Source organism: Neopsephotus bourkii, unplaced genomic scaffold (genome assembly GCF_033783945.1).
Source record: "Neopsephotus bourkii isolate Nb327-2 ecotype Australia unplaced genomic scaffold, CSIRO-AGI_Nbou_v1 NB_1350, whole genome shotgun sequence".
Taxonomy (NCBI): Eukaryota; Metazoa; Chordata; class Aves; order Psittaciformes; family Psittacidae; genus Neopsephotus; species Neopsephotus bourkii.
Genome location: NW_026901829.1, coordinates 3,696,686 through 3,768,774, shown reverse-complemented (window position 1 = coordinate 3,768,774; position 72,089 = coordinate 3,696,686). Strand labels below are relative to the sequence as shown.

Genomic DNA, 72,089 nt, shown 5'->3' with positions numbered 1-72,089 from the left:
AGCTATTTAATTGCATCCATTAGAGCAAGTAATAAGTCTAATGAACTAACTAGTTTCCTATTTCAAGATTAGCTTGATCATTACCAGTTTGCTGATGTGTGAAGGGCTCTTAAATTCTACACAGACAAACCTTACAAGCTAGATCCTCAAAGGCATTTCAGGTACTTAATTCCTATTTGGTAATCTTGTGCAAGAAGCATTTCGACTTTGTTTAGCTAGATGTGTTAATGTACTGAAGAAGTTCACTTGAAGGGCTACAGTCATATCTGGAGATGATTTCCAGCATCATAGTCTGAGGCGGGAGCAGCCAGGAACACTATTTGATATGTACTTGCTGGAAAAGCTAAGGACTTTTTTCCTGGTAAACATATTAAATGTGGCAACAACATGAAATATTGTCCAGTGTATGTGCACTTAAAAAAAAAAAAAAAAGAAAAAAAAAAAAAAGGAGGAGGAGAGGGGAGCTGTGGGTCATTTTTCAAAATACAATTTTTGTCCCAAAGCCCAGCATTTTACTGTTGGAAGTGAATAAAGCTCTAGCAAGAATGACCTGGTAGTTCAAAGGGGAGAGAGTTAATGCTAACAGAGGAAAGAAACCCATTCCTGTCCAGGCAGGAGCAATCTCAGCACACCAGAATATGACCCATGCTCTAGGGAAGTCCTTCCTTTAACTGTCACAGGTATAACACTGTCTAGAAACCCCAGGCTGTCTCACACTGATTCCTATGGGCTGATTCACTTATGTAAGCTACAGCAACATCATAAATCAGTTTATAAAATGGGCCTGGGATCAAGAGTGCTGAGTTTGTCCCAGTGGATCAGATCTCCCATCTGTCTGATCCAGAATTCAATTCCTGACTGTCATCAATGTTAGGCAGTTTGGAGAAAACCAAGAATCACACAGTTGGTCAGTACTTGTGACTTTATATACTTGTGTCTATCATCACAGTTCCTGCTGATTCAATATTAGTTTAATTGCTGAAGCACGAGGTTTAACATGCTTTCAATTTCTCTTCTTTTTAATTGTAACCATATAAGTGACACATGGGGATAGTTTTCCCCAAAGGTAACCTTTCTAAACCAGCTAGACAGCAGCTTTTGCAGAAAGGTGTCGGCTTTACATGTGAGAAACCCCACATCCAAACAATTTATGAATGCAAATCAACATAAACCAACTGCTTCCTTTGAGTCCCTCGGTAGCCAGGACTACCGCACCCGCACCCCGCACTGCCGCTCTGCACACAGAAGATACGTGCATCCAGCAGACTTTATAAAGCGGGGCCTGGCTCACATTTTCCCATACACCGGGAGCCTAAAGCAGCCTTTTTCCTCCCTGGTCGGCGGCTGCTGGTGCTGTAGCTATCCGTGCAGCCCTGCTGCCCCCCGGCGGGCGAACGCCCGCCTCGCCAGCAAAGACGGTCACTCCCGTCCGGTAGGGAGCGGGCTGTGTGGGACAGCGGGACAGGGGCTCGGCCTCGGCGTTGTGGCCTCTGGAAAAACAGCTTCCCCAAAAAGGAAACAAAATTCAAACAACACCCGAAAAAAAAAAAAGAAAAAAAGAAAAAAACCCAACCAAAACAAACAAACAAAAAAAACCACACACACACAAACCAAACAAGCAAAGAAAAAAACAAAACCCACGCCAAACAAACTTGTGTTTTAACGTTTTCCTATCTCAGAAACATTCAAGGTCTCTTGAGCTCGTTGATAGCAAACCCACAGCTATGTGTTTTGCTTTCACACCTCTGATTACCTGAACAACATACTTTAATGATAGAATCATGGAATCCTAGAATCATTTAAATTGGGAAAGATGCCTAGGATGATCAAGTCCAGCCATTAATATGGCAGGGCCAAGCTCACCACTAATCCATGTCCCTAAGTGCCCCCTCTACACATCTTTTCAATACCTCCAGGGATAGTGACTCTACCACTTCCCTGGGCTTGAAAACCTTTTCATGGAGAAATTTTTCCAAATTGCTAATCTAAACCTCCCCTGGTGCAACTTGAGGCCATTTCCACTCATCCTATTGCTTGTTACTTCAGAAAAGAGACTGACAGCCACCTCACTATAACCTCCTTTCAGGCAGTTGTGGAGAATGGTGTGGTCTCCGCTTCATTTTCCTTTTCTCCAGATTAAACAACCCCAGTTCCCTCAGATGCTCTGCATAAGACTTGTTCTCCAGACCCTTCACCAGTTTTGTTGTCCTTCTCTGCACCCTCTCCAGCACCTCAGTATACCCTTTGTAGTGAGGGGCCCAGAACTGAACACAGGATTCAAGGTACGGTCACACCAGTGCTGAGTACAGGAGGATGATCAATGCCCTGGCCCTGCTGCACACACTACTGCTGGTACAGGCCAGGATGCTGTTGGCCTTCGTGGCTGCCTGGGCACAAGCTGGCTCACGTTCAACAGCCACCAGTCAGCACCCCCATGTCCTTTTCCACTGAGCAGCTTTCCAGCCACTCTTCCCCAAGCCTGTAGCATTACATGGTGTGGTTGTGGCTCAAGTGCAGGGTCTTGGCACTTATTCTTGTTGAAACTCATACAACTGGCCTCAGCCCATCAATCCAGCCTGATGTTGCCTCTTTCTGCAAGTTTTGTTCAAAAGAAAAAAAAATGCCCAGGTTTTTCACAGGCACCTGATCTATAAAGACGCCAGAAACTGATTGTAGTACAGACATCTCATCCCAAAATACTCAATCTGATTTTAACTCTGGGAACCTCTGCACCTCTAACATTTGAATGACTTCCACTTAGGTAAGAATCATGTCACAACATTTCTGGAATCTCAAAAAAGTTTACTTTTTATTTCTTGGTCTTCTATGTTTGTGTTTTCTGTTTCTGGAGAAATACAAGATCTGAAATAGTATGGAAAGCTTTTCCAGGCCTAGTAACATAGCAAGAAAATCTTGTTCTTGAGATACTTCTATGCCAAAGGCATCTGGATAAGCAACCAATGTGTTCCAAGCTTATTTATTGGTCATTAATATATAATTTTAAGTATTTATCAAATTATTCTGTAGACTGAGTAAACTGAATGAGTTAAATTAACTTAAATTTGCAGAAGTGAGTTGCTATAGTGCCAAAGTACTACTTAAATAAAATATGTTCTCTTACTGCAGTGAAGTAAGTAACTAGTCTTCTTAAACATACAATCGGCAAAGGGCAGAACACATCTTGCAAAGCACAGATGAGGACTAATAGAGTCAACAAAATCACTTTAATATTGCAGGATTCAGGAGTCATTATTGTGGTTTTAAAGTAATATTTTATTACTTTGCCTTTCAACATTGTTATTTTATTAGTAAAGCTACAATCTTATTATAATTCAGTACTGAATAAACACAACCAATGTGGGCTTAAAAGACTCAAAATTCATCAAATGAAGAATGAAATTCAACCAATGATTAGGTTGAAGAAGTATTGATAAATTAGATGCTAAACAATGAATTCATTAAACTCAATTGGCTGTATTTAATTAACACGCCAGGGCTGGTGAATGCCTGAAGGATGCTGTGACCCTGTGGGAAGCCAGTGCTGAAGCAGACCCCTGGAAGGACCTGTGTATCTGTGAAGACAGGAGCCCATGCTGGAGCAGGTTTGCTGGCAGAACTTGTGACCTAGTGGGGTCACAAGTAGAAATGAGGTTGTCTTAGGAAAGGGATATTAAGTGATTAACAGATGAAAAGAGAATGCAGGTGCTATTTTTCACAGATAGGTTAGCTGCCTGTGGTAAAGACTTTCTGCTTTGGTTTTGTCTCTGTTTCCCCCTGTTGTTAATTTAAGGCATAACTTCTTGTGTCATTTCATCTTCTCACAACAAAGCTATTTGACAGGAGCTCTAAATCCAGGAATTCTCCAGATCTAAGCTTCAAGATGGCTTTCTAATCTACACATCCATCCTCCACTATGGTGACAGGATGGAAAGGAGAACTGAAAATTATCCAGCATCCTGTATCGTAGCCCAACTCTGTATGATAGCAGTTTTGAGGGGCTGTTTAGATTAAGTCCCGTGTTTTCTATCATCCTGGAAATAGTTTGTTATCACAAGCTTGGCCTAGCATTGATGTGTTACATGAAAATGTTTTGAATATCTGTCTGGCTTTTAAGGATTTTAATGCACTGTATTAGTTTTCCCTTCACAGCCAACTGTTGTCTACGTTACACAAGCAGTGTGGCAGAGATTAAATCTGATTTGCCTGATTTCAACAGTTTTCTTGAGGAGTAGAATATGCCTTTGTGTCCCAACACAAACAATCTTATTTATTTATCTGGAATTTACCTTCTACTAAGGCAGATATTTCTCTGGTTTGGGTTTCTTTTTGTTTGCTGCTTTGCAGTTTTTTTTTTCCAAGTTGTTACTGAAGTAGTTGTCCATTTCATCCACAGGATGGCAGCAAGAAGTTTAAAATCCCATCTGATGCATAGACTTCGAATCCTCGAATTCAACTAGCTTGGAAAAGGCCTTTAAGATCATCTAGTCCAACCATTCCCCAGGACTGCCAAGTCCACCCCTAAACCATGTCACTGAGGGCATCTACACAGTTTTTGAACACTTCCAGGGACAGTTATTCCACCACTTCCGTGGGCAGCCTCTTCCAATGCCTGATGCCCTCTCAGTGAAGAAAATTTTCCTAATATCCAGTCTAAACCTCCTTTGGCACAGCTTGAGACCATCACCTCTCATCACCTCTGTCACTTGTTACTTGGGATGAGAGACTAATTCCCACCTCACTCCAACCTCCTTTCGGAAGAGTGGTAAAGTCCCCCCTGAGCCCTCTCTTCTCCAGACTAAAAACCCCAGTTCCCTCAGCCACTCCTCATTAGACATATTATCCAGCTTTGTTGCCCTTTCCTGGACCCGCTCCAGCAACTCAATGTCTTTCTTGCAGTGAGGGGCCCAGAACAGAACACAGTTTTCTAGGTGTGGCCTCACCAGTACTGAGTACAGGGGGGAAACTGTGACATTGCAGTAAGCCATTCAAATTTCCAATCTACATTGCGAGGCAGATTCCATTCAAAAATCTTCTTTTTTAGATTTTCAAATCAGCATGAGGAGTCAAATCATCATTCTTTTTTCCTGAAAATAACTTCTTGAGAAAATTGAATTTTATAATGTTGAAATGTTTTATTCTGTCTTGGTCTGACAGTTTCTCCTGCTGAACACATCACAGTTTGAGTACATGGAGTCCTAGTCTTCCATATGGAATAGATACTCTGAATTTTTCTTCCATACTGGTTCAACAAGAAAAGCAATGCAACCAACATAGTTAAGATCATACCACACCAGAATCATAAAAGCCAACAGAAGCACCAGAACCCAGGCCAGTCTTTCATGAGGCATTTTATCAAGTCACACAAAATGGATCATTGAAAACTGTCTACCAGTCCAAAATACTTTAGCTCAGTCTGTTCCAATCCAGCATTTAATATTTTCTGGAGAGACAATTTAAAAATGGGAGAAAAATTATATGTTCTTTTAAAGAAAGCCTCAAGAGTGAAAAGTGCCCTCCCCACTGAAAAATACAATTAAAATTAAATTCCTAGAGATTGCTATTATAGATGACTATTGTCAGTAATATCGAGTTAACCATACTTTGCAAAGGCTATGATATCCTGTGATCACCAACCTTTAGGTTTATTTTAATAAATGTGCATTAATAATTCCTATTCATACCATTGTTCTAACATAAAAGAAGAATTTGAGACATTACGGTATGCTGAGACAAAAGGTTTAATCCACTTTGGGTTATAAAATATCCTCAATTATACATATATGCTTTTTGAGGAAAATTAGACTGGAAGGAGATTGTTCAGATGGCTTAGACTACAATGTTTATTTGCATCTAATTACTTTGGGTTTATGTGGTATTTTTAATGAAAGAATATTTGCTTTACTGGTTCTGTTCAGTCAGAAATTAAACATCATGCTGTAGCTCAGTCTAGCTCAACTTCTTACAGTTGGTGCCCCCCATTTTTGTCAGTGAATTGTGGCAAAGCAATATATACTTAAAGGGATACTGATGGCTTTTTAGAACCATATCCACATTATGAGTATTTCAGCATGCTATCAAATCATCTATCTAATCAAGTTAGAAAGGGCTATGGCTTATATATCCTTCCATGTTATCCAAACAAATATGTGAATTGAAATGGAAGTAAGACCACTCCCCAAAGAAGAGCTATATTGCTGCAAAAATACGAGCTGCTGTTTGGTTGCTGAGCTTCCGAAAAGTCAGAAGCCATAATGATTCATCTGCTTAAACAGGAGGGACTTACTTGTTTCTTACAGGTCTTTCTGTTATATACCGTGGGTATATGGGCTTTAAAAAGCCCTTACAAGCCCTGTTCTGAAGTGTGCTCAGCACAGCAGAGACCTCAGAATGTATTCCAAAATATTGGATGTCCAAGTATGTTCATATGAGTCTAGTCCCTTAATATTTCAGCTACACCTTGAACCACCTCATCATCACCTGCACTCCAGTACATGAAAAACATTTCCATCTATTCAGGAGTTCCCCTGGTCACAGCAGAAAACTGTGATTTGGCCTTCAGCTTGGGCTGACAGTGCAGGCCTGGTAGAAGGGTTCTGAAACAAAATGACATTTTCAGTTAGTTTCTCACTGCAAATTGCTTAACATGTGGTGCCTGAAGCCATCCTACAGGACAATATGGTGGTTGTATGCTTTATTTTCACTGAAATAATATGCCAATCCCTCATTCTGCCTCACTGCACATATCCCTTTAATGGCAAAACACTTTCTTGTCCTTCTAGCATTTGGAATCGATTTTGTTAAATAATCCAGTGATAGGATTTGACTTTGAGAAGATGTCAGAAAAAAAAGCTGTGATATGCAGCATCACCATCTCAGCTTCCCTTGCTATTTGTACTAAATTGACATAAAGGCACTGAAGTGACAGGGTTTTTTTCCTTAGGATCATGAACATTGCTCATAATTAATTTTATAGATATTAGCACAGAAATTTCACTCTAGCAATCATTGTTGGGCATTTTACGTCTAAACATCTACCTTATTCACCCCTGGATTCAGTCACCTTGTAGTAATAGATTTGTCTGTTCTAATACCCTTTACCTACGCAAATAGGTAACATGATCTTAAGAAGTTTGTCCACGCGCTAGAAGCAAAGCAGCAATAGACATATTAAACTGTGGGTTTTTTTCTCACTTGTAATGATTTATGGATCCCAAAATCACTGCCAAGCAAGAAGAGAGCACATATTTGCTATGCTTGATATTTCTCAGCAGCATTTGAAGCTGCATTGTCAGTGGAAAATACGAAAGGCTTAACTCTAAAAGTACTGAGCCCTTTTAATGAGCTTTCAAGGATGTCAAACACTGTCCAGTCTCAAGTGCATGCTTTGACATATCTAAAAGCTGGTACTTTTGTGAAAACAGACAACTAAAGTCCCCACGTGCCTTTCATGTCACCATGCCAGTGCTTAGGTCCAAGTATGCAGGACTTGCCATAACACATCAAACATAGGGTCTTTCTGGTCCAACACCCTGTCCCTGGCACTACCTGGCACTGGAGACCTCAGAGGAAATTCTGTAGTGGACAGTTATCAGTAACCTCTTTAGCAAGGGTTTCTTCTGACCATCAAGCATTTAGTGACTACTTGTGCAAGACTATGCGTGTATGAGTCTGTATGTCCCACACACAGAAGAAGTTTAAGGTTTCTTTGTTCTTTTTGTCTCCTTAAATGCAACCTGTGGATCTTTTCGTTGCTTTTACAATACAAACTTTTTGGTCTGTTCTCTTGTTTTTAAATTACTTGTATAAGTGCCTGAACATTATTATACCTTTTGGCAAACAGTTCCACATGACAAGGGTGCATGTGTGTAATCAGCTTGCTAATTTTAAACTATCATGTTTTATCTTAGGGGAAGGGAAATATCCTTTGTATATCCTATATGCCATCCTTTATTATACAGTATGCCTTTGCTCAGCCTTCTCACACTTGCTCTACAGTGTAGAGCATTCTGACCTACTCATTCTGTCCATGTAAAAATTAAGCCATTAAGTAGTTAAGTGTCTTGATCAAGTTTGCTGCATTTCTCAATATTGTTTTATTTTGAATATTTTATTTGCTATTTTTGTCTGGATTTGGCAATGTGACTAGAGGTCAGAAAAATATTTGGTATGGTTTAAGCAGAAATTATGAAGCCCATAGATCTATACAAGGAGCTAACTTACAGAGGGATACATTTCATAATTTAGCTGATCTGAAAGATGAAAATGAATGGCCTCGTCTGTCTTCACTGATGCTCTTGTCCCATGAACTGGTGGTCATTCTGTCTTAGTCTTTAGTCCTTATTCTGTCTGCTCTCGAGGTAAGTTCTTAGCCTCATTAATACCAAGGGAATTTGCAATTCAGCATGCCAGGATTTGACACTTCAGTTGAAGATGCTGAAGAAACTGGAACATCAACTGTGGTTCAAGAGATAATGTAAGTAGGTTTGTTGGCACCTAAGTGAAATATTACATATAAAAAAGGTTATATTCTGTGCTCAATAGCCTTTTGGAGCACCAGGACACCTAGTTCCAAAAGCACCTAAACCATACCTGTGCCTGCAGTGCCTAAGGTTTTGACAGTATGGCCAAATAAGCATTCCAGACTAAATGTGAGTCAGTGACCTGCCTTTTCACTCCTTCCCTCAACTTCACAGCCAAATGTAAAGTGATGGTCTCACAGCATGCCAACCTTGTCAGTTTCAGGCACAGTTTCATTGAATCTTACAATCACAGAATACCATCTTGGAAGGGACCTCAGGTTCATCTGCTCCAATCTTTGTTAGCAAAGCATGAACTGGACTAGGTGTCCTAGCACCCTGTCCAGACAAACCTTTAAAGTGCCCTACATAAGAGAATCCACCAATGGCTGATTGTTCTCACCGGGAAAAATCTTCCTCTTGTGTCCAGTCAGAATCATCCCAGGAGTAACTTGCTTCCTTAACCCTTCTGCTTTTTCACATGACTTCTTGAAAATGGAATCTCCCTCTTTAGCCACTCTTTAAATACTGGAACATGGTGATGAGGTCTCTCCTAAGCTTTCTTTTCTCAAGGCTGAACAAACCCAGCTTTCCCAGCTTCTTCTCATATTGCAGGATTTCCAGTCCTTTGATCACCTTTGAGGTCCTTTTCTGGATGCCCTCCAGCCTGTCCACATACTTTTTGTATAGCAGGGACCAAAAACTGAACACACTATTCCAGGTGTGCCCTAACAAGCACTTAGTAGAATGGGAATTTCAATTGCTGTTTATATAGTGTATATTAAACAGGTATCACATAGGATATTGACAGAAATTCAAGTCTTTTTTTCCATATAGGGAAGCGTTCTGATACCAAACTGTCCCCTTCTATTGGGACAAATACATCTATTACAATTTCCTTCAAACTGAAGTCTTTCCAAGGACAGGCAGTAAGGGTCATCCCTTCTGGATTATTCTGATGGTTAAGACCACAAGAGGTGAGAGACATAGATTTACAATCTCTTAGGCAGAAGAAGAAAATTATTCTATTTTTTTGTTATCTTGTTGACAATTTTAAATATTGAGCTACTAAATAAAAGGAAGTTACTGTATGTCTCCTTACATGGACTTTATATAGTAATCTTTTCTTCATAAAGTAGAGACTTGAAGAGAACTTGAAGAATCAGACTTGCAAAACACAGAATAAACTGTTTAAGGCCATGATGAGCAACCCACTTGTTTTCCAGTGTTTCCTGTGGCTGTTTCCTGCTCTGGATGCATCGGTGTAATTTGGGGTATGTAATTCCTCTCATGCATCACACAGGAATCCTAGGCACCCAGCTCAGGACTGCAATTTCTCTGGGAGAGACCAGGTGCCCTCAAGGTTACATGCTGCACTACTATGTCTTGCACAGTAAGATGCACTTTTATGTTTCTAGCTTTTAAGTTTCTTGAAGTAGTCATGGTAGTAATAATAATAGCAACAATAACAACAATAATAATAATACAAAGAATCAAAAAGTTTTATCTTTTTTTTTTTTTTTTAAGTAAATCAGGCACAGAGAGGTGCTTCCTTAACACCTAGTTTTGTCACAGCTTTTGGCCATTCCTGGATGCTATTAACATGTCCCCTCTTATGAGATCTGATATTGGAGAAAAAGCACTTCATTTTTGCTGTTATGAGTAAAATAGTTACTCCTTTTTAGAGAGGCCTTGTGTTGAACTCCAGACTAATTACCATCAGCTGCAGTATAGTAGGAGGTAACTCACAGTGCAGAAGTAATCTATCTACTTATGTCAACAGCAAGGGAGCAATCTTCAACCCCCAGAACCGTAATGCTATAAATGTACTATACACCACAAAATAATTTTATAGATAGTTTGGATCAAGGTCTGCTTTTATTTGCATCACTTTTGTAATGGTGACATCCTTGCATCAGAACAAGTGAAAACAGATTCATTCATCTTCTGGTAAATGACTTGAAATAAACAAACTAATGAAGTCCATGTATACATCATTGTGTTTTCATTCATTGAATGCTTATGCCAAGATCTTTGCTTAAATGAAAAATTATCCCCGCTGGAATCTAATAAGGCTATTTGACATAAGTACAGAAATCAATTTAGTATTTCTCCCTGCCAACGGATCCTGGGTCTAGGCCTGCTGCTGTTGAACTCATTGGATTGGCAGGATTAATTATCCTGTCCTTGTAGGAGATTATGGACTACTTCTATGGTCCTGCAGAAGGCTTCTCATCAGCTCTAAGACCTAAATGATCTGATAAGTGGCTTTCATTTCTGCACTGGCATAATATTACAAACAATTCCAATGCTATTTCCAATGCCAGAGCAAAATCCTGCCCTCAGACTTTTGGGCTATGGGATCATGCTGCAGCTGTGTGAAGTGAATTTATCCTCAATATGATTTTTTTTCTCTCTTCCCACTGTTAGAGTGAGAGGAAATTGCAATTAATCTACTTCAATTTCAAAAGAGAAAAAGTAATTACAAAAATTAAAGTAATTGGGGCATTAAACTGCACTTGAAAGGATATTCTCTTCTATAGCATCCTTGCTGAAATGTGGTTTCAGATTTACTAATGAAATGCCCCTTTTCCACCACCATTAGTCTTCATAAAATATAAATCTTAAAAAAAAAAAAAAATATGCCATGAGTATGAAGTCACTGAAATCAAAGTAACACACCAAAGTCAATGACTCTGTTACATTCAATGGTGCTTGATCTCAAGAAAAAAAGCACCACAAAAACAAAACAGCAGGGGTTACATAAAATTAAATCCATGTAGTAGATTCTGTAAATGGAAGTATCTTTGAGCTTCCTGCAAACCCAAGCCCTGAACTGAAATTCCATTGAAATTACAGGAATTTTTCCTTAAATTAATGTAACAAAATGTAATGTCCAAAGTGTCAGGAAAATAGTGCTTCTGTAAGCAATATTATTAAACTTAAGAAAATAAAATATTAAATTAAATATTAATATTGATACTATTAAACCAGGCTTCTTACAGACATATGTTCTTTTGCTTTAAATAATCTCATTGCAGTAGTACAATCCCAGCGCCTCCCCCATTTCTTTCCAGTTCCCTGTGCCAGTCTACTGGGCAGGGAATAACGTGTGCTGCAGCAGTGCACTGTCTCCTCCCAAAGAAAACAGATAACAACACTGTTCTCTTGCATTTTCCTTAGTAGCAGATTTAAGGTCTCTTCTGTTTGAGTATTGGTTTTCAGAAAGCTAGTAGGGGCATGATAAATTCGAGACTTCAAGACTTCTCTATTTTGGTCTCAGTGGGTCCAGAAGTTACTTGATGATGATGACGATGATGATGATGTAATACAATTAAAAATGCAAGAGTCACACTTTGTCCTGAGGTCTTGCAAAATCAGTACAAAATACTGTGGCTAATTACTAGTAAGTGTTTTTACCAGGCTACTGGGATGCAGTTCGAATCACCAAAACCTTTTCTTTAGAAAACCAAGGTAACATGGACAAAGGGAGGTAGTTAATTTCCTTTGTGAATTGCCTGTTTTCTTTACCATAGTTATAAATATCTTTCATTTGCATGTGATTTTCAGTGGAAAAAGAGGCTGGCACATGTAGGAAGCTAGCCTGGGTACAAAATGGAAAGCAGCATCTAACACAGGTCTCGGGCATGGTAATAAGATGTGAAGCAGCAAGAAAAGTCACTGCAGCCTTTCTCCTCACTTTTCCTTACGTTTAGGGTTTGCAGGTACCCGGTAAGGGAACCTTTGGTGTCACCTGCAGGTGCTGCTCTCTGGTTTCCCAGAAGCGCCACTCAGCATCAAAGACTTTCCCTGGGAACTGCAGGTCTTACTGGACCACCATCACTCACACCACTAAGGCTAACTTTCTAGATCTGATTTCTTCACATGTTCACCTATAGCCCAGATGACATGAGTTATGTCCAAGTCTGGCAAAAGGTCCACTGTACATAAGGATGCAGGACGCCCAGGGAAGAGACAGCAGGAAAAGCTGAGAGGTGTCTCTGGCTTGCTTTAGGATTGTGTCAGACTACAGCAGCCCAGAGAAGGCTGTGGGGGCTCAGGTGCACCGAGAGGTGTTTTGAAACACAGGGAAATACTCTAATACATAAAAGCTTGCATATTAGATAATTATGCTGTAAGCATATCTTTGGTGCAGGGAGTCAGTGGAAACAGTAACTGCCTCCCTGCCTTCCTCTTCCAGTGCACTGGTACCCATAAACTCACCTATCAGACTGAGGCAGTAAGACTTGCTCTTGTTCACACGGAGACATCTAAGGCATAACCGGCTGACATAACTCAAGCTGCCATTACCTGAGCTGCTTTTAGCCTTTCTCCTGCTGACCCACTGCCCTCACTGGCTATTTGCTGCTTCATATCAGGAAACAGGATCTTCCCTTTGACACAGATCACCGTACAGCACCTCTGGTACTGCCAGGTAGGCATTAAAAAAGGAGGGATGACCAAGCATCAGCCTCCTGGGGATGACCGAGGCAAAAAAGGCCCCCAGAGGCTCAGCCCTTGGAGACACCTTTGAATGAGGAGGGCATTGCAGCTGCATACTATTAATTTCCTACTGATCCCATTTCCATAATCGGAAGACAGTTCTGTGGCCCTTAATATGGATTTTCATGCTAATCCTCAGAAAAACTATAACAGCTGTGTAAACACTTTAGGTAGATGAGGCCAAAGGAAGGCTCTGGGAGAGATCCCTGACAGAAAGAAGCTTTATATTTCTTTGGTATTTATTTTGTTTCCTACCTGGTATGTACTTAAGGACTAATAGGAAATAAACATAATTATGGGAAGGAACAGTTGACTGTGAAACCCATTTAAAATTAAGACACTGTATTTCATGCCTTCTGTAAGATGTGAGCAACATTGTGGAGGCTTCCCATTATCCTCAGAAGGTCCATTTAGTCTGAGAGCTGAGTCCCTGTGGTTTTATGGACTCTAAAACCTCATCTCCAAAACTAGTGAATTACCAATTAAAAGCAGTAACAACAATTGCAACAAAGAAGCCATGAGTGGTAGTAATAAGATCTTTCGTATTTAAATAAGAAAATGAAGAGTGTGTTTGCTTTCCAGAAATGGTGATCCTCATAACACGTTAAGAATAGCTTACCTCAAGTTCCATGTGGAGCAGATGGAAAGAAAAATAATGCTTAAGCTTGGGGAATGAGTCCCCTGTGGGGCTGGTCTGTTGGCAAGATCTAGTTCATTATCCATGGAAATGTAAATGTTATGTCATCACTACAGGGGAAAAATGGAGTGATCCTCTGTTTTAAAAGACAAAGCCTTGAATTTTCTCTAATTTAGCTGCAGTAAAATTATCTGCCGTCTTTACTCCCTTTGATAAAGATTGCTCTAAAATCTAACCTTTTACCTAAACTAACAGATTATGATTCTGCACCTCTGCTGAGAAGAAAGTCTTCAAAATGTCACCTTAGACCAAACCAATAAAATATCATTCGCATTAAGCAGCAAATATGATTTGAAAAAATAAATCCGATTTTCAGTTTCATTAATGTTTTTTTTCACACTGCTGTGGTGTTGTAAAGGTTCCTCAAAGAGCAAGGATGTGATCTGTCCAGATTTCCTGTTTTGAGCTCAGCTAACTTTTTTCTGCTGGCTTTCCCCCAACCATTTGTGTCTGATGCAGAACTAAAGCAGGGTGCATGGCCAAGCCTGCTGACAGGGGGTCAACGAGCCTTTTGTCTGAAAATAGGTACCACAAGACACATCATTGCTAAGGCTTCTTGTGCACAAAACATGAATTAAAATACAATTTGGGGTTTCTTGTCTCCTGATCCAGTTCTTTGCCTCTACAGCATTTAGCACAGTCTGTGCTTCGGCAGCTTCAGAAAACAATAAATGATCATGTTGGTTCATCTGCTCTTGTAACTTACCCTACCACTGACTGACAGTTAACTATAAATTAATGATTGATTTTGAAATGCAATAATTACTCCTCCTGTGTTCTTCTTTTTATTCAGAAAATCTGTGTTACTGAATTTGTACATAATTTTCACAGGCAATTTGCTGTAAATTTATGACTTTGAAGTAAAAAATAATAAATGAAATGTATTGCTATATTAAAAGTCAGCTCAGAATTTCCTGATGTTGTAAGCATTAAAGCTCCTTCCTCATAAGTTTTGATTACTTACATGTGATGTTGTGTAGGCAATTAATTTTTATTTCTCCAAGAAGGCCATGTTCATAAAAGGATGTTTATTATGTCCCCAGCTTGGTGCCATGCAGAACTGGAGGAAGACAGTCTGAATGATAATTACAGCATTACACTTACAGGAAAACACTATAAATAGAGCAGCTAAACTCAGGGACACACCTGCCACTTTGTTTTCAGAATTAAATCCACGTACGAGGTGCTGAGCACCATGAAGTAGGAAGCTCATAGAAGTCACTAGTCATTAAGATGATCCATGCCTATGTTGCAGGCTGAGGTAGAGGTGAGAGTAATGCCAGCGTTGCTGCAAAACCCCTGAAATGTGTTATTTTGAAGCATACTGAAACACTGTGTGCTTAACTTCATGACACAGCTCACAGTGCTTCCTCCTCCATGCTGAAAATAGAAGACCAGAAAATGGCTAGTGAACCATGCCACCATCTCAGTGCAATGTAAGAGCTGAATTTCTCCATAGTGCTTCCGAAAGCAACAGCTCCTCACAAGAGTGAGGTCCCTTGGTAGCCACCAGAGCAGAAATTCCCTCAAAACCAGTATTTAAAACCACTACATAGATCTTAGAAAAACCTCTATGTACATTCAAAGTTCAAAATTTTCTTGCCTAATAGTTTTTCAACTGGTACAGTGCACTCATGTTCTTCATTAGGATTTCTGAACCTGTCCTTTAGCTTAATGAAGCAACAATATCATACACATCCGAGGACTGAAATGTGAAAAACTAAAACTGATGAAAGTGAAACATACCTTGCCCGCACCTCAGCTTCATCTCCTTTTGCGTGTGTGCATGTGCATGACATGATGATGTTAAGGACAACGGACTTCAGAACTAAGAAGAGAACTGAAAACTTCAGTCACTGAATCCAACACCCTGATCTCTCAGATATTTATACCACCTCAACCATAAACTTGTGAAACTCCCATCTAGGTTTCTCATCACACTGCTTTAAGTAATATTTTTTTCTGATTACTATAAACAACCTACTTGGTTTCAAGCCAAAATGTACTGTGCCAGTTTACATACATTTGTTTTTATATAACCATTGTTCTTCAGTGTTTGAGCCTTTTCCATCTCATTTATCTGTTCACTGTACTTAAAAAGGAGAAATCATATTCCTTCATGCCTTCCTATTACAAGCTGAAGAGAATAAAAGCTTACCTTCATACTTTAAAAGAAAGCACAGTATAATTAATGGGAAAAGAGACATACTGGCAAAATCCTAGTTCTGCCAGGAGTAATAGCAAAACTATTGTTTATTTTAGTAAGATCAGAATATTATCCATCACAACCAGACAGGTGGTCCGTAAAACACTTATAGATCCAATAATCAAAGACGGACAAACTAGAGACTGTTTAATACAGAGTAATATATTAATCTTATTAGAAGGTTGTTTAGTAACTTCTAGGTGTATGAAAGGTGAAGTGTAATCAGGACTTCTCCACTAAACCAGAGGCTAAATCTTTATGAACCATATGAGACAAGGAAGCTGCAAATGCTTTGTGCTGTGAATGCTTTCTGCTTCCCAGGATGGAAGCAGAGTTTCAGCCTTTCATTCTCAAAAGATGAGGGATGGGTAAGGGTGGCACTGTAGGGAGACTATTGGCTGCCACACATGTGTGGGGCACACAACCACCACATTCAGTCTTAGGTTCTGCACACACTTCAGCTATAGGCAATGTAAATGCATCAAGTTCATCACTGTGCAATTATTTCACTCATTTACAAATATCTGTTGTATTTTCTGTTAGTTGACTTGGGTTACTTTTAGAAAAAAAAATATTCAATACCTTAAACTTTTTGTTTTGGAAAAAGGAACAGCTGGAAAGCAAGTCTTGCTTCTCCCATAAAGAGAGGGTGACGTGTTCTGAACAGTTGATAAATTACACCATGTAAATATTCCATAAATAAAAATGGCAGGTCTCCAAATCTAGTTTTCTTTTCTTATAGCTATTCTGGCCTTTATTGCAGTAATGGAGATTGTCACTAGGAATGGTAAATTCACTCAGGAGCTAAAGAGTGTCTGAGAGTTTTACAGTATTGATTGGAAGGATGGGTTTTTTTTGTGGCAATCACTAGTATATCAAGCCCAACAGCTATTACACCTTCCATTGTTTGACAGGGTCCCATGAAACCTACCTGGAAGTTTACGGAGCTCTCATTTCCTTAGATGGAAGAAACTGCATTTAGAAGAAACTCACAAGGGACTTAGAAACTCAAGGAAATAGCACAGGCCATGCAGTTAAAAAATAAAGCAAGAAAAGGTGGACATAAATAAAAAGCTGCTGGCAGAGCTGGGTGCTGTAGTGATTCATTATCATTTCCCAGGGAGAAACAATTTGTGGCAGGTCAGAGTTGAAGGAGGAAGAGAAGGCAGGTTGCTCTGACCATCATCCCATGAGTATGCACGTGTCATCTTGATTTAAAATTAATATCAGTTGGGGAGATTAACTTGTAAGTTACACAGTGCTTTATACTAATCAAAATATGTGAAGAAAATTAACACAAAGTCTTTAGTTCTCCTCAAGGGAGACACTTTTTAGTGTTGTTTCCAGTTGATTTAGCTTTTAAATGAGTAAGGTTATAATTGGTAATTAAGCTGGCTGCATTTTGGGCATATAAATGAAGATGAAAAGTGGAATTCCAGCTTCTGAGGGGAAAATGAGAGTAAGCATATGGGAAGCAAATGAGGCTAATATGACACAATTCACAGCTTCATTAACATCAGCATGCAAGTCAGGCAGGCTCCCCTTGATGTTAACTCTACTCTTGCTGAGCTTGATCATGAAATGACAAGTTCCGTAACAAGCCTAAAGAAAACAAAGAGGTAAAGCATAGTTACTAGATATAAAACGCCTAAAGGGAAAATACCCACCAGACTCACTCATACTCTGAACTGCAAAGATGAGCCAGAGTCACACTACCGAGAGATGGAAGATCTGGAATATTCCAAAGTTGACATGATATATGAATCCAGGGTTGTGACTGCTACGGTTATAAAGCAGCCTTGATATCACTATTTCTTCCATTTTGTACAATAAAACATTTTCATTTTCTGCCTTTGGCCAAACTTTCTATATTAACACACCAATAGGGAACCCAGGTGATTCGCAGCAAGAAAGAGGAGGTTTCCATACATCCAAGTTAGAAAGCACGTGAAAAACTGAGGATAACAGCTCAATAAACTGCTGCCCTTTGGGCCAAAACCCACTGTAATGAATAGGAATCTTTCCACTGAATTCATGAGGGTTTATGTGAGTGGGCTAAATGGGTATCTGGCAGCACCACATTTCAGATACTCACAATAGAAGTCTCTTCCCAAAAGCGGACTGTGATTTTCACTTTCTTCTAGCTGTATCTGACTAGTCCTTCCAACTATGTTCTAATAATTTTGGTTCTTCCTACCTCTATTCAGTCAGGAGGTCCACTCCAGATTTAGGCATTAATGTCTTTTGGGTGTTTTTCCCAGTGTGAGCAGTCAGGAACAGCTGCTTTCTGGATCACACTATGGGCAAAACTTACAGCAATTTAGAAGAAAAACACAGTACCTCAGCCTCTTCTACACCCAGTAATAATTTGATTCTCCTTATGAAATAGATTGCTAAACACTAAAGATCCAGAAAATCTGCAGGTCAACAATCTTTTTCTGCTGGGATTTTTATAGCTTGTACAAAAATATGCCCTAGATAAATGTATCAGGAAGGACAATGAATGACTGAACTAGATTTTTTAAAAACCTCTAACCAGAAATATTAAAACCTGCCAGAGCATCTGGTCAGAGGTCTGATTCCTGTATGTCTTGTGAATATAAACAGGATCTAAGTAAGCCTGCGCTGAAAAGTAAGAGAAGTTTCATTCAGATTTTTCTCACTGTCCTCAAGATTTCATCAAACTTTTGTTACCTTTCCCTTAAAAAAAATAAAAAATAAAATCATCAGTGCAAGAGCAAGTGGGCAGGTAGCGTAAGGGAGCCAGAGAAAGAAATAATGAAAATGTCTTCTCTCCAGACACATTTGTGTTTGGTTTTTGCAGCCAGTATCCTTGGCTGGCACAAAACTGACTTTCAATTACTTGATGCTTCATCACTGTGATGTAAGAGGTAGCCTTGAGGGTTGCAGACAAAGTTAACAAGTTAATAAATACATTGCCAAAAGATACATCTGGTAATTTTATGTTTCAAATTAGATGTTGATTTGCGAGGTCACATACCATTTTACTGAAAAAGAGCCAGAGCTGCATGCTAGTTACTGTACAGCTTGCTCAAGTAGGTCAGCACTACTGTGCTATTGCAGTGGTGTGTCTACCTTTTTGGTTGCCGTAGTCCATAGAGTATAGCCTTTTTTTACTGAAATATACCTTTATATGTGACTTTATCTAACAACAAATGCTCCTATTCTCCATAATAAGTTTTTCCATTTGATACATCTATGGTGATACAGTTCTGTTTTAGAAAACTGATCATTGATGACTGCTGATACATAAATATAACAATTTTACGTATATATTAATATTACTTGCTTTACACATTACAAAATGAACTACATTAAATAATTCTTTTTACATAAATATATTTCTATTTCCCCCATATCAATATATAGCTATCAGACTAATATCAAACTAATACTGATAATCAATACAATTAGATCATGTAAACATAATTCGTCATTATCCTGGACTCTATGCAAGTATTGATATCAAGGGATATAAACATTGCCAAATTAAAATGGTATATTGGGCACTCACTCATTGTGCTGACAGGGCCTTTGGCACAGGCAATGAAAAACACCTCTCCAGTACTGTTAATACTCATTTTTGTAGATTGCCTACTATTCATTAGTTTTTTGTTAATGTTTATAAGACAGCAAGTATGTTATGATGACTAGACAAGCAAGATTTGAACACTCTTAAAGTCATGGGGATTTTTTAGTTTAAGTTGTTTGCTGGGGTTCCATGCACAAGTAAGTGAAATTATCATAATTTTTGACACACTGAATCCATCCAACAATATCCAGAAGCTAAAAATAGGCATTTTACGTCAGAAACAAATTGCATGTTGTTAACAGTGATAGTCACTAATCATTGGTGATAGTCACTGTTTACTAAGTGATACTTCTCTATAATAATGGGGAAATGGCCATCTTACTAAAAATTTCAGGTCTTTCTAAAGCCCACAGCTGCAGCATCACCACAATAGATATGCCTAATGTCATGGTTTAAGCCCTGTCAGCAAGTCAGCCACACAGTTTCTACACCCCCCCACCCCCCTTTCCCTTCCCCCCCAGCCCCGCTCCCAGAGGGATGGGGAGGAGATCGAAAGAATGTAACTCCCACGGGTTGGGATAAGAACAGCTTAGTAACTAAGGTATAACACAAATCACTACTGCTGCCACCAGTAATAATAATGATAAGGGAAATAACAAGGGGAGAGAATATGATACCACCTGCCAAAATGAGCCTGATCAAGTAGTGAGTGCCCTTCTGGTGATTCGGAGAAAACTCCAGGAACAAACTTGCCAACAAAGTTTTCAAGCTGACAAGCAGGTATTCTTTATTGCGGCGCCAGGAGACACGGGGGATAAATCCTCCTAACGTGTGTCCCCGTACTGCTATTCAAGCCACCCTTATATAGTCACTGGGCATACATACATATTCATGAGGCTACGTATGGATTACATCATTTCCCAGAGAGTTCCCCGCATGCGTACAGAATTGTGGTGGTGGTCTCTGAGGGTCGGTTACTTCTTCCAACAATCTTCATCACTTCTGGCAGCCTTTGAAGCACGCGCAGTAGATGCTCATACCAGTTTAATTGGTTCGTTAGCACCAGAGACATAATAATCCTCCTATCCTCCCACTTATAAGTTAGTTTAACTGTAGCCCATCCTGGACACCTGCCATTCCCAGATACTCCTTATCCCTGTGTCCTGTTCTTCTAGACTGTTTTTCTTAAAACTAGGCCAACTATAACGATTTATCTTGTGAGAATTCTTAGTATGTTCTCTAGTTGTACTCTGTTTTTTTTTCTCTATGTATCCTGCACCTCAGTAATTTTCCATTGCTACTGTTACAAAGCCATCAAACTTAACATTACTTAAAACTTCTTATAAAAGTTTCTATATCCCATTTTGTGATTTTGTGCCCCTTTGTCTCACTGGGTAACTCCCAGTTACATCGCCGAGCATGACGTGCTGTGGTATGGAATACCTCTTTGCCTAACTTGGGTCAGGTGTCCTGTCTCTGCTTCCTCCTGGCTTCCCCTCCTCCCTGGCAGAGCATGAAACTCACAAAGTCCTTGGCCAGACCAAACATTTGAGAGTTACCAGCTGTGTTCCCAGGCCAAAAGTCAAAAACACAGCACTGCACCAGCTACTAAGAAGGAGAAAAATGACTGCTACTGCTAAACAAAGGACACCTAAGAACCTCTAGGTTTCATTTCCCAGCCTGGGCTACGCATGTCAGACTGGACTGAGACAAACAATGGGAATGACCTATAGCTGATATTTTGCCAAAGATGTATTGTTCTCCATATTCTAGTCCGTGCTTTAATGCATTATCTTCCAAAATCACTTGGTATACAAGCATATTAAGCTTGTTAAGTAGTTAAGCAGACATATAAAATTAGCTTTGTTTTTCAAATTTTCTCTTCTAAACAAAGCGAGACTTATGTCATCTGGTAATCTATGAGTCCTAGTGGCTTTAGTAGCCCTAAATATAGTATTTAATATAACAGTGGAAGCATGGCATAGTAACCTCCAGTGATAGCATGAAAATAGTGCTATAGCTTGTAACAGTAAAACAACTGAGCAATAGTTAAAAGTCACAATATCAAGAAAATCTGACGTGCAAGACAGATGTAAACTTAGGGTTCCCATGGGCACATGATAGATTAGAAGCAACAGTCTGAAGACCAAGTAGCAGATAAACTTGCAGCCAGTACAGCATGGGTGAATTTACCTTATTTATAATGAGATTGTATAATCATATCTAATTATTTCATATAAATTAAGATATTCTTATATTATTAAGACAATATAAGGACAAGTCAACCCAAGTTTTCCTCTTCCATTAAACCTATGCATGAACCATGCAGAGGTTCCCAACTGCAGATGCCCAATGTGTGGTCACTGAATTTAGATAAATTAGATCAGATTCCCGACCCAGTGAGTAATTTTCTCATCGGTGTTTTACTGAAATAAAAAAAACCCAAAAAACCTACAACAAAACTAATTTATTAAATAACACAACTTTTACTTTATATCTACTTTTCTTCTTCTTTTTTATTTTCATTCTAATTTCACAGTCATCTTTTGTTTACATTTTGCAATTAGAAAAGCATGAATTTGCCATGTTGTATCTGTAATACACAAATTTTTATTTCTATTATATTGCACAACTGTTATGTGAATTAAAAAAAAAAAAACAAACAATAATCACCCATTACCATGAGAGCCAGAGTTCTTCAGGGAAAGTTTCCAGAGCACACATGATTTCCCCATTACCTGCTGGGGACCACCAAATCAACAGTGCCTTACAGTGTGTTTGTGAATAGCTGTGGTGGTCTGTTCAAAGAATGCATCTGTCTAGTCATCTTCCTTAGCCTCTGTTAATAGTTTTTAGCTCTTCCTTCTTTTTCAGCCATATTTGGCAGAGAGACAAAAGTCTGAACAGTTTTTTGCAAATTTAATGAAAGTGGGCATATAGGCCAGAGAGATTTTAACAGTGTCCCTACACAGGAAAAGAGTGCAGTGTGAGAGTATAAAACATTTACTGAGTGCTAGTGATGTGTGAGGAGAGATGTTTTGAATGTCTCAGCCCTAAGGCAATCTATCATCCCCATGACTTTATTCCTTCCTACATGCCAGAGTTATTCACAGGGTACAAATCTGTAGGAAATGCCATTATTACCAATGCTCTGAGAACTCTGTGCTAATTCTTTTTTCTGAATATTTCCATATGAATGAAGTTTGCCATGCAATTTGGCAGTAAAAATGGTAGTTAGCAGTCCATCTTTGGCCCAGTTATAGAAGCAAGTACCTGAAGAGATCAAAAATACAATGGAAAAAAAATATATCAGAATGTTGTTTTAAATATTAAGACATTTTAGGGTTAAAAAAGAAACAGACATAATGCTCATTAAATAGAACCAGCAGGCATCTGATTTGAAATGGGATTAGTTCCCTAATCCTGCTGTGCTGTTTTCATGTACATGGATGGATTAACAAAACAGGTTGGATTTGATTATTTTTTTTCCCCTCATTTCAGTTCAGAACTGTCAGCCACTACTTCTTCCTGACTTTGCAGACTAAAACTTTTAATGAATTCCAACAATGGAAACTAGGTCATTGTCAATACTGAACCTAATACTAACTGACACTAGAGATTAAGGCTCAGGCTGTAGATGGAGTGATGTGTCATTTTAATTTTAATTAAGTAAAAAGTCACAACTAAACACAGCCTTTGCTTCTCATTAAGTTTAATGGAGACAACACATATATTGGGCAGCTGCATGGGACACTGCTAGCATTTTCCAGAAGCTGATAAGTTGAATCAGTAAGATTGTCATAAATCTAACATGTTCTGGGATGGGCTGAGGAAACCCAACAATCTGATGAGGGATGTGAAGGGCAACAAGAAGAGCTTCTATAGGTACAACAGCAGCAAAAAGACCAGGGAAAATATGGGCCAACTGGCAGGGATCCTGATGAAAAAGGACATGGAAAAGGCCACAGCACGCAATGCCTTTGACTACTGGTCTGCAGGAATCCCAGGGCCATCCCACCAATCCCAGGTGGAAAAGTCTGGAGCAAGGAAAACAATCCTCAGCAGAAGAGAATCGGGTTAGGGAGCTTATAAACAACCTGGATATACTCAAGGCCATGTAACCTGATGGCATCCACCCAAGACTGCTAATGGAGCTGGCCAACGCCACCGTGAGGCCACTCTCAGTAATCGTTGAAAGGCTGTGGCAAACAGAAGAGGTTTCTGAGGACTAGAAGAAAGCAAACATTACCCCTACCCTAAAGAAGGGACAAAAGGAGCATGAAGACAACTACAGGTTTGTCATGCCTTACCAACATGAGAGCCTTCTTCAATAAAATAACCAGTTCAGTGGATGAGGGAAATGCCATGCTCTTTATTATAACAAAGCTTTCAATATTGCCTCTGATAGTATCCTCATAGAGAAACTGATTAAATATGGACTATATTAATGGGAGTGCATCTTCTGTCACTTTACAGTTGGCACAAAACCAGGAGGTGTGGCTGAGACACAAGACAGTTGTGCTGCCCTTCAGGTGGTCCTCAACAAATTGGAGAAATGGGTGAGAGGAACCTCATGAAATTCAACAGAGAGAAGTACAGAGTCCTACACCTCAGGAGCAATAACCCCATGAACTAGTGCAAGCTGGCAATCAACTGGCTGGAAAACAGCTTTGTAGAAAAGTAGCTGAGGTTTCTGGTGGGCAAGAAGTGGAACATAATCCGGCAATGTGCCCTTGAGGTCAAGAAGGCCAACAGCCTCCTGAGATGGATTAGACAGTGCTGCCAGCAGCAGGTCAAGGGAGGCTATCATTGCCCTCTGTTCAGCCCTGGTGAGACATACCTGGAGTGGTTCAGAGCTGGGCTCAGAGTCACTGGAGACAGTCCAGTGGAGTGCCACAATGATTGAAGGCATCCATCCTACAGGGAGACTCTGAGAGAGCTGGCACTGCTCAGACTGGAGCGGAGAAGGCTCAGAGGGATCTCATCCATTTATACAAATACCTGATGGGAGGAACAAAGAAGAGGAAGCCAGTCTTTTCAGTAGTATTCAGTGACAAGTCAAGAGGCAATGGGTACTAAGTGAAACACGGGAAATTCCACTGAAATATAATGAAAACCTGTTTACTGTGAGGGTGGTTGAACACCAGCACAGGATGTCCAGAGATGCTGTGGAGTGTCTAACCCTGGAGATATTCAGAACCGAGCTGAATACAGCCTTGAAGAACCTGTTCTCACTGACCCTGATCTGGGCAGAGGTTTGACCAGACTACCTCCGGAGGTGCTAAACTACCTCAGCTGGTCTCTGAGTGTGTGTGTGATTAGAAATGTTGCAGAGCACATGCTCATATGATTCTAAAATTGACAGCCCACATTTATTGTACAAATTCTTGATGGGGTTTTCCTCCTTCACTTTCCATCTTCTCTTATGTTTAGGCACCTAGGCTGAGGTCTTTTCTAACACTGTGGTATGGCACTAACTCTTCCCCCTCCTCATGTAAGTAGCTACTGAGTCTACAGTTAGTTCAAATGCAAATGTACCCACCAGAGTTGGAAGGCAGTGCTAAGCCAATAACCTGGACAGAGGGGTCTTAACAGCCATGCTACACTGAAAGTCTCTCTATACATACATAGACAAAAAGCCTTTATAACTGAGAATCTCAGTGAAGCGAGTATTGTGGTAGGTTCATCGTCTGCTCTAGTGCAAATTCATATAGCTGCAAAGTGCTGCTTCCTTCTGCAAGAGCACTGGCATTGAAGCACTAACTTTCAAATATGTGTGTATATAAACACATAAATGGTGACAGCAACAACAGGCAGAAGCTGCAGCAAACAATGTCACTGCATAAATGAGTTTCCAAAGGGGACAATTCTGCTGCAGCAGTAATTGGAATTACTGTCACACTGAACAATTCAGGCACTTCAATCAGGTGTATGTTTCTTGAGGCAAGCACTACTGTCACAGAGGCATCCTACCACTTTGGAGAACTATTACCACCAGAATAAAGAAGTAATTCAAATGATGGCAGTCAAAAGAGAAAGTGGTTCTCATTTTTTCTAAGTTTCACTAAATGTTTTAAACTAGTTGTACGATTTTACACAGGTAGTTGATATGTCTGGGGTGTTTTTTTTTTTTTTTTCTTTTTGGTTTGTTGTTTTTTTTGTCTACTTTCAGAAATTTTGTCTACTTTTGTCTACTTTCAGAAATAAATGGTGGAAGGAACCACATAATGGATCAGCTTCTTCTGATATGCTGTTAAAGAGCAGTTCCAGGATTAAACAAAAAACCCCAAACCAAAACCAGGAGGACAATAGCATGATGTTCTCCTTGTGTTTGTTGCTACAGCAGACTAGTATGAGGACAGCATATTCTATATTCAGTACAACTAATGCTATCAGTTTTCTAGGTAAGTATAGAGCATTTGCTGAAATACTGAAACATAATTCAGAAGCTGTACCTTAATCTGTACCATAGGTAGTGATATACACCTTTCTGCTTTCACAGATAGGTTACTATCTTGGTTTATACTTTTCAGGTTGATATTTCAACATGTGAAAAGCCACTAAAGGCTACAGAAATTTCATAATGCTGTAGGTATACCTGTAGGTTTCATAACACTGTGTTGATGTTGTTCAGTTAAAAAAAATTCTCCTTATAAGAATTCGGGGCTTTCTGTGCTACTCAGCGGTCCTCACATCTGGGGAGCCAGTAGCACTCTGGCCCTTCCCAAAATTTCCCACATATTATATACTGATTAGCCAAAACATTAATGAAACTTTTATTCAAGCAATGTGAGACTGCAGACTACTTAAGATGGTTTTCAATAGACCACAGTTTTGGGAGCTATAAGGTTTTCATAACAATTGTGTAAGGGTTTGTTATAAAAGGAACATTAGAGTTTATAGGTGGCAAAAATGCAAGGAATAGAACTGGATAAACAGCACTGGTGAAGAGAATGAAGGGTACAGACACAATGACTGCATTTTACATGCTCAGCACTCTGCAAAATCTCTAGCAACATTGCAGAGTAAGTCCTGGGTGAGATAACTGCATGAACTAATTCTTTTACAATTTGAGAGGAACTTCCAGCAAAGGAGGAGGTGCTCTGTAAAAAAGCCAAAGGTGATTGTATGAGAAATACACTACTGAGACGGTGAAAACTAGCATTACTGACAGAGTACATGTGGGCTGATGCTCAAAGTGATAATAAAGCTGATTCAGTTCAGAGTCAATTGATCAGAAACTTTGAAGTGGACAATGAGTTTGCCTTTCATGCTGATAAAACTGAAAGCTAGAAGAGAGACACAGACATCACAGACATTATGTCAGCAAGGAAGATAATCCTCACAGTGCAATTCTGAACGAGCTTTTGGAGAGCACAGTGCAAGTTGCAGGAGTCAGAGAGAGAAGGTGACAATAGCTGAGGTGTGAAGTGACAAGACAGTCAACAAAGCTAAATCTTCTAACTGCTATGTAGGGAAAAACAAGATATTATAGACACAGTCTTCACTTACGGATCCAGAGAGCTGGAAGCGCCATTCAAGTTAAAAACCTAAATGCCTGAAAGGGCAGTGTGGCATTCACTGTAAAAAGAGGAAGAGAGGTTTGAGAGAAAAAACACAGCCTGAATGTACTGGGCTAAGTGTAAGCTGTGGTAGCTTACACTTGCCACCTCAAGGAGGTGGCAAAAAGGTACTGATTTTAACTGGGTGTGGCAAGAAAGGCCAGCAATAGAGATGGCAAGTCATGAATCACCAGATGTTTGTTTACATATATAAGTCAGGGCCAAGTTCTGCATAAGGGAACTAGAGACAGGGCACACAGCGGTGAGGACTTCAGGGGGATGTATTACAGATCCTGAATAAAAGCTGATTAACAAGAATCAGGCACTTTAAGAGAAATAGCCAAGAATTAAAAGGGCCATCGGACAAAACCAAAAGCCAACATGAAGCCTTGATTTTAGAAACAATGGAATGACTTGTATTGTCAGACAATACTGAGAGGTCAAGGGTGGAACAGAAGGGCTGAGATTTGGGCAGGAGGAAGCATACTCAGGTTCGGTCAGCACTTTCAGTGAATTGTTGATATCCACAGCTTTGTAGATTGTTGTGATGATCAAGGAGGAAAATGAGGCTGTGCCAGAAACAAGGCTGTGGCAGTAGACAACACATCAGTAAACCTTTAAAGAAGTGTAAAGAGCTTTAAATAGCTCATTAAAGGAGCAAGAGGAATTGTAAGGGATATTTAAATATATGGATGAAAAAGGAATGCATAAATGTCACTTAGAAATTAAGTGCTATTTCATCATTACAATTAATCATCTCTTCCCATCCCTGGCAGTGTTCAAGGCCAGACTAGAAGGGGCTTTGAGCCACCTGGTGTAGTGGAAGTTGTCCCTGCCCATGGCAGGAGTTTTGGAACTGGATAAGCTTTAAGGTTTCTTTCAACCCAAACCGTTCTATGACTCTATGCTGAGATCTTGTTAGGATTAAGAAATTTTGTGTGGTGGTCTGAATAGAAATTCAGAATAAATTAGTTACTAGGAAGTCTTTTACCAGAATGTGAAGGCAGAGAACTCACCCCACTCCTCTGTCTCCCACTCACGATTTGTTTTAATACCCACATACTGATTTATCATGTCTCTGATCCACCACAGCCAGCAACCTGCTATAAGCTTTTATTTACATGGCATAAATTGTTGTTGCTCCACCTTTGCGTGCTATGACTCAGGCATAATTTTAGATTGGCTCAGCTTCCTCAATTTTGTGGCCTCATACATATACACAATTTGTTTTTCTATTCACAGAAAATATAGGACATGACTTTCCAACGAATAATTTGTCACGCTAGCTGGATATTTAATTTCAAGAGCCACTCGTGAAGCCAAAAAACTTAACAAATGAGCAACCTCCCCTTTTCTAGCTGGTTTACTGAGATGACATCTGTGAATTAGACCACTGGCATCATGGTTAGCTTTTAAAAGTTTTTTTAGCAGCATCTTTTCAAGTTCAGTGCTGAATTTACTGAACAGCCCTACATCTCCTTCTGTCATGACTAAAGAACAAAAGTAAATTTCCACAGTTTAATGAAGGCATGCAACCCAATGAGTGCAAGAAGAAGAAGAAGGTATAAGAGAAAGAAGAAGAAAACCAAGTAGACTCTACTACTGTTCTTTACTCTCCTGCCATCTTGATGTAACCTCTGCTGTATCACAATGAATGTCTGGGCAATCTTGCAGTGAACTGGGCAGGAATCTGAGTGATATTGGTTACTTTTCAGCGCAAAACAAAAATTAAAATAACAGGGGAGGGAAATCAGTAGAAGTGGGGAATACTTCAGTTGCAAAAAAAAGGATCATGGATCATTGCCTGGAGGGAAGATATAGAAGGACTGGAGAAATTAGCAGAAGAACTAGGAGCAAGAGATAAAACTGGTGGTGTTGCACTGAGTTTTATGAAATTTCAGCCTGCTGGAAGTTCAGTCACATTCCCACCCTAAAGCCCCTTACACAAAATGTAGCAATAATATAGCTGAACATATAGCCATTTCAGTGAGCCAATCAAGAAAAGTTTTGAGAGGTTTTTTTTAGGTTTGGGGGGTTTGGGGTGACTCATTTTACCTTGCAGCAGCCATAAAATCAGCAGATCCAACACAAAGAAAATGGCAGGGAGTGGGAAAGAGGAACTACCTGTCTTCAATTAGATTTTATACCACACACTAAGGGGACTAAGTCTAGTTAACAAAGGCTTAAAATACTACATTATAGTAAAGGTTGCACACTGACTCAAAAGAGGACTGGTAGAATAAGAAGAGGCAACAGGTCACAGAATAGGGGAGTATTGCAAGGTATTCCTATTTATATTTGTTGAGTCTTCCAGGGGTGAAAGATTAAATAAACTAGGAAAAGTTAGCACAGAAACAAGAGACCTGTAAACAAAGACAGCCACAAGTAAAAGAAGCTAGGAAAAAAAAACCACAGCAGGAAAAAAAAAAATAAAATAAAAAAGGAGTTGGAGAAAACGTATGTGTTTATTGGCTGCAGACAGAGAACTGCCTGAAGAACAGGATGATCTGCCAGGGTGCCTGGAAAAGCCCCAGTCGCCTGACCTACGGAAGAGAAAGCCCAGGGGAGAGCAGAATGAAGAGAGCAGGAAAGAGAGAAGGAAGTGAGGCTGATTTCGAAATGTTACTTTTTAGATATTTGGAGGGGGGTGAGGGGGTGCAGACCTACCTCATCTAGACTATGAATTTCAAGTTCAAATTCTTTATAAACTTTTCTCCTTTCCTGAGTCTCTTTCAATACACACACGGAAACCTACGCAGACACTTTCATTTGAGCAGTGCCAATACTATTCATTATCTCCACTGAGGATTTGCTGCAGTGTATTTGATAATGCCCAAGCAACCCCACCTCTGGCGGGGCTCTTGTTTAACACTATATTTTCCGGTAAAAATGTCTTTTAGATTTAGACCTTGTAAATCTTCATTCAGGAAACTGGACCAAAGTACATCTGTAAAACACTTACACAAGATTTAATTTCTAATTTTTAGCTGTTGGGAGTGAAAATCCTAATAAAGCTCAAGCCATGATTTCATGATAGAGGGGCCAGAGTACTCATTTTCATCTATGCATTTTCCCTTGGCCTTCCCACCAATGCTTCTAGAGTTGCACTGTGAAGCAGAAGAGTGAATCGAATTGAGGTAGAATTAATTTTCCTTCCTTTAAATCAAGTCCGTTGTGTCATCTCATAAACACTGAAATGGTGAGAAAATAGTGTGGGAACTCAACCAAGCAGCTGGGGGAAGGTGAAGCAGTGGGAATTGTTAAAACGTGATCACTGCCAAAGCCTCTCTATAATGAAAATACAAACTCAGTAAGTAAAAAAAAACATAAAAAGACAGACTTGTTTGCTACTAAAATCATTTTCCAGTGTAAGTAAACTGTTAGCTAGAATAAGGTGCACTGCTGAACTAAGGGTCTTGGGAGGAAGTATGTATTTATACAGACAAAACAAAATAAAAGTGCACAGAGGAACAGAGGCCAGGATGGCCGGGTATGTGCATGTATATAAACCACGCCATGGACAAAGATAAAATTGCATGGACAATGTTCATCTTGGCATTTGCTAGGTTTTTTCATAAATTCACTGCTGACACATTCGTTCTCTTTTACTATTTTTATTGCAATGACCTCTATATTTTAGAGCAATTTTTTTTTTACAAGAAAAGCAGCTTGGACAGTGAAAACCATACGGTCTCACACATGTTGTTTACTAACAAGCTTTGTGACCCTTTTGCCATTGGATTTCACAGCTGCTGCACTGTAGTGATGGACTGTTGAGACTCAATAGCCTTTAGATCTACATCAGAGAACACTCCAATGTGTATCACCTTCATAATTCTCCACCATCATCTGTCCAGTCTTTCTGTTTCTAAATCCTCTACCCCAGGGCTGACGTCCTTTTTCTGCCTTACTGCTGCTTTTGCAATGAAGTCAGGGGCTGCTTCTTTGCCACTCTTCATGTACATCAAAAAAAGCAGATGGCGAGGGGACAAGGAAATGAAAGCCTCTCCCAAATCTGCTCTCAGCCTGTGGGAGAAACAATTTGAGGAAGATTTCAGGAAGCTGTGAGATTAAATATGTTCCGTCATCCTCTAACAGAAGCAAATCTAAAGGTGGCTCGCTACTTAAGAGCTGTGAGGGCTGGGGCTCTTGCACAGTGTGGGATTTCTTTTTTCTTTCTTTTTGGTAACATTGAAGAAAATGCCCCAATATAGTGAAAGAAACAACAAAAACTAGAGAAATATGTCTTTTTAATGAAGATTATGGAAGATTACTTAGCTCTTTCATAAATAATTCTTCTTTGACACACAGGAACGCCTTGTGCGCAATTTCCATCAGCTGTGGAAATTCTCAGGACAATCTGACCTACCAGTTGTGGCTTCATGACCAAGTGCAGGCACAGACCTGCCTGGCATGGTTCTGCTTTCCATTCAGATCACACAGACTGTATTTGATATTTTCTACCACACAAAATATGTATACCTGGGACTTCAGTTTCTAACCCTCTTCAAAAGCAACTTTTTCCTTTCCCTCCTCCATAGGCTCATGAAGTGAAAAATAACAACCCCTGAGGAGCAATTTTTATTTCCTAGAAAGCTCAAGTTAGTGTAACCCCAGCCTGAGACGTGAAAGGATGAAGTTACCATCCAGCACATCTTCTGCACAAACTCAAGGCACCAGAACTTGATTTTGTTTCCTCCCTGCCCCTCAGCAAACTCTCCCAACCTCCATTCCTATACGTACTTTTGTTTCACTGCTAATAAAGCCCAACCAACACGTATCCCCAGCCTGCTCTGTATGGTACATTACCAGCTAACGATCATAGAATCACAGAACATAGAATCAACTAGGTTGGAAATGACCTTTAAGATTAAGTCCAACCAGGATTGCCAAGTTCACCACTAAACCGTGTCATTAAGGGCCTCATCCACCCATTTTTTTAACATTTCCAGGGATGCTGATTCCACCACTTCCATGGGCAGCCTGTTCCAATGCTTGACAACCCTTCCAGTGAAAAAAATCTTTTATAATATCCAATCTGAACCTCCCCTGGGGCGGCTTGAGGCTGCTACCACTTGTTCTATCACTTGTTATTTGAGAGTAAGAAACCTCACAACAACCCCTCCCATGTAGGGATAGAGAATTACAAGGTCTTTCATCAGTCTCCTTTTCTCCAGGCTAAATAACCCCACCTCCCTCAGCTGTTCCTCATAAGACATGTGCTCCACACCCTTCACCAGCTTTACTACCCTTCTCTTGATCCGCTCCAGCACCTCCATGTCCCTCTTGTAGTGAGGGTCCCACAACTGAACGCAGTATTCAAGGTGCAGTTTCACCAGTGCTGAGTACAGAGGGACAATCACTGCCCTGGCCCTGCTGCCACACTATTTCTGATACAAGCCAGAATGAAGTTGACCTTCTTGGCTCCCTGGGCGCAAGCTGGCTCATGTTCAGCGGCTGTCAATCAGCACCCCCAGATCTTTTTCCACTTAGCAGATTTCCAGCTACTCTTCCCTAAGCCTGTAGCATTGCATGGGGTGGTCGTGGCCCAAAACAGGATCCAACAATTTGCCTTTTGAACCTCATACCTCATACACAGGTTTGGATCATCCACTCAGCCTGCCCAGACCCCTCTGCAGAGGCTCCCTACCCTCCAGCTGATCAGACACCCCTACCCAATTTGATGTGTAAGTGTGCGCTGGGTAACCACAACCAGGCCCCAACCCACACACGACCGGCTCCACGTTGATGGTACCAGCCCGCCCGAAGCTACAGGCGACGCAAGCTGCCAACACCCCCCTCTCCTGCTGGGCACAAGCTACAGCCGCTCTAGGCGGACTTCCCTCCACCGCCCCCCGCCCCTCCCTCCCTGGGAGAATCCAACTGCTGCTGGGGAGCAGGGGAGCTCCCGGTTTCTGTGGCAGCGCGGAGGGGTGAGGAGGAGCAGCCGCTAGTTCCTCCCGTCTCGCTGCTCTTCACTGTACTGCTCTGAGGCGACGCCAGCCGCCGGGGTGAGGGAGAGTGAGGCTCCAGGAGCCACTACATCCCCATACACCCGTCTCGCAGGAGCCGTGGTCTCGGCCGGAAGCGGCGGGCGGTGCCAGGCACCCAGCTCTGGCGGCGACGGCGCTGGCGGTTGAACAATAGTGGCGCGGAGTGCTGAGGAGGGTGGTAGTACGGAATAGGATCAGGTCGGACTGGACCGCGCGGCGGCAAGTGCGGTGAGGAGCCTGAGGAAGGGGCTGGGAGGGACCAGGGCAGCCCAGCTCAGCCTCCGGGGAGGGAAAGGAAAGGGATGCGCGGGCGGTGAAGCGGCGGAATGGCTAAGTCCCTGCCGTCCCACTGTACGGCCTGGCTGCCCCCCCCCCTCTCTGAGGAAGAAACTTTCTCGGGACGCTGCCTCCCTCGTTCCGCCCGCTTTGGATGGGCCGCGCGGCGTGAGGCGCTGCCAGGCCTGGGGCGGCCGGCGCTTCGCTCGGGTGGCCGTTGGAATAACGGTCCCTTCCCTTGTGGTGACCCGTGCCCCCCCCTTCCACCACAGGGCACTATGAACGAAGAGCAGTTTGTGAGCATCGACTTAGACGATGACAACGTCTGCAGCGTCTGCAAGCTGGGGACCGAGAAGGAAACGCTTTCCTTTTGCCACGTTTGTTTCGAGCTGAACATCGAAGGTAACGCTTTACAGTAGTCGTCCTGTACGAGCTTCGTACTTGCACTGCTTGGCTTAGAGCTGGACGCAGAGCTTTTCTCTGAAGGCTCTCATAAAGACTGAGGTTTGGAAAGGTGTATATTTATAAACATTTTGTGCTGGCCAAACTAGTTTAAATTTCTAAATAGCTCATTTCCAGTAAAGGTGGGTGCCCTAGCTGCTCTAGATGTAAAGATACACTCCTCTTCAAAGAACTTCTGAAATGCCCTGGCATTAATTTCATCTTCTGGTGTTAGACCTCTGATGTTAATTCAGATTGGAAGCAGTTAATGTTCTGCCTTTATTCAGGGTTTTTGCTCTGTGGTTAGAGGAGACTGTGTAAAACTTACTTCAATTGCAAATTTTAAAGGGTAATAGGTTGGGTTTTGTTTCGGTTTTTAAGATTAATGTTTTACTACAAATAATCACAGGATTCTTTCTTTTTGCTTTCATAAGATGACAGTGCATTTCATCTAATAAAGCTTGGTTCATTGTCAAAGCTTAAAAGTTTGCAAATTATAAAATATGAATTTTGTCCATCTTGTAATTAACTAATTTTGTGGTACCATTTTGGCCTCCAGTATGGTATTTTTAGTATTTCTAACCTGCTGCTGCTGAAGAGCTTGCTTATCTTGTTGCTTTTCTTCATATATGAATCAAGTGTTGGTCATGAATGAACAGGAGATAGTTATTGCTCTTTTAAAAAAAACAACAAATTTTAAAAGGTATACATATTGTTGTTTGATTTTGGCACAACAAAGTAGTTTGTTCCATTTATATAAAGTAGTATTTGCCAATTGTATGTGCGTGTGACTGCCTGGAGTAATCTGTATTGGTAGAAGGCAATTGAATATGGAGATCTTAACACAGTTTTGTGAATAATCCCATTTTTTTCATGACAGATAGTAAGATTTGTTCTGTCTCTGGTTTATATGAGGGTACACAAAGGGTCTTAATTCTGAGTGGAAAGTACCAAGAGAGATAGGCTCTATACCCAGTCATCTAGTTGCTTATTACGAACACTAGAAGCATAAAACTGACTCACATATAGGGGGCTGTAAGGATATGTATTCCATACAGTTTCTATTATGCATCTGACTTTAAGGTCTTTGTTGCTACTAGTGGCAATATGTTTTAATCTGAACAATACTTTCAGTAGCAATTTGCATGCTGTATGTTTTTGTTTAGAAGATAACATGCTTTCTGATAAAACTCGGAGCAACTGTCTAACATCTTGAGTTTTCTTACTGCTTTGAAATAGGTTTACTGTTCTCTGTGTGAAGATGTTTCTCACCTTAGGCTTTAAAATAAGGAAAAAAGCCCATATTGGCATAATGACAATTAAGTACTTTGGTTACATTCAGAATCTGGTTTTGTTTTGAAAGTGTTGAAACAGATAAAAGAATGCATTAAAAAAATGCTGGGTGTTTTCTGTCCTCTGTTTTTTGAGATAAGCTGTGGATTTGTCAAAATTACTGCTTTAAAAAAATAATCATTCGTTTTCGCTAGAACAGTTTTTTTCTGGAATTCTGAAGTAGCCTTGATAATAGTAAAGACTTAAATCTCTGCAGCAGACTACTTTGCATAATCTTCTAAATTTTTGGTTAATTTTAAAAGAAGGCTGCTTATACAGAATAATGATGAAAGCTCACCTGAAATTACATGAATTGTTACAGTCTTAATTTTTTTTTTTTGCACAGTAAAAGCTTTAATACCTTTGATTATTACAGCATCAAAATGCCTCAGTTTCTGATCCTGTCTTCTCTGTACCACTTTGAAAAGTGATACTGTTACTGCTTATAGGGAGAGGGAACTCTAAAGGTGGGAGAGGGAACTTAAAGGTGGGAGAGGGAACTTAAAGGTGGGAGAGGGAACTTAAAGGTGGGAGAGGGAACTTAAAGGTGGGAGAGGCTGCATAAGTGACTTTATAAAGAATCATTATAAGACTTTTCAGCTGAACCATGGCATGAGCCAGCCCTTTACTATATCCACAGTCACACTCTTCCTACTTTTGACATATCTACTGCATTCCTGTATTTTCCTGTGACAAAAGCTGTGATTTTGATATATTTATATATATATATATATGTGTGTGTGTGTATGTGTGTAAAATAACAATCTTTTGGCAGCCCTTGATAGGGAATGAAATGGATAATTCACTAACTCAGAATGTTAGACTGGATATTTTCATATTGACCTCTTGCTTATATTTTAACGAAGTTCAAATGTGTTATAGTTCCAAGTTAAACAGAATCATCTGTAAGTTGTATCAACTCTGTAGATGTGCTAACTCACAATTACAAAGAAGTGTTCCTCATTAATAGTTTTCCTTTTTGTCTAATATCGTATTTAAAAATCCAGACAGTTTAAATGCATACTTAAGCAATTCAGGAAGCAAAATACACTACTCTAAAAAGATAATCATGCAACAGCTAGGATAGTGCTTAAGGCTTGCTCATTCTTAGTGTTGGTTGATGTGCATATGTAACTCCTCAGTGAAGTAAGAAGTAGCAGGCAGGCTATTAGCCACACCTCATCATCTTGCAGGATGCTTAAGTACTCCCCCTGTTTGCAGCACCCTGTTAACTTCCATGTGTTAAGGGCTGTCTGACTTAAGGGGAATGTGTAGTGCAGCTTCCACCTTTCCAGAAGATCCAGTCCTCACTAGGAGGTGGGTCAGAATGGGAGGGAGTGTTGCAGATACATTTGCAGGTGGTGGTGGCAGTGTTAGATTTGCAGGAAAGGACCTTTATGATTCCATGAGTGAATGTATGAAATTCTGGAAGGAGGTGTCCCAGTTTCCTTTTTTAAAAGGGTGTCATATTCTAATGCTTTAACAGATCTCATGAGATCAAATCAGTTTCCTTTCTTACTGCTTAAATCTGTCTATGATAAATCCACACACTTGAAACTGATTTAGTCCAAGGCTTAGCCACCTGAACCACCTCTGAAACAGACTTTCTCAAATGTGTATAAACAAAACATTACAGAAAGAAATTTACTTTGCTGTACTTAGTAACATCACAGCTTACTGTTGGTGAATCTTTGTGTCCTCTAATACCTCCAAATTCAACAACTATACGAGTTTGCTTGTGTGTAGATGGTAATGTTGTTGAGCTTCTTGGTTGGCCAAGATGAGTAATTGGAAATGAGTGAATCGGATACCATCCCCATCTCTAATGACTCAACAGACTTTTTCCTGGATCAGTGTTGTGATATGTCTGTCTTTACCTTCCTGACCTTGGGGTGTTTTTTTGTGACTGTTACTATGTTTGAACAGTAGCTTGATAATGATAAATAATTGAGGAAAAAAAAGTCAAGTTATTCATAACCCTTTACAAAGAAGACTGCTGTACAGAAAGCTTAATCTGTGGTCTGTCTTAATTAAATAACTGCTGAGTGTCTGAATGAGGAAGTTAGTTACGGCATCATAACTCCTTTTATTTTTTTAGTTTGGTGGTGTGTCTTGGCAGTATTTTTGTCCCTGTTGCACCTGCTCTTTCAGCTCACTTAGTTTGAGGATTCATATTCTGTGAAATTGAGTGAATTAAGAGTCTCATAAATACTTTTATTGTGAAAACTAGCTTTTGTGTCTGAGGGATCATTATTAGGTGATTTTAGCAAAACAGAATCTTAATACGACTGTGTCAGTGACACTAGATAATGGTCCATGGTGAAACACACAAAAATAGAAAGGTGTTGTTTGTCTGTGGTGGCTCCTCCCCGGAAAGTCCCACTTTGGGGGATCCCCAGAAAAATCCCGACCCTGGGAGACGTTTCTAGGTATAGTTGGCCACTTCTTCCCATGTAGGCTGGCCACGTACATCAGAAAGAGTGTGCATTTTTGCTAGTATAAAAGCCCAAGCCTCATGCGATGCAAGGGAGGCAGAACCTCATACCACCCAGGTCAACCTTGCCTCTGTGGGGATGCCCACTAAGGTTGAACCTGCCACTTTGCACTGCAATGATGTTTCTCTGAGCTGATTTCCTGATCATCATTACATGCTCTTTGGGGTTGGTAAGATAACCAAACATTAGAACTATCCTTTACTGTATTTTGTTACCTCTATATTTTCCCTGTATTAATAGATTAGCTGTGATTCTTTATTGTGTTGCGTTTCTCTCAACCCGGAATCCTCGAACTCTGGAACAGTAACTCTTAAAGTTTAAAATATGCCATGTATTTACATATGAAATACTAAACTAATGTTTTGAGCAATTTGAGCTGATTCTATACAGTAATTTAAAAGTTCTAGGTGGAGTTTAGAATATCCTGGTGGGTGTGGGTCTGCTGGAGTTTGTTGTTTGCTCTTGTTTGCCTTGTGCAGGCAAAATGAACATATGAGATTGTTGTGTGCTGTTTTGTTTTTCTGAGTAGGTGGCACAGTAGTAATTTGGATTGAAACAGGAAACGCTTTAAATTCATACGTAACTAGATTGCATAAATTGGGAAATCACATGTGGTATGTTAGTTTGAGACAAATCTTTTTAATTTCATATGTGAAAATGATTAACTGAACTCTGGTAGCAAACACATAATACTAACAACAGATCTGTAGTTACACCTGGAGGGTAGAGGGAAAATACATGAGCATATAAGCATGTGTATGTATGAAAGGTGTCTGTATGTCTATATGTCAACAAAACAAAACCCTCTGCCTGAACATAGCGTCTCTACAAGCTATTTTGAAACTGCCGTTGTAGGGTTTCCACGTAAGAATGAGGTGCTGTACGGAGATACCCAGTCTGTGCTCTAATTCTGGTTGTAGGAGGATGTAACCATCTAGACCCTGCTTCAGTTGTGCTGCCTGTGGTACTGCTTAGAGTTGTTTAGATCTCTTGACATGGGAATGCATTGTGCAATGCAGATGTCCTTTGTTAATGCGCGCTTTGTGGTCCTCTGGGCAATGCCTATGAAAATCCCAGCTTGAGGAACTTAAAAGTGTTTGTTCAGACATGGGACTTGTCTCTGAAGATTTCAAAGATGAAAGTATGTTATAGTTATTGTTTAGCTTTGTTATGTCATCTACAGTTTATATGTCTTCACCTGGTTTTACGCTAGTATGTCTTGATGCAGAATTCTTTAAAAATCTGTGTTTCCTGAGATTCAAGGGTTTTTAATGGAGAAAAAAAAACATAATAGAAGGGGAGAAATTTGATTGGATTTTATTAATTATTTTGCTTATCTGGTGCTAAATACAATACCATTGTGGAGAATGCAAGCAGACAAACTGGCTTGCTTCCATATATGTTTAGTTAGGTCTTGTAATACAAAAGAAGAGATGTTGTAAGTACTGAACATTTATTTCCGTGATTTATGTTAAGATAGTTACATTTTCGTGGTCTTAAAGTACTGATAGACTCATAGCATTTGAGTCAATTTCAACATGAGGTTGGTGTTTCCCAGTCTCAAGTTTGAGACAAAGATCCTACGAACAAATCTGCCTTATTACTTTTTTTTTTTCATGTTAAGGTCTATAAAAACTCATTTAATATCCTCATTTGCTGTTCTTCATGTTCACCTAACAACTAATCACCACCCCCCTTTTTTCTTTTTTCTTTTTTTTATTTTTATTTTTTAAGCTTTAAACACTCAAAATTTCACCTTTTTTTTTTCTTCTGACACTCTACAGAAGAATATCTCACTGAAATAAAATGGGTTATAAGGTGTAGCTGAAATGTTTGAAAACTGCTGTTTAAATTTCATTCTGTTCCAAAATATACACATCCTTTTTTTTTTTTCCCTCAGTGTTAATGAAATAATAGCCAATCAAATATATTATTCTTGGAGCAAAAGCTAAAATATTTCATCGTTGCCCTTTAGGCTAGACAGATGAGAACTTGTTTCAAGGTAGTGTTTGCAGTCCAGAGGTGTGACTCATTTCTGCAGACTTGAATGAACTTGTGGAACTAGATGCAGTTTTCAGTAAACCTCTTAACTACAAATTTAAGACCAAATGCAGTTGGATATTCTGTTCTTAATCTTCTGAGTGCCACTGAGCAATAGTAGAGCTGTGTGGCTAGTTCTAAAAGACTATTTTAATTCCCTCTGTATAAATTTGGGAGGTTTGTACATGCAAAAAAGTAAATTGAGCAGTTATGTTGCTTATGGCATAATCCAGAGTACAGAAATCCTGTCCCATGGCTCCTGCTCTCTTCTAGGTCAGGTTAACTGATTTTTCTTAAGAAGTGTGAGAACATCTTTAACATAGTAGTTCTTGTAGTAGTGTTTTAATCAGAATGTATTGCTTAGTCTAATACAGTAGTAAACCCTCTTAAATAGTAGTTTATAGGGAACGTGAATTTTGAAAATGTTAAAGGGTCAATTTAGTATCTGTTCTGTTTTATATAGTGTGTTTTGATATGTGCTGAAATACAAATGAGCTAATAGAAATGGAATGAAAGATTATTTGTGTGCGTATTTGGTGCATGAAATGCACTGCCTTTATCATATGAAAGTGAGGCAAGAACTTTAATTTACTAACAAGATAATATCTGTTCTTTATCAAGTGTCTGGTTTGGAAGTTAATGAATGGCACTGGCATTTTTCTTCTAGCCAGTCCAATAAATCATAAGATTTAACTCTCAAATGAAAATTGCATGCATACACTTAAAAATCTCAGTTGGCTTTATGTCTTGTCAGGCAGATGCACTGGAGATACAAGTTTCGAATGATCCCATTTTTCAGTGCTGACAGAATTGTAGGACAGAAGAATATCTGTTTTCCCTACCCCTTGTCTTTTAGATGTATGAATGACTTCCTGTCTTAGGTCATCATGGGCTGTTTTTATTTAACGTGTTTTGGATATGTCTTGGGATCTGCTTTTCTATTACAAGAACCCCTCTCTTTCACCACTCTTAATAAGCAGACTAATATGCAGCACTGGTTTAAAATAGATAGACATGAACACTTAATCTCTTGTGAAGCATTTCCCTGTCTGCTGCAGCTTAGCCCTGTGTACCAGGTAAGCCAAATGTGAGCTTATTTGATCTTCCTAGCTCCTTGTGGGCACTAGCAGATGTTCAGAAGCTGTTTCAGGAGCTGGCTAAACATCCCTCTTTATACTGATGTATGCTGTATGTGTGCAGGTTGGACAGCTGAGAGAAGTGGCTGGAACATCTCAGACTATGTAGTCAAAACCAGGGCTCTTAAAGCAGGCAGCCATAGACTAGCGTCCTTCACAAGGGTTCATGCTTATAGTGTTAAAGGAAAAAGCATAGGTGCCTGTCATGAATCTTTCAAGAGTTAACTATTCAAGATGAGGTAAACGTGCCTGGGAAGTGTTCCTTTACTGGCTATGAAGGCAGTCACCACAACTAGCTAAAACTAGATATATACCTTTTCTAAGTGTTATGACTTATACTGATGATTCCACCCATGCTGCCAGTACTATACAAATCTGTGTTATGAAGTGCTTTCGCTCTTTGACTGTCTGTAATAACCCCATGTATTTTACACATTTAAGGAAACTATGTATGCCAGTATTACGAGAAGGCAGCTTTTCTTTACCTTTCTCTATGGTCAGGTGTATACATACATATCTTGCCCATAAGTACTTGTACATTTTATAAAGGGGCTTTAATTAACTGATGTTGTGGTACAAACTTATAATTTACTATTCATGTGTTTAGAAGTATTCTTGTTAGTTTTAGTTCATTCCATCTTGAATTCTGGGGATTTTTTTCCTCTTCAGCTGCTTAAGCTAAGTTTATTCACCATTGCAAAAACAATTCGTTTCCAGCTTTGCGATATAAATTGCTACGAAGGGAACACAGGCTTTAAAGTTATTTCCAACTGGTGGAGCTGAAAGATCAAATCAGAAGGTTTTTAAAAAAGAACAAGAAACAAATGGGAAAAAAACCCGCTGTGGAAAATAAACAAGGAAGCTCATAATCACTTTTGTTTGTTTATGAAAGCGTTTATGCAGGGATATGAAGTAGTCTTGGTATTCAAGAACATACTTTTGAATTAAATTTGTTTAGTATTATTATAATCTTCAAAAGGTGAATCAGTGGCAAAGGCAGACATAAAGTCTTTGTAGACTTCTTCCCTTCTAAATAGACCCCAAAACTTTAGTATGATCAGAACTTACTTTAAAGTACAAACACTTTAAAATCAGGTGTACTTTTTTGAGATGTGATTTACATGCCTGTTTATATGCTATATATTCTCCTGCTCTCTGCTACTTTGCACTTAAGAATAACTAGAAGTTACAAAAATATATACTGCTTTATAAAGTATCCGATTGCTATTCATTCATTTACAGTATTATTTTGCAGGAGTGGATTAGGACTCATGGTGAGAACTGTACCACTATACTTAGAAGAGTTTCTGTCTTGTGTAGCTTACAAATTTAAATATTCAGTTTTTATTTTCTTTTTGTCTAAATACTAAGCTCTTAAATAAGCAACTGTGTTCTTTAAAACAGCTCAATATACAAAGATACTGCTGAATAGAGTGATACCATTCATATTTCTTTTACAGCACATGGGTTACGAGAATCGGAAGCAAATTTAATGGATGGTAAATACTTACCTACATTGTTTTGTGATTTCTTCTTGATGTTTGGCATCATCCTGTGAATCTTGTTCACTTGACGCATTATCTATGGCATCTACTCTCAAGTTAGTTAGGTATGATCTTCTAGATGTTACTCAACTTTGGTGGATTTTTAATTATTTTTTCCACTACAGATAAAACATTCCTGCTCCTGATGCTTGTGGGCTTTTTGCTTTTGAGATTTTTTTTTTCCTTCCTCTGAAAAAAATAAATGTGAAGGATTGGACATACTTGGACATAGTCTGCAATCCTATTCTTGGGAAGTAAGACAAAGGACAAGAGTGCAAGTATGTGCCAATGCAGAAGGAAAATGTTGCTGGTTGTGTTTTGCTGACTTGAAGAATCAGCAAAAGAAAAAAAAAAAAAAAGGTTGAGGTGGATATTAGCAAACAGGAGTGTTGAGACAGAACTGAAACCCTGTGAAAATTCCCAGAACTGACCATAGCTGTTTACCAAGATGATATTACTTCTTGTAATGTACAGAAGCCTTACCTTGCTTTATTCATTTCTTTGTGTATAGTGTTGAATAAAATGTCTTCTAAAACTGAGTCATCATCTTATATCATGTTTGATCCATGCCAGTTTACCAGCTGGTAGATTTATTTTTTATTTTTTTTTCTCTGTGATGAAGGGAAAAATATAAACTGAGTGGAGTAGAAATTTTACAAAAAAAGAAATGGCATGTTTTCTGTCTTATAAAGCTAATGGTATTGCCCATAACAGAAGGATTTGTGTTAAAAGAAACATACTCTTACTTTCTGTAATACTGCTATGTCATTGCTGGTTTGTGCTTGCACAGCAGCTGTTGTGAATGCTCAGCTCTTCCAGAAAGTCAGTGACTGATGTTATTTATGTTCTCTGTGTAGGAAAGGACTAATTGTCACCTTAGTACAAAAGATTGATTGAGGGTTGGTTTGGGGGTTTTGGAAAGATTTTTGCATGTGCTTGTTATAGTAGAAATCCAGACCAGTTATGTGAAAGCCAAAGCCTGTTAGCAGTTCTGTACAAAACTGGTTTGGTTTTTGGTTTTGGACATTTTCTGTTCCTTAACTGAAGAGTATTTAGATAGACCCTTTTGGGGTTGATTGACAGTTGTAGGGGTCGTATTCTTGTGTGCTGGAACTGTTTTGTAATAACTTGCTTTGTGTTCAGAAATAGTGATGTTATGGCTAATATGTGCCATATAAAAAAATTTAGGCTTTCGAAGTAATGTATTTTCCCTGCTATAGTAGTTGCTAATTTCAGGCATACTCAACATTACTGAATTCTGATAAAAGATTCCGTTGGGCAGAGAGCCTCTGGAGTGGAGAAGTTAACAGTGTTCAGAACTCTTCTAAAAGGCAAAGATTTTTCAGAAGGAAACACTTGAGTAACCTTGAGTTTATGGCTTAGACATAAAAATCAGATGGGGCTTTATAAAGTCATGCTGCACTTGTTCTTTTTGTGTAACTGTAATCGTGTGTTTATTTTGTGTGGTCTCACACTCGTCATATTGGAAAAGCATGTTTATTCTCATGGAAATAATGAAGCAGCCTCAAAGGAATTGTATTTATTTTACTTTATTTTAAGTGGTGCTGGAGCATTCTATCATTTGCTCTGCAGGTGTTTCTTTTGTGATTGCCCCATAAGTTATAGTGTGCATACATAAATATTGCCTGACCTGCTTCTTCAGGTGTGAACTTAACTGCAAGAGGCTGTGCCTCTAGAACCAGCTCTGGAAATACTTCATTAAAACCACAAGATCTGGGTGGTTTTTTTTCCTGTTTTTAATAGAAGCAGTGCAGTACTCCTTTCCCTAGTTTTGGGGAAATGAAGGGGTACAGGGGAGAATAAGGAAGTGAAATCTTGGTAGGTACGTTTGATGTTTGAGTTGAGAGAAGGGTGATATCCTGAGAGTAGAACAGATTTGGGTACCTATTAGCATCTGTGAACTAGAAACAGCTGTGCAAAACTCTGTTTGTCCCAGATTTACTAACTCCTCTTTCTGCAGTTTTCTTCCCTCTTCTTCACCAAATCTTCAGTTTGCTTCAGGTAGGATTGCTCTGTCATGTGATCAGAAGACATTGGCTTTATTCATTCGTCTTATGGTCAAATTGTTAGGTGGGTTCTAGAGCATTATTATAGAAATTGTGTATATATTGTATTATATAAAATTGTATAAAACTTGCTTTTCAGCCAGTCTCATGATGTGTTCTGTAAGTAAAAGCGCTGTAAGCATCAGCAATGTAGCATGTTGAAGAATCACTTGGGTAAAGCAAATAATGTTGAACATATCATTCTGGCTTTGTAGCCTTTGCAGTGTTGTGAATATATGCCTTGAGTTCAACTGACATCACTCTTCCTTGATGGCTTAAAGATTTAAGGGTTTCCATCATGCTTGTTCTGTTGAGTTTAGCAGACTTGGGTTATTTAAATTGTGCTGATAAGTCATGAAAACAAACATTTCTAGTGAAAACAAAGAAAGACAAGTAATTAGAAGTTTTCTTTATATATCTAAAGATAGAGAAGGAAAAATAGCCTTGAAAGTAGGCAGTAGATCACATAGAGCTTTAGAAAAGCTAGTAAATGTCTTTTTGATGAAAGGAGTTAAAAGATACTTTGTGTAGATGAAGAATGTTGACTCTATACTATGAAGACAACCTATGTCTTTGCTCCAGAACTTGCTTCTTCAAAGGTGGCTCTGGTTACGATGTAGTTTTTGTTTGTTCCCATACTTGGTTCATGGACAGAAGGTGTGTCATGACCTTACCTTTCTCCCCCGTTGCTAAGAACAAAACAAATTCTACTGCTGTCCTCTTTCATTTTCCACTCTTTTTGTCATTTTTGCCTTATAAATAGTGTATGCTGTTACGAACCCAACTGGAATAGTAATGCTTGTGAGTTTCAACACTGCCCAAAGAGTGGAATATCAAAAATTTATAATGGCTACTCTCAGTGTTTGAACTTCCCAACTTTGAACAGTTACTCCTCAACAGTTACCAGCAAGCGAGAGAACCAAAATGAAGTGTTTGGATTTGTTTTCACTAGTTTTATGTTAAGAACTTTACTTTGTAGCTTAGTTTTGACAATAGTTTGGGATTTTGTAGATTCTTTTTTTCTTCTTTTTTTTAAGTTTTTTTTGGGTGGGGTGCTTAAAGTTTGCTGCAAGAATTTAAGAGGGTAAGTCAGATATAAGAGAATTGTTGCGATATAGTTTTCTGCTCATTAAAGTCTCTATTATCAGATTTTGTTACGTGCTGCATTTCTTGTTTGGAGGGTTTTTTTATTATTTTAATAACTTTATATGCTTCCTTCTGTGCTAAAAGGTACAATGACTGCAGCTTGGTTCATGTTGCCTAGTTTCAAAGACCAAATTATGTTGTTACATGTTGATTTAAATGTTCTAGCTTTAGTAAGCATTGAGCGCTTTCAACCAGTGGTTCGCAAGTATATTGTTTGTTATTCACAGTGAAGAACTTGTTTGACAGAATTGTTTTTCATTATGTTGGGTATTTCCCAAGTAGTATACTGGGCACTGGGATAAGTATTGAACTGTTCAATATTCTGGACTTATGTACTGAATCTACTGCATAGGTAAATTTGAATTAAAATAAATAGCCACTGAAGTTGCAGAAAGTAATTTTGTACTGGGGTACTACTAACTTCCCAAACTAGTTATTTCTCATACCATCTGTGTTCATGCACCAACTGTAGATCTTCACAGATTGTGTTACTTTTTAATATGTCAATCACTATCGATTACTTTAGGGTTTGAGTAAGTTACATGCTGTAGCTATTTGAATAGTCTTTGAAGGAGGACAAGCAGAGGAGAATAAACATCCATCTTGTATGATGTCATGGTTTAACCTCAGCCAACAACTAAGCCCTGTGCAGCTGCTCACTTGCTCCCCCGTATTGTTATGGGGGAGAGAATCGGAAGAGTAAAAATGAGAAAACTCATGAGTTGAGATAAAGACAGTTTAATAGGTAAAGCAAAAGCCATGCAAACCAAGCAAATTCATTCACCACTTCCCAAGGGCAGGCAGGTATTCAACTGTCTCCAAGACAACAGGGCTCTATCAAGTGTAATGGTGACTTGGGAAGACAAATGCATTAGTCTGAACATCCCCCCTTTCTTCTTCTTCTCCCTGCTTTTATGTGCCATATGGGATATCCCTTTGGTCAGTGGGATCAGCTGTCCTGGCTGTGTCCCTTCCCAACTGCTTGAGCAACCCCAGGCTTGCATGCTGGTGGGGTGGGATGAGAAGCAGAATTGGCCTTGGCTCTGTGTAAGCACTGCTCAGCAATAGCTAAAATACCCCTGTATTATCAGCAGTGTTTCCAGCATGAATCCAGATCAGTCCTATAATAGCCACTATGGAGAAGATCAGTTTTATACCAATGAAAACCAGCAAAGATGAAACTAATTTCAGGACAGTTTAATGTTGGCAAGTGTTGACAGCAGTAGAACTTGGTTCTCCAGGTAGGCTGCAGGCTTGTACCAATGCAAAACAACAAACTTAAGTCTGAAATCCAAATTATGTTTGACCACTTGGATGACACAAGCCTGCTCACTGCAGTATTTGTTGACAGATGGCTGGTAACATTATCCATAGAAGGTGGGAGCGTGAATGACTGCTCTTGAAATGCCTTCAGAATTGTTCTGTAGAACATTCTGATATAGAGCTGGAATTACTTATACAGCTTATGCACTTGTGTATAGGGGTAATGCAGTTATGTACAGATTTAGCAGTTTGCTTCATCTGTGCTATTATCCAGGAGGCACATGCAAGTAATCTGCAAGTCCTGAGCTAAAGATTATTGTGTGTAAAACACTTTCTATGCTAAGAACCCAAGGCTGGGTGGGATTTCTCAAATTGTAGAATATCACATACCCTTGTTTGCTTCAGCAATTAGACTGTTAATAGGAAAGCATCACTTAGGTTTTTTGTTTTCTTGGTTGCTTGTGAGTAAAGATTTTGAACAATCAAGTATACAGTAAGTGAACTTTTTTCTGTTGTGTCTTTACAGGAGTACCAAAGTCTGATCTTCTACATACAAGATCTTTAAGGGGGCACAGAGACTGCTTTGAAAAATTCCACTTAATAGCAAATCAGGACTGTCCACGATCAAAGCTCACTAAAAGTCCATATGCAGAAGTAAAAAATATCTTGAGCAAAAAAATTAACTGGATTATACAGTATGCACAAAACAAGGATTTAGACTCTGATTCTGAAAGCTCAAAAACACGCCAACACCAGCTTTTTAACTTCAGACATCAGACTGATAGAAAATTACTCCCACAGTTTGACTCCCCAGTACCCAGATATTCTGCAAAATGGATAGATGGGAATTCTGGAGGCATCTCAAGCTGCTCACAAACTCTTTTGGAAGAAAGAGAATCCACTGATTTTGGACTTGGTATGTTACAAGAAAGAGATGCTACCTTCTGTTGCAGCAGTGTTTTGTGGTCTAATCACAGCCAAGTCCAGAAAGCTGAAAAAGCTGAAGGTGATTCTCTTACCAGTGTTCGTAGAAGGCATCCTCAGTACAGCAGGGAAGAGTGTAAGTATATATTTACATGCGACCTAGCTAGCAAGAGGGTTATTCGAAATACCTCTTGACTATTTAATGTTCCCATAGGGCATTCACAGCCTGTAATACAGCTTTTACCAATTTGGAGTTACTGTAAAATCTGTAGAAAGAGAAAAGGCTATGTGGCTAAGCAAATAGCACAGAGGGTTTGGTTGGTGTGGGGGCTTTGTTTGTTGGGGTCTCTTCTTCTAGAAGGAAGTGGTGGCTTTTGGTTTTGGTTGGGGTGTTTTTTTTAATTCTTTCATTTGTTTGTTTTCATTGTTGTTTGGGCCAGTAATTTTACTGTCAGTTATACCCCAATGTGGTACAAGACACCTAATTTACACAAAAAAGTTAGTTGATTACAGTCATTCCACTGAGTCAATCCTGGCAGTTGCACAGCCCCATTTGTGGTTACTAAGCTCCCAAAAATAAGTGTCGTAGTGAACACATGTGGTGCCTTGAGTTACACTTTGCAGAGAGATGCCCTAAGTGACAGGGGAAATTAGAGGCAAGGTAGCAGGGCAAACTTGTGAAACAACACAAAAACTAAACATTCTTAATAAAAGCAGGCTTGCCTTGTGCATCTTACTACATTGTTCTTTTCCATTTACTGAGAAAGTGGGAAGGCCCTTATGCACTGTCCTCTTAAAGGCTGTAGCAATAGACCTGACACATCTTCTGGTGACTGTGGTGATACTGAAAGCAGTGGAAGAGTAAGTTTTCCCATTATTTAAGAAGATGATTGCTAGAGTAAGTCTTTAGCAATACCTACGGTATTGTAATATCTCTGGAGCCAGCCTACATGAAATGTGTTTGGATTGAGTTTCTAGAGATCTCTGCAGTTACCATCCTGCTATTAGAACAGCCTGGTCCCAAACTGGAATACTTTTATTTTTGTAGATGAGGAAAGTAAATGGAGAAGTTTTCTGAATTTCAAAAGACCAGAGAAAGAAGACAAGCTGGTAGAATACTCAGTGGAAAATTAGGTGGTGTAAAACAGTAATAATAATGTGTTGTGGTTTAAACCCAGCCAGACAGCTTGTTACCCACTCCCCCCCTTCTTGCCCTCCCCCTACTCCTGAGGGAGCGGAGAGGAGAATCAAAAAGAAATGCAACTTCCACGGGTTGAGATAGGAACAGTTTAGTAACGAAGTTATAACACAAATCACTGCTGCTACCACCAATAATAGTAATGATAAAGGAAATAACGAAGAGAATACAACACCCCATCACCAGGCGACCGATAACTTGCCCCCCCAGCCCGATCAAGCACCGACCGATACCTCCTCCAACCCTGCAGTCCACCTAGCCCTTCCAGGTAACTCCCAGTTACCTCCTGGGCATGACGTGCTGTGGTATGGAATACCTCTTTGGTCAGTTTGGGTCAGGTGTCCTGTCTCTGCTTCCTCCCAGCTTCCCCTCCCCCCTGGCAGAGCATGAGGCTCACAAAGTCCTTGGCCAAGCCAAAACATCATTTTTATCAGCTTTGTTCCCAGCCTGAAAGTCAAAACACAGCACTGCACCAGCTACCAAGGAGAAAAATGACTGCTACTGCTAAACCCAGGACATTATGGAATTCGGAATGTCAGAAGACAGAGTGAGAAGAGATACTGTAAAAAGTTGGAGTCAGTTTCTTTAGGCTCCCATTTTTTAAGAAACCTGTCCTTGCAAAGTTCAGTCATTTCTCATTCTTTATAAAAGGATTTTATTTAACTGCTGTATGTTGTTTTGTATTACATTGTAGTGAATTAGTAGTCTTAAAGCCATAAATCAAAACATATATGCTGTGCTGTTTGACCACCTGTCCTCTGGAGTCATAAATTGGGATTACATAAATCAGGACAGCAGTTAACAGAGGAATTATGAAAGCTTGACCTGTTTTGTGGGGTTATCTAACTGAAGTTAGTGACTTATAATTTCTCTCTCCAGTCTGAGTTTTGGGCAGGAGAACATAAAGCCATTTTAAGCAGGATAACACATTATTTTTTTTTCCTTCTATTATGACTGCATAATGCACTTTTGAGGCATTTTTACTTTATAATATAAGTATTTATTTAATATTCTTGCAGTATTTAGCTTTAAAAGACATTTATTTGGAAACTCTGTGGTTATATAAAAGCTTGTATTCTAGATAAAAGCTTTTGTCAGGCTTCCTGCTAGAATTCAGTACCTTTTTATTTCAGTTACCTCCACTGTAACTGTTTTTCTTACACTAAGAAAAAATATTCTTAGTGTAACTGTAAATAGCTTGATCAACATTCCTTTATAATTTACCTCAGTTACGGATTGGATAATGTTTTGTCATTTAAATTAGGTGTTTTGTTCCTTTTTCCTTTCCCTTTTGTATCAGAATTATGTGACATGAAACAGTCCTGTCCTGATAAACACACACATACATGAAGTGCGTGAACCTGCCTATCTGCCACTGTTGATGAAATGATGATGAAAATCATGAAAAGATGGGAAGTAAGATCCTACCACTGGGTCTAAAAAAGTGTGAGGGAATCTTGACCTTTCTATGAAGCTGTGAATTACTGTATTATATCCAGTCAGTGCTTTTATGGAGCATGAAGGGTGGAAAGAAGTGAGAAAGGAATCTTCAGCTCACTAGCCAAAGGTAGGAGGGAGCACCACTGTACCTGGCTGTTGGAGGAGAAGGGTGAATCTGTGCTGCTGTTGAGTGACCATCTGTCTTGAGTAACAGTAGGCTATCTCAACTGTTGATAAGTTGTTTGGTTTGGCATTACTGACAGAAAGTTAGTATCCCACAACTGCAGGAGCTGAGAAAGTTTGAAAAGGAAGGCATAGGATAATCATAGAGTCTCATGGGTAGGTAAAAACCATCGTTTTCAGAACTTATGCTTTAAATGTACAATATAGAAACCTATTGCACTGAGAAATCTCTGAACAGAAGCTGCATCATCACAATGTAGGTTTTTCTCAAGTATGCAGTGAGAGCTTTGTGCTTTTATTCCAGCGCCCTGTATCCTGCAGTGGTGATCAGGATTGTTACTTTTCACCATGCTGCCAAGGGCATTTCAGCATCAGGCATGGCACCAACCTGTATCCACCACTGCTGGGTTGAGAGATTTTTTTGGGAAGAAAGCCAGTGCTCCCCCACTTGCTGCTGTTGATTGAGGTCAGCATAGAACACTTTCACAGTTCTGTCCTATGAGGTTTAAAATGTATTTTCTATGAGGCTGATCGATGTACACAATCTGAGATACAGAAGGGCGTTTGAATGGCACAGAGGATCTTCTAGTTCTCCCTAGGAACACAACACAAAGTGAGAAGTAAACTTGTTTTTATATGGTGGTCTTTATCTCAAACTAAGATTTTTTTATTCATAATTTTGGTGGGGTACTCAGTAGAAACTGTATACGTTATTTTTATATGCAGAAAGTACAAAACTTGATAACCAAAACAGTGTGCTGTTTTCAGTGTGCTGAAAATTCTGTCTCGAAGCTGTTTCCTGTAGGCTTGCAAATGTAGCAGGAATTACCTCAGAATTGTCCCCTTGCCCACAATTAAGCAGGGATACTTGGCAGGGGTTGCACTGCGGAAACTTCATTTTACAGTCAGAGGAAGGTAGAGTATTTAAAAACATGGAGCAATTTACAAGCAGCTAATTCTGGAATTCTGAGGGTTTGAGTTTCCAGCTTTTTGACATTGAAAAGGGAGCTTTGCTGTGGGGTAAATTCTTGTCTGTGACAATATAAAAAAAGAGAATTGGCAAGTTATCCACAAATGACTGATAAATAATGTTGCCTCTGACTTGCTGCCACACATCTGTTGATTATTAGCATGCAAACGATGACAACTTGAGAAAATGGAAGTTTGCATAAGGCTGCTTATGTTACTTTAGTATAAGTAATAACAAATTTCATTGTTACAGTGACTGCGATGACTCCTGGAGAGTTAAAACAGCTTAATGAAAAACTGCTCAAGCAAATTCAGGGTGAGAACTTGTCAGCGCTTTTTGGTTCGGGTTTGTGTTGCTTTGTAATATGGAAAATCTATTTTAAAAAATAACTGAAAGGAAAGCCATCACAATTTAAGTTTTGAAGATAAGTCTTTATATATCACATTTCTATGTAAAACAAGAAAATTTTAGGTAAAGGTTTTGACAGGAATCAGAGAATCATTTAGGTTGGGAAAGACCTTTGAGAGCATCAGGTCCAAATATTAACCTAACACTGACAAGTCCACTATTAAAACATGTCTTTAAGTGCCACATCTACTCTCTTCAGTACCTCTAGGGATGGTGACTCAACTGCTTCCCTTGGGCAGCCTGTTACAATGCTTGAAAATCTTTTCAGTGAAGAAATTTTTCTTCATATCCAATCTAAGCCTCCCCTGATGCAACTGGAAGCCATTTCCTCTTGTCCTGTCACTTATTACCTGGGAGAAGACTGACACCCCTCTCACTACAACCTCCTTTCAGGTAGTTGTAGAGAGTGATAAGGTCTCCCCTTGTTCTGTTTTCTCCGGTTCCCTCAGCAATTCCTTGTAAGATGTGCTCACCCTTCACCAGTTTCGTTGCCTTTCTCTGGACCTACTCCAGCATCTTGGTGTGTTTTTGTAGTGAGAGGCCCAAAACTGAGCACAGTATTTAGGGTGTGGCCTCACCAGTGCTGAGTACAGGGTGCTGTACATCCTGCTGGCCACACTATTTCTGATACAATCAGAATCCACTTAAATTTCAGCTAAATGTCTGTGCCCCTTTTATGGTAATGTTTAGCACTGCATCTGAAGTCTATGGAAGTACAGGGATCAAGTGTGTTAACCTAATGTGTTCTTGCAGATGTGTTTGAAGAGCTGACACAGCAAGTCCAAGAAAAGGACTCTCTGGCCTCAGAGCTTAATGTCCGTCATATTGCTATTGAGCAACTGCTGAAGAACTACTCCAAGCTGCCGTGTCTACAGATGGGACGAGCAGGGATGAAATCAAATGTCACCATTTAAAAGGGGGTACGCTTGTATCTCCCTATAGAACTAATTTTCCCTAACAGCGTTGATAACCATTAAGTACAGCTGCACAGATATTTAAAAGCTTTTCGGGAAACTTTGGCAGCTTTCTCTTTGCATTCATAATCCATGAGGGGTCTTATTCCACTTTGGTTTTAACAAGGCAAATATTTTAGGTATTGAAATCTATTGTAATAAGGTTTATTCACACTTTGGGATTTTTTTTTCTTGCCCATAACTATGCATGAGCCTTGAAATGAATTCTGTGTTTCGTTGATAATGAAATTGTTCCTAACAAAGGATGACCTGAGCCTGTAAAGCTGCCTCCTTCATAGAGAGGAAAAACAAAAATTGGAGATTTGATCAGGTCTGATCATGTTACATCCAGGAGAGCTTTAAGGGGAGAACAGTGTTAATGAAACTCATGTTTTCTTATTTATTATGAGCAATATTTTATTATTGAAATTTTATACTAAATAAATATCACTATTTTAGGTACTTTTCCAGATCTCTTTATAAAATGTCTGAATTACTCTGTGTAATGTTTATGCCTTGTGTATGATTGTTTATCGTTTTTCAGGTCTGTATCTTTCATGATACAATTTTAAAAATACTTGTTTCCCAAAGAGACTAATTTCATGTTAAAGAAAAAGGAGTGGTGGTGCATCACTTATTTTTATCAGCTTTATAACTGGAGAATTTGGTTCATGAGAGACATTTAAAAAGAAAAGCACAGCACTTCCTTTAAAATGAAAAAAAGAAAAAAAGTCCATACTTTGGTTTTAATGCATAGAAGTTGCAGTTGTTTTATATGTGTGAAATTTTCAATGCTCAAAGATTACTTTGATGAAACAAAATAAATTTGTAATACTACATTGCCTTGTTTTTCCTTTTTATAACGTTGGATCAGATTGTGATAGTGGTTTTAATTTTGAAATGCAGTGTTGTTACATTACAAAATAGAGCAGCCTCTGCTTTTTTTAAAGCTGTCAGTCTGCCACACTGAGAATTAATGTTTGCCAGAGACTGTAGAGCTGCATTTGTGTAACTAGAAGTTCCTGAGTTGCACTGAAAGAGTCAGGGGTGGGGGAAGAAAGTTCCTTCTGTCAAAAGTTAATGTCGTTGTGCTTTCTGTTTTTATCACGTTAACAGGGAGTAGTTTATATAGTTGTCCTGAAGGAATGTCTAGCATGGAGGGAGGTTTAGATTTGATTTTAAAATCAAACTGAGACTTAAGCTGAAGTTCAGCCTATGTTTATTGATTTCCCTCTTTGAAGCAGTATCTGGACTACACAGGACAGGTTGATTAATGTTGTGTTTTTTCCATAATGCATTTCTGGAAGGGCCCTGAAAGGAGTTTGGAACAGCTTGAGAGTATGCATGAGTGGGGGCTTGAACTTGTCTGTGTTTTGGTATTTTGTGGTTGAGGAGGGGGAAAAAATCAGCATCATTGCTTGCATACGCAAGCAGGTCTGTAAGTGTACACTAGCTCATCCCTAATTATAGTTGTCAGAAGATGGGTTAATCTCCATGTGCAAGTCTGTCTGTAAACCTTATTAATACAGTACTAAGGTAAGTGCAAGTGTAAGGTGGCAGAAGTACTATTATTACTTCTATTTATGAAAATACCACAGTACAGCCTAAGTGAGGTTGGGTCTCTAGTTCCCCACACACCTGATGAGATTGACGAGGGCTTCATGTCACTTCACTGCACTGGGAGTGAGGAGAACTAAACTATACTTATCACTTGCTGTTCACTTTTGAGGGAATAAAACTGAAAATTTAGGCAAAATTGTGACAGTTTTTTTTTTTCTAAAACAAAGGAACATTTTACTTATAAAAACATTCACCTAAACTGAATCCTGAGACTTTTTCTTACACTGTAGTGCTGTGCTTGGAGACACTACAAGTGAGAACACAGGCACATCTAAGGCTGAATTAGTAATTAAATTCACAAGGAGAAGTTTTGCTTGATCAAAATTTGATCCATATGGGTATGAAAGCGCATACAGCAAAGTTAGATCTATTTCAGAGCTTAATCTATTATTTTTATGCAGATTCTTCCTTTTTTAGCAGCAGCTTGATGACTGCATTACAAAAATATTCTTCTCCCTTTTCCTTAGCCTGGGATCTCATGTTGGGCAGGAGATTCCTGTTAGCACCTCTGAACACTAATGCAAGAGTTGGTTTCCAGGCCCACAGGCCACTTCCAGCAAATAGGTAGGGGGCTTGGTGCATGTTGCTGCTTTTTAATGGATCAAAACTCTAGGAACAAGATGGATCTTTTTTTATTTTTTTTTTGGTTGGTGGGGGTTTTATTAGATATATTTCAGCCATGTAACGCTTTCTAGATAATGCAACTGTTTATGTCACTGTTGTAAATTCTCATTACGTGTGGCAAATACGTAACAGGTTGCATGGGCAGTTAAATTTGTTTTGCAGTTAGGAAATATAGATTGACTTATACATATTTTAAATACTGAGATTTAATTTTGGTGAAATGTAATAAAGCAGTGTTAATATCTTTTTGAGATTAGCAGGTTGCTTACTTTATTAATTTTTTCTGCAGGATTTTTGGTTTAAGAATGAGTAAAATCTTGTTTCCGATTTTTTTTTAGTGGATATAAAATTAGCGATGTATAACTTGAAACAAAATAAGAAAACTGACTGTAGGCATAGTATGGAAGCTATTAAAGTCAGTTGGGTCATACATTAAACTTTCACACAATATCAGGGGTTCTAAAACATCTTAAAGTCATGATGCTGCTGTCTAAAGAAAGGGTTTAAATTCATAATGTCTGCAAGTTTTTAAGTACGTTTTTATGCTGTAGCATGAGACAGTTTTTAAAAGTCCAAGTTTTTAACAGATGATTTCATAGGGATGGTCAGATTATGTGTTGGAATGAAGGGAAGTAGGAAGGCCTGTGGCTGTAGCTCAAGGTAGATTAAATTCTGCAGTAGGGTGGAAAAAACAAAGATGCTACTAAGTTACTATTGGGTTTTGGTAGTGAAATAATAATGCAAGTCAGTGGGGAATCCCACAGTGAAATGAAAGGCAGAAAGTCACTGGGATTTTGCCTCCATTTAATTTGTATCGCATACAGTTCCCTTTGCTATAAAGTCCGGAAACCGTCAGGAAATGTAATCACTTGTTTACCTACCATCTGCTTGAATGTTTAAAGGACTGTTTTCCTCAGTTACCGAGAACAAATTAATTTGCCAGTTGAAGGTCTAGTTACATAGTTAATTCTTTTCCATAGGCACTTTCTAAGGCAGCCACCTCCTTCCCTGCACTAGTATCCTCCTCTGCTCACTGTATTGTGCATTCCTGAGCTGTGATGATAAGCCTGAGATGCCATCATTCTTCTGTTAGCATAAACAGCAACAAAAAATAAATCAATTAACTTCTCAGTACCTGTAATACCCGGAAATATCATCTTTGTCCCCTCCCAACACCCAACTTGCACCTGCTCGTGCCTTCACCACTTGGCCCCTCACTATTTGGCTGCCAGCATTCCCCACATCTTGGGTTTTGGAAATGGTGAGACAGCACTGAGAGAAAGAGGAAAGGTGAAATCGCAGGTCAAAATATGATTGTTGACAGAGCAATTTGTTGATAGCTCAAGAATTCAAGAGTAAAGCATAAGCATGAAAAGTAAGAAATCGGGAAGAAATGACGGGTGTCGAGCCTGCAGATGACAGTCAGGTCATTGGTGTTGACAGCATCACTGGATTTGGTGTGTGAGTGCAGTTCAACAGTCCTCAAGGGCTGTACATAGCACGAACATGTAAAGCAGATACAAGTGTATGTTACAAAGCATAAATCATTGCATTTCAAAAGTGAAGAAATATGGCTAAAGACCGGATTTATTAACCAAAGATAGCCTAACTTTTTTTTTTTTTTTATATATAGTAATACCAGTTCAGTGCAGGTTCCTGAGCAGAACAGTTCCAGTAATTCTTCTTTAAAATATTTTTCTTCCTGATACAGCAGAAAAAAAATAAGTACTCTGTGAAGCCAAATGCCAGCTTTAAATGATGAGACTTCCTTAATCGGCCTAAAAAAAGATGAATTTATCAAAAATACTTTTGCGGTTTTCACCTTTTCAATGATTTTTGCTAATCTGCTGAAGCTGAAAAATACTGTGGGAAGTCAGTATTAGGGGAGAGGAGATGAAGCAATTTGTGGCTTCCAGTAGATACATTAATAAGAATTCGAAATCCAAGGCAGCCAGACTTCAAAATGAAAAGACCACAGAGTGTTTAGAGCTGTGCATTGAAATAAACAATAAAGAACTTCTTTCCCAATATCATCTTAAAATGTGATCCTGAATACGTGTTTATGCAGGCTGCACTTCTTAAAAAATGCTCCTAACTAGAGATTTGTTTGAAGTACCGTTGCTTTAGTCTTTGTGTAGCTAATCAACGAGGCTTTTGTACAGGTGACTTTATTTAAGGATAGATGGTCTTTCACTGCAAATATAGGTGAAGGAATAATACAGTGTGAATTTGCAATTAATTTTGGAACATACAGTGTATCTCCTCTCAACACGCTGTGGCCTTCAAAGTCACTGATAAGCAATAGCATCCTCCCCCATGATGCTAATGCAGCTGCTGTTCAGAACAAGTTGGACCATAGTCTTTGTCCAAAAGCTCTTATCACCCAAATAGAAGACAATTTGTAGCAATCTTTTGATAATTAACTGCTGCCAGCGATGTGCAGCAAAAGGCAACATGGAGGGCTATGCCCTCTGGCACCAGTGAGCACCATGGAGCAGATGCTGTGTTAGCAGAAAGGGGAGTGCATGAGTGCAGGAAGCCAGGCTCCTGTGAACAAGCTGAACAGCCTCCCCTCTTGCTGCTGTTAGGAGTCATACTGCTGGGATAAATGGGCTGTTTCTGTGACACAGCAGGGCGTTTGTTCCGTACTCCTCTTTCCAGGCAGATTGGTTGGAGCATGCCAACAGTAACAGCCCTGTTTGCCGTGGCTGCTGATTTATCTTCTGTCTCTTCCCTCCATTTAAAAAAACCTTCCCCCTTCAAAAACAAGCTAAAAAAAAAAAAATTCCTTTTTCAGAGTCCTAACTATTGTTTGAGAAAAAAAAATAAATTATAAAGTGCTAAATCCAGTTGTGGGAAAGATGCACTAACCTATTCCACTAACCAGGAGGCAGGTCAGACTCATCTCCATTAGCCTGAAATCATCAAGTATTTTTTTTTCCAGCTGCAAAGAGCACTTAATTTTATTACTGTAGGTACGTATGAAACATTCCCTTACTACAGTTTGATTCAGACTGCTCTGTTCTCAGAACTTGTTTTTGCATAATCTGCTCTTAAGAAGGAGATTCATTTGTGAAGGCACTGTGGTGCAATATATGGTGACAGGCAAAGGAGAAGGCAAGGTCTTTTATCTTTCTTTTGCTTAGCTTTTTAACGAAGTTAATATTTCTCACTGCAGTAAGTAGCAGGTGACTGTGACCTCAGAGGAGGCGTGCTGGCCTTCAGAGAGCTCCTGTCAGCTGCCTTTGTAGATGGCTCCACTAACACTTTACCCTGAGATCAGTGAGACAAGGAGAAGCGGGAGGGAGTGTGGTCTTTTCCAGCCCAGCCTTCTGCCAAATTAAGATATAACTCTGCCCCACTAGAGATAATTCCACCTGAAACTTAAGAATTGGGTTCATGAGCAGCAGGCATGGGACTGGCTCCTTCCAGGCTCCCCAGCCAGCAAAGAGGGGCTGATGGTGATGTTGTCTCATAGTGCCCACAGCCTGTCCTTGGGTTTGTCAAGGAAGGGTGATGAGAGAGACCTGCTAATGCTCAGAGGCAGCAGAGCTGGCTGAAGTGCCTCAGCTCAGCCACAAAGGCTAACCTGCCCTGTTGCTCATGAACAATTGCACTTGTTTTCTTTCAGTGTGACAAATGGCCAAGGTCGCTGGCTTGCACTTCTTTCTGTGCTTGTTAAAATAACACAGCACTTAAAAAAGAAGCTGAGTTTTGGCATATGAGTCAAAGACATTGATCCAACAAGAAAAGCAGACCAGCTGTCACTGCCAGTAATGTGATGGGGTCCTTCAGTGCCAGAAAAATTAAACTAGTAGCCAGGTGCTTCCATCCATTTCCTTATTTCTTCTCCATCTTACTCAACCACAACAACTCTGTTAATTAACTGCATTGATCAAAATTAAGTGCCTAATGTTAAGATTCAACATTGTAGTGTTCAGTGCTGCATCATGGTTAATGTAATCTGTTTGCTAGCTCTAGTATTGTACTCATTTTCTTACTCTGCATCATTTAGCAGACAAGGCTTTCCACACAGGAAAAATCAGATTACAAAAATATTCTTCTAAAAGCAGATAATTCATACAGACAGTAACTGAGCAACACGCAGTCACTCACTCACCCCTATCCACCACGTTGGGATGGGGAGAATTGAAGGAATGTATAATATAATGCATAATAACACATAATATTAACAGGTTGAGATAAGAACAGTTTAATAACTGAAGTATAATGTAATACTAATGCTAATAATAATGATAAGGGAAATAACGAGAGAATATAAAACTAAAAGGGGAAAGGAAATAAAACAATAAACACAAGTGATGCACAATGCAATTGCTCACCACCCACCGATCAATACCCAGCGTAACCTGAGCAGCGATCTGGCCTTCTGGGTAACTCCCCCCAGTTTATATACTGGGCATGTCGTGCTGTGGTATGGAATACCTCTTTGGTCAGTTTGGGTCAGGTGTCCTGTCTCTGCTTGTCCCGGCTTCCCCTCCTCCCTGGCAGAGCACGAGAGACTGAAAAGTCCTTGACCAGGGTAAGCGCTACTGAGCAACAACTGAAACATCGGTGTGTTATCAGTATTGATCTCAGACTAAAGCCAAAACACAGCTCTGCACCAGCTACTGGAAAAAAAAATAACTATCCCAGCTGAAACCAGGACAGCAGAGGAAATAGCATTGCCTGGCATTACAGTTTTCAGACTCATTTGATTGTAACATGCCACCTCAGCTGCTGGTTTGGCTGCTGAGCATCCCCTTGTTGGTGTGTGCTCCTCAACATGAGGTGTCTGCTTCAAAGGCTGTCCTTTCTTACCACCAAATGCAGGTAGCCATAGCTCTGACAAGCTCCTGTGCATTTTTGCATTGGCATGAGGACACGCAGCCATGCCTGGTATCCAAATCTTTCCTGAAGGATGCCTCCTCCTGCCCTTTTGAGGCACCCTGCCTCGGTGCCCAGAGCTGACCAGCCCACACTGCTCAGAAACCCCTCGTGCTGCAAATGTTGCCTGAGAGGTCACAGCTCTGCCTGTGGCTGTCCATGTCAGGCCGAGACCTGCCTCAACCCAAGCCACGTGTGCTTTGGGGTTTCAGCAGCTATGTAGGTCAGCCCCACCTCCTGCCACCTCAGCACTGGGTCCTGTGAGGCCAAGGCACCATCTGCCCACGCAGGCCTTTGGCCACCAGTGGTGGGGGTGAGGGACATCTGTTCCCATCCCATTCATAGCCATAATATAAAGAACAGCCACCATAGTTCATGGCGGTAAATAAAGTCAAAATTAACCTGGCTTATGTTGAAAGAAAGCAAGTCAGAGACCAGCTGAGGTGAGCAGTTGCCCTGCAGAGCTGAGGAGGCTGCACGGAGCTGGCGGTGCTGGAGATGGGCTGGGACCAGTGGCTGCTTCCTGCCGCTCTGGTAACCCCCCAAGGCTGTCAGCTCGCGTATATCTGTCCCTGAAGCACTTGCAGACAAGCTGACACCACTCAGTATAGGTGTAAGCCCTCGGATCCAGCTCTCCTGAGGACCCAGCAGATGGATCCCACTTCCCAGGCCAGAGCCTGGCGCTGCTGGGGCACTGTGGTCTGAGAAGCACACACCAGCAAAACCCTTCCCCTGAGCAGCCTAGCGTGATGGGCGCTGGGCTCAGGCTGAGGGGGAGCTGCAGGTGGGAATTACCCCAAAAAGGGGTGAGGGTGAATAGAGCCTGCTGCTGCACTCCAGGCCCCCAAGCAGTCCATGTTGTTTCTCTGTCCATGAGCACATAGACCAATGCTGTCATGTGCTGAATAAGGGTATCTCTGCTCTTTCAGTGAGTCCAGTCTATCATGGGAATGAGGAGCTGGAGGAGGAAAACACACAAAAAAATCATGTGATGGTCTAAGCAAAGACTCTTCTCACGGCTAACCACAAAGGAACAGACTGTGCTCCACCAACTTTAACTCTGGCGTGGCAATCCAGAACATCTCATTTTGCCAGTTTAGCTGCACAAGCTATGCTTTTGAGAGTGCCTTATTACTGTTTTTAAGACAGGACAGTCCCAGCTCTCTCAGCCTTTCCCTCTAGAAAAGATGCTCCAGTCCCTTACTCACCTTTGTGGCACATCACTTGACTCCCTGCGCTACATCCTTTATACTGAAGCTCCGTCAAAGTAATAAAAGCCACTCATTTTATGACTACTGACCTTCATCAGTCTACCAGGAGGCTGAGGACACACTCAGGGCTTTGATTGTCACCTCCTGTCATAGTTACACTGCATTTCATCATCTTTTGGCTTATTAGAGCAGAAGCTGGTCAGAGCAAGGCTGTGAAGCTGTCTTCAAATATGGGCTCTTTTTCTAGCTGTGTTCCTGGATTTTTGAGGGATGGCCACAGGTGAATCCATTACCAGTTACCTATGTGTGCTTGTTTCTTCAACTACAAGAGGTGGCAATACTGAATTTGATTGCAAAACTTAGTCTGTTTATATGTGAGATCATGCACAGCTGTGTGCTATGCACCAGTGCCACTATTTGCTACTTCTCAGCCTTTTGGGAGGATTAATCCTTCCAAAAGTCACTTAAATTGACTGCAGGATTCTTCAGGCCGATTTAGAAAATGGACAGCCCAAAAGACAAACAGAAATTGTCTTCTGCAGTACATTCCTTGCTCTGATAAATTCAGAATTTCCTGAGACCCAGTGGCAACTACTTTTCACTGTCCACAGTCTACAGCAATCTTGCTGGACAAGTCAGTAGTGAGCAAAAGTGGTGCCTGGTCACCCATAACAGTATGGCTTTTTTGCTGGCTTTGAGAGGTAAATCTGCTCTGTAGCTTGAATGCAAAGAAACCTTTCATCCTCCAGCACAAATGCTGCATGAAATTAGCTGTAAAAATTCCTGTTATTTTCCCTACAATGGGAGTCAGCTGTTTTACATCACGGGTCTGTATGCCACTTGCATGGTGAAGTGCTTCTCTTTGAAGCAGTTTTTGCCTCGTGGTATGACTTCAGCTAAGAAACACACTGAAACCGGAAGCCTTGGGCTAAAACACTGGTAGAAAAGGAGAAAAGTGATTTTTCATTCCCCTGCTTCAAGGATCCAGTGTAAACTCTCAACCTGGCACTGGCATTTATGAAAGCAGTGTGGAGCAGCTTATCTGGTGTGTCGCATTCCCCTTATGAACTCTGCAAAGGTACAGTTGGAAAGGATGGATGAGTTACTATTTGCAGGGAAAAGAAGCACTGAAATCAATCAAGACAGATTAGGCGCACTGGGGGACGACAGTGTATTGAAAAGACATCCTGAGCATTGGAGTCCCTGTTGTTTTCAAGGCTCTTCTTCCCCATTATCAAATAGAGGATGCCCCACGTCCAGAAGCCCCACGTCCAGAAGCCCTCAGCCAACAGGATGCTTCCACTGGTATCCTGTTCTCTCAGCAAACTGAGAGCCTCCAGGTGCAGCAGCTTTCGAAGCAGGCTACCTTGTGCTGTCAAAGAGGTTTCCTGGCCAGCTGAGCAGAGCAAAGGTGTTCCTGCTGCCTCATCTCTCCTTCAGCATCAGAGTACCCTATCTCCCCACTGCTGCCATGGAGTGGGCCCTGGCTTTTGCCAGCCCCTTCTGGGAGCTGCTCTTTAAAGAGACAGGAATCCAGCGTCAGCCTTTGCTGCAGTGCTAGTGACACACGGAGATGCGCACAAGCCCAGGCAGGGTGGACAAAGGTGGGGCAAGCACCTTGGCATGTTGGTGCATGTGGTCGGCCAACACTCTGTGCCTGCCCGGGGCATGCGGCACGCTGTGGAGGTGCATGCTGACAGCTCACAGCCTGCTCACCCTACGTGAAGGGAGACAAAGAGCTATAACGCTGTTCACACCAAGGCACGTCTTAATCACAGGGTTGGTGTGCATTTGCTGGCTTTGTGCCTTCGCAGGCTTCTCCACGGCTTCTTCCTCGTGCAGCCTCCTGTACTCCTGCAGGTGGGCAGGCACGGTTACCTGTGGCACTGTGCTCTGCTGACTTATTTTTCAAGAAAGTAAGTTCCCCAAGCTGATTCACAGTGCGGTCTTGAGTTGATGTTGCTTCAAAGAGCATGCTTCAAGATCTCATGGCTGGCTCTGGGCGGGGAGCATGTACTCCTAGGCAGAGGGAGGGTCCATGCCCTGGGCAATTCCCTGATCCAGTCACACCTTACCCTTCCTGTACAGGAACAGGTTGTAGAGCAATTGCAAAAGTGCTGAACTTCATCCACAGACCTAGCTAGACAGTCTGCTGAAGTTTTGAAATCATAGAATAATTCAAGTTGGATCCTGCCTCTTTACTCTGCTCTCGTGAGACCTCACTTGGAGTATTGTGTGCAATTCTGGTGTCCTCAACATAAAAAGGACATGGAACTGTTGGAACAAGTCCAGAGGAGGGCCACAAGGATCATCAGGGGACTGGAGCACCTCCCGTATGAAGATCAGCTGAGAAAGTTGGGGCTGTTCAGCCTGCAGAAGAGAAGGCTGCGTGGAGACCTCATAGAAGCCTTCCAGTAACTGCAGGGGGCCTGTAGGGGTGCTGGGGAGGGGCCCTTCCTTAGGGACTGTAGTGACAGGACAAGGGGTAATGGGTTAAAACTTAAACAGGGGAAGTTTAGATTGGATATAAGGAAGAAATTCTTTCCTGTTAGGGTGGTGAGGCACTGGAATGGGTTGCTCAGGGGGGCTGTGAATGCTCCATCCCTGGCAGTGTTCAAGGCCAGGTTGGACGAGGCCTTGGGTAATACGGTTTAGAGCGAGGTGTCCCTGCCCATGGCAGGGGAGTTGGAATTTGATGATCTTATGGTCTTTTCCAACCCTAACTATTCTATGATTCTATGATACTTTTTAGATCATTGAGTCCAAGCAGAAACCTAGCACTGCTGAGTCCACCACTAAAGCTAGTCCCTAAGCACCATATCTACATGTCTTTTAAATACCTCCAGGGCAGCCTTTTCCAATGCCTGACCACCCTTTCTGTGGAGAAATATTTCCTAATATCCAATCTAAACCCTCCCTAGTGCCTCTCCAGGCCATTTCCTCTCATCCTGTTGCTTGTTACATGGGAGAAGAGACTGATGCCTACTTCACTACAACCTCTTTTTAGGCAGTTGTAGAGAGCCTTAAGGTCCCCCTTTAGCTTCCTTTTCTCCAGACTAAGTTCCCTCAGCCATTCCTCATCACACTTGTGCTCCAGGCCCTTCACCACCTTCACTTCTCTTCTCTGGACACTCTCCAGCACCTCAATCTCTCTCTTGTAGTGAGGAGCCCAGAACTGAACACAGGATTTGAGGTGCACTCTCACCAGTGCTGAATACACGGGGATGATCACTGCTCTGGTACTGCTGCCACACTGTTGGCTGGCAGGCTGAGGTGTCCATTGGCCTTCCTGGCCACCCAGGCACAAGCTGGCTCATGTTCAGCCACTGTTGGCCAACACCCCAGGTCCTTTTCCACTGTGCAACTTTCCAGCCACTCTTGCCGAAGACTGCAGCTTTGCATGGAGCTGTTGCAGCTCAAATGCAGGGTCCTGGCACTTTGCCTTGTTGAACCTCATGCCGCTGGCCACAGCCCACCAGTCCAGCCTGTCCAGATCTCAGTAGAGCCTTCCTATCCTCCAGCAGATCAACACTCCCAGCCAGCTTGCTGCTGTCCACAAACTTATTGAGGGTGCACTCGATCTTTTTGTCCAAATCACAGAATCACATAGAATCACTGATAAATACATTAAACATTGATAAAAATATGAAATATTTTTTCACACTCTTATATCTTAGTAAGGATTTCTTTAATTATCGTTAACTCTGAATGATGAATGTGGCTAAGATGAGAATTTCACATATTATCAAAGGTGTTCAGTATCTTCCCGGGTCAAATCCTATATTATTTAAGGCAACTTTTCAACTAAAGCACAATCTTGAACTCCAGCAACTCTTAAACCTCACTTGGAGCTGGTGAGCTTTTTATACAATCAGCCCTGATTACATATCTGGTTAATCAGGTTGTGCAGCAACGTGTCTGTCCTTGTTGATGTCAAGGAATCCACAGGAATTACAGCAAGCAGCTAGTGCAACATTCATGAACATAGAGCTTGCTGGGGGGGTGAAAACTAGGGTCTAATAAATTTAGAAAGCTCATTTCTGTTAAACTAAGTTTTTCAAAACTATATTGGAATATATCTACTGCCACGATATTTTGTTTTGAGTAAGCGAAACAAATTAGAACCTGCTTTTGTATGAGCACAGCCACCCATTTCTAGGAGGATCCTCTGAAGTTTGAAAGTCTATTTATACGATTCCCAATCCAAAATTAATACTTTAGTGTTTATAAGACTTACAAAAGTTGTTGGCTGTCAGTATTGTTATTTATTTAGTGACACAAACACACAAAATAAAACCCCAGAACACAGCATTAAGAACAACCTATAATTAAGTTGGTTTGATGCAGCCTAATAGAATAATCCACGTGACTGCTAACATGGTCATTTTCTTCAGGGCTTCTTGGATGTCTGCATGTACATAGGATTAGACTGCATGACTTTTGTCATGTGTTTGGCTCATTTAGAGGCAACACTTGGAGGCAACAGCTTGGCAGCTATTTAACATGCTGTTTGATCTGTTTCTACCAAAAAAAAAAAAGAAAAATAAGTGTTTGATACAGTGAGACATTGTCATGAGGAGTATTTAAAAGACGCTAAGAAATCCTAGGTCAGGCATTCCTAGGACCAGATGGTTTCTGGAAGAGTACAGAGGCAGCTGCAGTTGTTCTACTTGCAGTGCAAAGTGTTCCTTTACAGGTCTGAACATGCCTATTCCCCAGCAGTCCCTGAATGATGTTTTAATGTGGGAAGCATAACTGAGGGCCAGTTAAGTGAAAGAACTGAATGATAACAATCATTTTCTTATGAGAACAAAGGACATTATTGCTTCAGTGAAGGTTTCCATCCATTTCCACACAGATCTCAGGAAGCTCACATGAAAATGTGTGGCTGGCTACTCCCCCTGAGCCCAGCCCTAACCTGACCTTTATTTCCCAACTCTGTTCAAGTGATAACCATTAGTGGCGGTGGTAGTGGATGCCTCTGGGGTGTGATGGTCCATCTGATTCAATTCTGGGGAGACAGAAACCAGCAACAATAGCCAAGGGCTAATCCAAAACACTGCACCACCCCCCCCCAACCATAGTCCTGTTCAAGGTCTGACTCAAGCCAAGTTCCAGTAGTCGATTTGCAACATGAGTATGAGTCAATCCTTTTACTCCATAAACAGTTGACAGCCCAGGTCCTGTTGAGCTCTCCTGTACAACAGGAGAGTGGGATGCACTCCAGGATCTCCCCTTGAGTAGGGACACCCCTCAAGGTTACTCCTCGAGTTAGAACCTCAATGTTGAGAGATCCCTTGCCACAACAGATTCTCAGTAAGTGATTACCAGCACATTAAACTTTCAAATCTTAGCTAAGTGGTATAAAGGATTGATTGTGCATACATAATCCTTTAGACATAAACCATTGACCAAGTCTGGGACTAAGTCTGGATCCAGCTGCACCTAGACTCTCAGAAAAATTTAGAAAGCAAGGGGTCCTTTCTGCACATCATGTAACCACGAGGCTGGTGGAGATTCTGTACCACAGCTACAGTCTGTTTTACTCAGTACCCTCTTTGCAATCTGGGAAGCCTGCAAGCATGTCGTGACACTTCCCAGAAACAGCTTCAGAGCTTCCACTTGCCTGGTGTTCTTGCTGAGACAATGCTGGTGTCTTTGCCACAACCAGTATAAGACATTAGGTAAATTATATTACAAGTTCTACCAAGCAGATAAATGACATTTATGTAAAATATAGATGTTTTTTGAAAACATTTCTGTAAAGTTGTGTTCATTTCATGGAAGATGGTTTCTACTTCAGAAATCCAGTGATCAAGAAGGGCATTTCAAATCTGAAGGAAGATGTGATCACATACATTTCAGAAGTATTTTGCTATTGCATCTCATGTCAATGGTGGAAACCAAAAGCTATGGTCTCAGAGCAAGACTATGCCTGAGATTTCATGGCAAAGAAGTAATGTGCATAAGTCCCCACTCAGCCAGCTCAATACCAAGTGCAGTTCCACCCTTCACAAAATGCCCCTTGCTCTCTTGAAGATATCAGGAGACCAAGCTAAAACCAAAGGAAATGGCATCAAACCAGGACCTTTGTAGATACCAGTCATTCAGTTCATGACAGCTTTCCCCCCAGCTGACATCAGTTTTGCCATTTTCTAAGCTCTCCTGATGTCACAGAACTAAGTGCGCAATTAAAATGACTTGTATTCACGTGTACACACACATACACACACAGAGAATCTATGATTCCTATCGGTGCTGTGAATTTAGATTCTTTACTCTCTTCTGATAGCTAAATAATAATTTAATACTGATTAAAACTTCCATTCCGAGACGAGAGATACGTCACTGCTTTGGGGGCGCCCAATAACGATAGCAAGACAAAAGCCCCCTCTAGTGGTAGACTTTAGTAATTGACTTTTCCTCCAGTTTCCAGCACTGAACAGCCGAGTGCTGTCACCCCGTTACCTCACTAACCCCAAGGTGGTCTAGTGACAGCACTGCACGACTCAAAACGTAGGACATTGTCCTGTTTGAACAGAGCATCACATACTTCAGATATGATAGTGTAGTAGTGAACTGGAAACCAGATGTAAAGTTGTGAGGTCAGAAAATTCCCGTGTATTGGCTTTTATGACTGCTTCATACATACCACTAAGCCCGAAGACATCCAGGAATTTAGGAAGTAGAAACTACCCTGGATTTTAATGATTTACTTATTCTTACAGGTACAACTTCTTTCCATAGCAAAATATAAGCTGATTGCATTTTCAGCCACAGGAGAAAACTTGGAGCAGAAAACATGTTTACTTTCAAATCAAATTTCTATACATATCACTGACTGCTAATTACCTATCAACCTAAATTCATTTGCCACTTCCAACATGGAAATATAACTACAAGTAAGTTAGCACACTAGGAAAGAAAAGGGACAGAGATAGACAAAGGTTGTATAATTTGCTGTGATTTCTCTGAGTTCAGTTCACATTGGAAGAAGATTTATGTTTAACAGGGTGTTAGTGAAGCTAGCAATAAATGGTAAGACTGCATTTTTTCCTATCCTTTCACATAACACCATTATTCCTCTTCTTTTTGGGAATATGTTCTACCAATAAACCCAGCAAACCAGACATAGTCTACAAGATCAAAACCACACGATACCAAGGAATCCTTTTATCTCTAAGTCAAAAGCTAAGCCACAGACTGTGTTGTTTCTTTGCATGCATATAATACTCACTTGTCTCTCAACTATTACAGCCCAGTTATACTTGAACACTGAGAAAAAAAGCCCAGTTTTCATGCAAATAGGCATATTATGGCTGCCTCCTTATTAGGTATTAGTCTGTATTCACTACAGGTTTATCATCCACCATATCGTGTGAACAAAGGATTTCACAGAATTCCATTCTCATTTCACTGACCTATTTGTACTTTCTGGTGCACACATCTAAGGAAACTAGGGAAGGCTGGAGTCAAATGCAGCTGGGTAATGCTCAAAAATTCATCTAACTGCTAGTAGCTTGTTATATACATCAGTGCCTTTTATTCAGTGATCTATGTATGTATGTATGTGCATATATGTACATATAGATATGTCCTCAACATAAAAAGGACATGGAACTGTTGGAACAAGTTCAGAGAAGAGCCACGAGGATGATCAGGGGGCTGGAGCACCTCTCGTATGAAGACAGGCTGAGAAAGTTGGGGCTGTTCAGCCTGGAGAAGAGAAGGCTGCGTGGAGACCTCATAGCAGCTTTCCAGTATCTGAAGGGGGCCTATAGGGATGCTGGGGAGGGACTTTTCATTAGGGACTGTAGTGGTAGGACAAGGGGTAATGGGTTAAAACTTAAACAGGGGAAGTTTAGATTGGATATAAGGAGGAAATTCTTTCCTGTTAGGGTGGTGAGGCACTGGAATAGGTTGGCCAAGGAAGTTGTGAATGCTCCATCCCTGGCAGTGTTCAAGGCCAGGTTGGACGAAGCCTTGGGTGAGATGGTTTAGTGTGAGGTGTCCCTGCCCATGGCAGGGGGGTTGGAACTTGATGATCTTAAGGTCCTTTCCAACCCTGACTATTGTATGATTCTGTGATTCTATGTATATATTGAGTTTGGTTTTGCTTTATAATGAACTAAGACATGCTTGGGAAAATCAGATGTAGAACTTCAGACATGTGACTTTAGTAAAGCTGTTCATACATACAAATGAAACATTTGCTTATGTACTTTGTTACAATGATACCTAGGCAACTTGGAATGATTTGCAGGGACAGGAAGATTTACTTTTATTAATGTAACAAATGATTGCTTATGCCAAGGTTCAGGTGCCTTTAGCACATTGTCATGTGTTGGAGAAATGTTAAGACAAGATAATATATTGTGTAAGAATCTGGTGTCATCTCTTCCTCTATCATGTACACATGTACAGGTTGCCAGTCTGTCATAGGAAGGAAACTCCAATCAGTCTGCTTTGTTATTCTTCTAGATTTTGTCAACAATGCTCGGTAACAATGTATTCTGAATACAGGTGGGCTTACAATACTCCAAAAGCAACCAAGGAGTTTGGGTCCTTCTATCAGCTCTTGCAAGGCTGCATTTCTATGTCTTTAAAAAAAATATTCTTTTCATAAAAAGATAGATTCTGGTGTTTGCCTTATGGCAGATCACTGGTATGTTCCAGTAGCTGCATTCAGTAGATGAATGAGAACATACAGAGCTGCTTTGTAATGCACACAAAAGACAATAAAAGACAATATGTATTTATACTTATTGCAGAAATCTACCTGAACATGTTTGTCACTGCCCCAGTGGATAAAGAGGCTTTCAGTGGAGGTTTTGAACAGCCAGGGTAGAATGGTGTGGCCAGAAAGAGTCTTTAAAGCAAGATTTCTCCAGCTGATGTAATGCATTTTGCCAAATTTGACCTCATTCCATCCCAGCAGTTTAGAGGTGTAAGTCTTCCTGTCACTTTTCATACTACTTTGCTCATTTCTGAAACTGGTGTCTCACCTAGGACAGTAGGCACCAGGGAAACAACTCTTTCACCCGTGTCAAAAGGAGCTTCAGGAGTAATTGTGATCCTCTCTTCTCACTTACTTCTCGTCTGCTGCAGAGTCCAAAGGAGAGACCAAGCTAATTATATGGGGGAGGAAATCTCTGACAGATTGAGTCTGGGACTGAATCAGAATCAACCAGCTGACCTTTATCTAGAGCAGGGACAAAGCTTCTCAGTGCTTGTTTAGGTTTGCTCTGAACACAGATGCAATGGTGCAAATTCACTCTTCATCAGTGAATCCTCAAGTTTTAGCTTGCTCACACCTCTTCCCAGTGTGTTTGGGGTACAGCCAGGACTAAGGTCTGGAGCTGTTACTTTCTAGAGTGGAGGTGACCAGTGCTGCTGGATCTGGACTTGCCTTAATACAAAGTTATCTGGATCTAGAGCTTCAAGAAGCATTTATTTCCAACCTCACAATAACATCTGTCTACTTCTGCTCTTCTTTCTCATGAATTTTAGACTGCACGCAAGATCTGAGCTTTTCTTCAAAGACTGCTTTTCTTGCATACTGAAACAGATTCCACTTCATACACAGAATATGCACTGTTTCCCTCCTTTTTGTGCCCGATGTCTAAGTGAGCCTTTCACTTCTCTTCCCACCCCTTTTTAGTCCCCACCTGAAACTGGTTCTGGATAGCTGATGCTCCTTGAGCCAGCAAGCCAATTTTGTGAAGTGGTTTTGTCTCTACTAAGAAATGGCCAGCACCTAGGTCAACAGGGAGAGAGCACACTGTTTTATTGCATACAATAAATAACAGCTATAGGCATGATGGAGTAAAACAAACTACAGGAACAGGACAGTGCCGCTTATATATGGGCAGATGGTGTTTCTAATCACCTTGTTACTTACAACAGTCCTACTAAACTGAAAGGCAGATTAATTTAGCAACATACGTTATCAGTAAAATGGTAATAAAGCTCTTTTTCAAGCATCACTAAAATATGAAAGACTTAAAATAGAGAACCAGAGGGACTGAACCCTGGCCAGATAGCATTGTCTTCTGCCTGTCTCACAAATCAAGCTGTAAGCTGGAACGGAGACTCAAGACAGAACTTTCAAGGCATCATTTAAACCTAGGTGCAACTGCTGTCAACCAAAATGTAGCTTAGGCTGCTTCTCCCCACACCTCCACACCTCCTCCCTCTGTCAAAGTCAGGCCATTAATTTTCAGTTGCTTAGTAATAATCTGTCTTCCAGACACAAACACTGTCAAAATGCTGTTAATTAGTGTATGAAAATCCATTTGATAAAATAATGTTCTTTAAAACAAACAGAACAACAACAACAACAAAATACCATCCAAATAAGTAATTGGCTCAGATTGGAGCTGTCTGCTGCATTGTACGAAGTGCCTGCTTCACTAGACAACTAATCCAAAGTAATCCTCTTTTGAAACCACTGACTCACCATCTGATTTGCACAGGGAATGCCTGCTGCTGCAAATTATTCCAAAGTGGCAGATTACTTTATTTTTCACTGTCTACATTTTGATCTCTGGAAACTGACATCTTCCCAGCAGCTATGAAATAAAAAAAAAATAAAAAAAAAAAAAAATCCATTTTTTAAAGTCTCCTACTGGAAATAAATCTAAAATAATATATTTTATTTTGGCAGTTATACCTCAAATATATATGAAGGGAAAGTTCATAGATTAAAAGCTTTGGTTTTAGCTTTTCTATAATCCTGTCCTCCAGCTTCCAGTTTCCTCTTTTTACCTAATGACTCACCATTCTGCCAGTCATTTCAACTTATGCCTATGTACACTTTGTCTTCCTTTACTCATACAGCTGTCATTGCTGGAAGAATGCTGGTAAATGCACTGAAGTTTGATACAGGAAACCTCATTTGGG

The 72,089-nt window shown here is 40.3% G+C and overlaps 1 protein-coding gene across 2 annotated transcripts; it reads left to right on the top strand.

The window, feature by feature from the left end:
- Positions 1 to 33,483: 33,483 nt before the first annotated feature.
- Positions 33,484 to 53,682, top strand: CUNH21orf91 (chromosome unknown C21orf91 homolog). 2 transcript variants are annotated; one of them, XM_061366710.1, is made up of 4 exons: positions 33,486 to 33,708; positions 47,296 to 47,829; positions 51,737 to 51,799; positions 52,646 to 53,682. In XM_061366710.1, the coding sequence occupies exons 1-4, from the start codon at positions 33,585 to 33,587 to the stop codon at positions 52,804 to 52,806; spliced, it is 882 nt and encodes a 293-aa protein (XP_061222694.1). In that variant the 5' UTR covers positions 33,486 to 33,584; the 3' UTR covers positions 52,807 to 53,682. The 2 variants fall into 2 exon arrangements, with proteins under 2 accessions (XP_061222695.1, XP_061222694.1); XM_061366711.1 differs by lacking the exon at positions 51,737 to 51,799 and having other exon boundaries at positions 33,484 to 33,708.
- Positions 53,683 to 72,089: the final 18,407 nt, after the last annotated feature.

Coding starts and splice junctions, on each gene's coding strand:
- CUNH21orf91 (XM_061366710.1), top strand. CDS start 33,585: ATGAACGAAGAGCAGTTTGTGAGCATCGACTTAGACGATGACAACGTC. Junction 47,830..51,736: donor TCAGTACAGCAGGGAAGAGT/GTAAGTATATAT, acceptor TCATTGTTACAG/TGACTGCGATGACTCCTGGA. Junction 51,800..52,645: donor ACTGCTCAAGCAAATTCAGG/GTGAGAACTTGT, acceptor GTGTTCTTGCAG/ATGTGTTTGAAGAGCTGACA.